The 64,174-nt window shown below is 45.9% G+C and overlaps 1 protein-coding gene and 1 long non-coding RNA gene across 2 annotated transcripts; one reads left to right on the top strand and one right to left on the bottom strand.

The window, feature by feature from the left end:
• Positions 1-16,497: 16,497 nt before the first annotated feature.
• On the bottom strand, positions 16,498-17,076 carry LOC120962083 (uncharacterized). Its single transcript, XR_005752880.2, has 2 exons — positions 16,963-17,076; positions 16,498-16,706 (listed from the first exon to the last, which is right to left on the bottom strand). It is a non-coding gene; the product is annotated as an uncharacterized lncRNA (long non-coding RNA).
• Positions 17,077-39,058: 21,982 nt separating this feature from the next.
• Positions 39,059-62,258, top strand: LOC109763149 (polyubiquitin-like). Its single transcript, XM_020322005.4, has 2 exons — positions 39,059-39,749; positions 61,037-62,258. The coding sequence occupies exons 1-2, from the start codon at positions 39,085-39,087 to the stop codon at positions 61,689-61,691; spliced, it is 1,320 nt and encodes a 439-aa protein (XP_020177594.4). The 5' UTR covers positions 39,059-39,084; the 3' UTR covers positions 61,692-62,258.
• The last annotated feature ends 1,916 nt before the right edge of the window (positions 62,259-64,174 follow it).

Here is a 64,174-nt window from a genome sequence, read left to right as displayed (position 1 = left end):
CGATGAGATCATCGTGGAACATGTGGGAGCCAACATGGGTATCCAGATCCCGCTGTTGGTTATTGACCGGAGAGGCGTCTCGGTCATGTCGGCATGTCTCCCGAACCCGTAGGGTCTACACACTTAAGGTCTGGTGACGCTAGGGTTGTAGAGATATATGTATGCGGAAACCCAAAAGTTGTTCGGAGTCCCGGATGAGATCCCGGACGTCACGAGAGGTTCCGGAATGGTCCGGAGGTGAAGAATTATATATAGGAAGTCCAGTTTCGGCCACCGGGAAAGTTTCGGGGGTTACCGGTATTGTACCGGGACCACCGGAAGGGTCCCGGGGGTCCACCGGGTGGGGCCACCTATCCCGGAGGGCCCCGTGGGCTGAAAGTGGAAGGGAACCAGCCCCTAGTGGGCTGGGGCGCCCCCCTTGGGCCTCCCCCCATGCGCCTAGGGTTGGGAACCCTAGGGGGGAGTTCCCCCTTGCCTTGGGGGGCAAGGCACCCCTTCCCCCCCTTTGGCCGCCGCCCCCCCCCCCCCCTTGAGATCCCATCTCTTGGGGCTAGCGCCTCCCCCCCAGGGGGCCTATATAAAGGGGGGGGAGGGAGGGCAGCAACCTACAGCCTTGGGCGCCTCCCTCCTCCCCTGCAACACCTCTCTCTCTCTCTCTCTCGCAGAAGCTCGGCGAAGCCCTGCCGGAGACCCGCTACATCCACCACCACGCCGTCGTGCTGCTGGATCTCCATCAACCTCTCCTTCCCCCTTGCTGGATCAAGAAGGAGGAGACGTCGCTGCACCGTACGTGTGTTGAACGCGGAGGTGCCGTCCGTTCGGCACTCGGTCATCGGTGATTTGAATCACGGCGAGTACGACTCCGTCATCCACGTTCATTGGAACGCTTCCGCTCGCGATCTACAAGGGTATGTAGATGCACTCCCTTCCCCTCGTTGCTAGTAGACTCCATAGATGCATCTTGGTGAGCGTAGGAAAATTTTAAATTATGCTACGATTCCCAACAGTGGCATCATGAGCCAAGCCTATGCGTAGTTACTATGCACGAGTTGAACACAAAGAAGTTGTGGGCGTTGATGTTGCCAATTCTTCTTGCCGCTACTAGTCGTTTCTTGTTTCGGCGGCATTGTAGGATGAAGCGGCCCGGACCGACCTTACACGTACGCTTACGTGAGACAGGTTCCACCGATTGACATGCACTAGTTGCATAAGGTGGCTAGCGGGTGTCTGTCTCTCCTACTTTAGTCGGAACGGATTCGATGAAAAGGGTCCTTATGAAGGGTAAATAGAAATTGGCAAATCACGTTGTGGTCATACGTAGGTAAGAAAACGTTCTTGCTAGAAACCTACAAACCACGTAAAAACCTGCAACAACATTTAGAGGACGTCTAACTTGTTTTTGCAGCAAGTGATATATGTGATATGATATGGCCAGAAGATGTGATGAATGATATATGTGATGTATGAGATTGATCATATTCTTGTAATAGGAATCACGACTTGCATGCCGATGAGTATGACAACCGGCAGGAGCCATAGGAGTTGTCTTTATTATTTTGCATGACCTGCGTGTCATTGAATAACGCCATGTAATTTACTTTACTTTGTTGCTAAACGCGTTAGCCATACAAGTAGAAGTAATCGTTGGCGTGACGACTTCATGAAGACACAATGATGGAGATCATGATGATGGAGATCATGGTGTCATGCCGGTGACGAAGATGATCATGGTGCCCCGAAGATGGAGATCAAAGGAGCAGGATGATATTGGCCATATCATGTCACTATATGATTGCATGTGATGTTTATCATGTTTTTGCATCTTATTTGCTTAGAACGACGGTAGTAAGTAAGATGATTCCTTATAATAATTTCAAGAAAGTGTTCACCCTAACTGTGCACCGTTGCGAAGGTTCGTTGTTTCGAAGCACCACGTGATGATCGGGTGTGATAGATCCTAACGTTCGAATACAACGGGTGTTGACGAGCCTAGCATGTACAGACATGGCCTCGGAACACACGCAATACACTTAGGTTGACTTGACGAGCCTAGCATGTACAGACATGGCCTCGGAACACGGAGGACCGAAAGGTCGAGCATGAGTCGTATAGAAGATACGATCAACATGGAGATGTTCACCGATCTTGACTAGTCCATCTCACGTGATGATCGGACACGGCCTAGTTGAATTCGGATCATGTTTCACTTAGATGACTCGAGGGATGTCTATCTGAGTGGGAGTTCATTAAATAATTTGATTATATGAACTTAATTATCATGAACTTAGTCTAAAATCTTTACACTATGTATTGTAGATCAAATGGCCCACGTTGTCCTCAATTTCAACGCGTTCCTAGAGAAAACCAAGCTGAAAGATGATGGCAGCAACTATACGGACTGGGTCCGGAACCTGAGGATCATCCTCATAGCAGCCAAGAAAGATTATGTCTTAGAAGCACCGCTAGGTGAAGCACCAATCCCTGAGAACCAAGACGTTATGAACGCTTGGCAGCAGCGTGCTGATGATAACTCCCTCGTTCAGTGCGGCATGCTTTACAGCTTAGAACCGGGTCTCCAAAAGCGTTTTGAGAAACATGGAGCATATGAGATGTTCGAGGAGCTGAAACTGGTTTTTCAAGCTCATGCCCGGGTCGAGAGATATGATGTCTCCGACAAGTTCTTCAGATGTAAAATGGAGGAGAACAGTTCTGTTAGTGAGCACATACTCAGAATGTCTGGGTTGCACAACCGCTTGTCTCAGCTGGGAGTTAATCTCCCGGATGACGCGGTCATTGACAGAATCCTCCAGTCGCTTCCACCAAGCTACAAGAGCTTTGTGATGAACTACAATATGCAGGGGATGGAAAAGAACATTCCCGAGGTATATTCAATGCTGAAATCAGCTGAGGTAGAGATCAGAAAAGAACATCAAGTGTTGATGGTGAATAAAACCACTAAGTTCAAGAAGGGCAAGGGTAAGAAGAACTTCAAGAAGGACGGCAAGGGAGTTGCCGCGCCCGGTAAGCCAGTTACCGGGAAGAAGTCAAAGAATGGACCCAAGCCCGAGACTGAGTGCTTTTATTGCAAGGGAAGTGGTCACTGGAAGCGGAACTGCCCCAAATATTTAGCGGACAAGAAGAAGGCCGGCAACACCCAAGGTATATGTGATATACAAGTAATTGATGTGTACCTTACCAGTACTCGTAGTAGCTCCTGGGTATTTGATACCGGTGCGGTTGCTCATATTTGTAACTCAAAACAGGAACTACGGAATAAACGGAGACTGGCAAAGGACGAGGTGACGATGCGCGTCGGGAATGGTTCCAAGGTCAATGTGATCGCCGTCGGCACGCTACCTCTGCATCTACCCACGGGATTAGTTTTAAACCTCAATAATTGTTATTTAGTGCCAGCTTTGAGCATGAACATTGTATCTGGATCTCGTTTAATTCGAGATGGCTACTCATTTAAATCTGAGAATAATGGTTGTTCTATTTATTTGAGAGATATGTTTTATGGTCATGCCCCGCTGGTCAATGGTTTATTTTTGATGAATCTCGAACGTGATGTTACACATGTTCATAGTGTGAATACCAAAAGATGTAAAGTTGATAACGATAGTCCCACATACTTGTGGCACTGCCGCCTTGGTCACATTGGTGTCAAGCGCATGAAGAAGCTCCATACAGATGGACTTTTGGAGTCTCTTGATTACGAATCATTTGACACGTGCGAACCATGCCTCATGGGTAAGATGACCAAGACTCCGTTCTCCGGAACAATGGAGCGAGCAACCAACTTGTTGGAAATCATACATACCGATGTGTGTGGTCCAATGAGTGTTGAGGCTCGCGGAGGATATCGTTATGTTCTCACTCTCACTGATGACTTAAGTAGATATGGGTATGTCTACCTAATGAAACACAAGTCTGAAACCTTTGAAAAGTTCAAGGAATTTCAGAGTGAAGTCGAGAATCAACGTGACAGGAAAATAAAATTCTTACGATCAGATCGTGGTGGAGGATATTTAAGTCACGAATTTGGTACACACTTAAGGAAATGTGGAATAGTTTCACAACTCACGCCGCCTGGAACACCTCAGAGAAATGGTGTGTCCGAACGTCGTAATCGCACTCTATTGGATATGGTGCGATCTATGATGTCTCTTACCGATTTACCGCTCTCATTTTGGGGTTATGCTTTAGAGACTGCCGCATTCACTTTAAATAGGGCACCGTCTAAATCCGTTGAGACGACACCGTATGAATTATGGTTTGGGAAGAAACCTAATCTGTCGTTTCTAAAAGTTTGGGGATGCGATGCTTATGTCAAGAAACTTCAACCTGAAAAGCTCGAACCCAAATCGGAAAAATGCGTCTTCATAGGATACCCTAAGGAAACTATTGGGTATACCTTCTACCTTAGATCCGAAGGCAAGATCTTCGTTGCCAAGAACGGGTCCTTTCTAGAGAAGGAGTTTCTCTCGAAAGAATTGAGTGGGAGGAAAGTGGAACTTGATGAGGTGATAGTCACCCCTTCCGAACCGGAAAGTAGCGCAGCGCGGGAAAATGTTCCTGTGGTGCCTACACCGACTGGGGAGGAAGTTAATGATGATGATCATGAAACTTCAGATCAAGTTACTAAACTTTGTAGGTCCACAAGGACACGTTCCGCACCAGAGTGGTACGGCAACTCTGTCCTGGAAATCATGTTGTTAGACAACGGTGAACCTTCGAACTATGAAGAAGCGATGGCGGGCCCGGATTCCGACAAATGGCTAGAAGCCATGAAATCCGAGATAGAATCCATGTATGAAAACAAAGTATGGACTTTGACTGACTTGCCCGATGAGCGGCGAGCCATAGAAAACAAATGGATCTTTAAGAAGAAGACGGACGCAGATGGTAATGTGACCATCTACAAAGCTTGACTTGTCGCTAAGGGTTATCGACAAGTTCAAGGGGTTGACTACGATGAGACTTTCTCACCCGTAGCGAAGCTGAAGTCCGTTCGAATCATGTTAGCAATTGCCGCATACTATGATTATGAGATATGGCAGATGGACGTCAAAACGGCATTCCTTAACGGCTTCCTTAAGGAAGAGTTGTATATGATGCAGCCGGAAGGTTTTGTCGATCCTAAGAATGCTAACAAAGTATGCAAGCTCCAACGCTCAATCTATGGGCTGGTGCAAGCATCTCGGAGTTGGAACATTCGCTTTGATGAGATGATCAAAGCGTTTGGGTTTACACAGACTTATGGAGAAGCCTGTGTTTACAAGAAAGTGAGTGGGAGCTCTGTAGCATTTCTCATATTATATGTGGATGACATACTATTGATGGGAAATGATATAGAATTCTTGGAAAGTATAAAGGCCTATTTGAATAAGTGTTTTTCAATGAAGGACCTTGGAGAAGCTGCTTATATATTAGGCATCAAGATCTATAGAGATAGATCAAGACGCCTCATTGGTCTTTCACAAAGTACATACCTTGACAAGATATTGAAGAAGTTCAGTATGGATCAATCCAAGAAGGGGTTCTTGCCTGTATTGCAAGGTGTGCAATTGAGCACGGCTCAATGCCCGACCACGGCAGAAGATATAGAAGAGATGAGTGTCATCCCCTATGCCTCGGCCATAGGGTCTATTATGTATGTCATGCTGTGTACCTGACCTGATGTAAACCTTGCCGTAAGTTTGGTAGGAAGGTACCAAAGTAATCCCGACAAGGAACACTGGACAGCGGTCAAGAATATCCTGAAGTACCTGAAGAGGACTAAGGATATGTTTCTCGTTTATGGAGGTGACGAAGAGCTCGTCGTAAAGGGTTACGTCGACGCTAGCTTCGACACCGATCTGGATGACTCGAAGTCACAGACCGGATACGTGTATATTTTGAATGGAGGAGCAGTAAGCTGGTGCAGTTGCAAGCAAAGCGTCATGGCGGGATCTACATGTGAAGCGGAGTACATGGCAGCCTCGGAGGCAGCACAGGAAGCAGTCTGGATGAAGGAGTTCATTACCAACCTAGGGGTGATTCCCAATGCGTCGGGCCCAATGACACTCTTCTGTGACAACACTGGAGCTATTGCCCTTGCGAACGAGCCCAGGTTTCACAGGAAGACCAGGCATATCAAGCGTCGCTTCAACTCCATTCGTGAAAGTGTTCAAAATGGAGACATAGATATTTGTAAAGTACACACGGACCTGAATGTAGCAGATCCGTTGACTAAACCTCTCCCTAGGGCAAAAAATGATCAACACCAGGACGCAATGGGTGTTCGATTCATCACAATGTAACTAGATTATTGACTCTAGTGCAAGTGGGAGACTGTTGGAAATATGCCCTAGAGGCAATAATAAATGGTTATTATTATATTTCTTTGTTCATGATAATTGTCTATTATTCATGCTATAATTTATTGTCCGGAAATCGTAATACATGTGTGAATACATAGACCACAAAGTGTCCCTAGTAAGCCTCTAGTTGACTAGCTCGTTGATCAACAGATAGTCATGGTTTCCTGACTATGGACATTGGATGTCATTGATAACGGGATCACATCATTAGGAGAATGATGTGATGGACAAGACCCAATCCTAAGCATAGCATAAAAGATCATGTAGTTTCGTTTGCTAGAGCTTTTCCAATGTCAAGTATCTTTTCCTTAGACCATGAGATCGTGCAACTCCCGGATACCGTAGGAGTGCTTTGGGTGTGCCAAACGTCACAACCTAACTGGGTGACTATAAAGGTGCACTACGGGTATCTCCGAAAGTGTCTGTTGGGTTGGCACGGATCGAGACTGGGATTTGTCACTCCGTGTGACGGAGAGGTATCTCTGGGCCCACTCGGTAATGCATCATCATAATGAGCTCAATGTGACTAAGGCGTTAGTCACGGGATCATGCATTGCGGTACGAGTAAAGAGACTTGCCGGCAACGAGATTGAACAAGGTATTGGGATACCGACGATCGAATCTCGGGCAAGTAACATACCGTTTGACAAAGGGAATTGCATACGGATTAATTGAATCCTCGACACCGTGGTTCATCCGATGAGATCATCGTGGAACATGTGGGAGCCAACATGGGTATCCAGATCCCGCTGTTGGTTATTGACCGGAGAGGCGTCTCGGTCATGTCGGCATGTCTCCCGAACCCGTAGGATCTACACACTTAAGGTCCGGTGACGCTAGGGTTGTAGAGATATATGTATGCGGAAACCCAAAAGTTGTTCGGAGTCCCGGATGAGATCCCGGACGTCACGAGAGGTTCCGGAATGGTCCGGAGGTGAAGATTATATATAGGAAGTCCAGTTTCGGCCACCGGGAAAGTTTCGGGGGTTACCGGTATTGTACCGGGACCACCGGAAGGGTCCCGGGGGTCCACCGGGTGGGGCCACCTATCCCGGAGGGCCCCGTGGGCTGAAAGTGGAAGGGAACCAGCCCCTAGTGGGCTGGGGCGCCCCCCTTGGGCCTCCCCCCATGCGCCTAGGGTTGGGAACACTAGGGGGGGGGGGAGTTCCCCCTTGCCTTGGGGGGCAAGGCACCCCTTCCCCCCCTTTGGCCGCCGCCCCCCCCTTGAGATCCCATCTCTTGGGGCTGGCGCCCCCCCAGGGGGCCTATATAAAGGGGGGGAGGGAGGGCAGCAACCTACAGCCTTGGGCGCCTCCCTCCTCCCCTGCAACACCTCTCTCTCTCTCTCGCAGAAGCTCGGCGAAGCCCTGCCGGAGACCCGCTACATCCACCACCACGCCGTCGTGCTGCTGGATCTCCATCAACCTCTCCTTCCCCCTTGCTGGATCAAGAAGGAGGATACGTCGCTGCACCGTACGTGTGTTGAACGTGGAGGTGCCGTCCGTTCGGCACTCGGTCATCGGTGATTTGGATCACGGCGAGTACGACTCCGTCATCCACGTTCATTGGAACGCTTCCGCTCGCGATCTACAAGGGTATGTAGATGCACTCCTTTCCCCTCGTTGCTAGTAGACTCCATAGATGCATCTTGGTGAGCGTAGGAAAATTTTAAATTATGCTACGATTCCCAACAGCAGTTGCATGTCTAGTGGTGGACATGCAACTGGCTGACAACCCCCTACCGGTCCAGTTGTAGTCATTGTAGGAGAGCCATGAAGTTGCAATTGAGTTGGTTTACAACGGCTGAAGTTGAAATTGAGATTCTGGACATGCAACTACAGATAATCCAACTTGCAATCGTATTCGGCCCATGTAGTTGCGTGAGTTTGCCAAACTTGCAGTTACATGTCTAATAGTGGACATGCTACTGGCCGACAACCTCCTCACTGCCAGTTCTAGCCGCGTTGTGGGATGGATATGGGAGGTCACGGGTAAACACCTATAAAGGGGAATCCTTGGTGAACGCGGTTGTTCTAATCCCGGGCTCATGTGAGCTCAGGTGAAAAGTTAAATTAAAAAAATGAAAAAATATTCAAAAAGTTCTGAATTATTTTTGTGTGAAACATTAACAAAATTTTTGTTGGCTTGCAAAATTTTATCGCCATATGAAATTTGTGGAAATCGTGGCAAAAAAATAGATACTCCAAAATATATTTTCAAAAGCATTTTGGAGCATCAATTATGTTCTTTTATCACATTTTCCATGAATGCCATTTCATGATGAAACTTTGCAAGCACTAGTAGAAAAAAGGGCATACGTCCGGGCCAGGTAAGCCCATTAGTACCGGTTCGGTCACGAACCGGTACCCATGGGCCCATTGGTCCCGGTTCGTGAGGCCAGGGGCCTGCTAGGCCTCGTGGGGCCAATGGTCCCAGTTCGTCTGGCCCCTTTGGTCCCGGTTGGCGGCATGAACCGGGACCAATGGGCCTCGCTCCTGGCCCACCGCCATTGGTCCCGGTTGGTGTCCTGAACCGGTACGAAAGGGTGTACTTTAGGACCGGGTCGATCCACAAACCGGGACCAATGAACGAGCCAGGGGAGAGGGCTTTTGTGTGTAAAACATTAAAAGCAAAAAGAATTTTCATAAAATAAATAAAAAAGCAAATAAAGAAAAGAAAATAAATAAGTAGAAACAAAATAAAATAAATAAGTAGAAACAGAAAAAACTTTAATAAATAAGTAACAAAATAAACTTTAATAATGTAGAATAAATAAACTATAATAAAATAAATAAAAATAGCAAAAGTAAGTAGAAACAAAATAAAATAAATAAATCAAAAAAGAAAGAATTTTCATAAAATAAATAAAAGAAGCAAAAAAGAAAAGAAAATAATATAAGTAAGTAGAAACAAAATAAACTTTAATAAATAAGTAAAAACAAAATAAACTTTTATAAAACCTGTAGTATTATTGAAACTAAAATTATATAAAATTTATGCAACTAAAATTATCAAAGTATTTTCTGTTCAAAACAGTAAAAGAAAAAAGAATTTTCATAAAGAAATTTTTTGGTAGAAACTTTAATAGCACTAACAAAAACTAGTGATTCACACAAATTTCAAAAACTCGTGATTCACACAAATTTCAAAAAATTCAAATTTAAACTATTCAAATTAGAAAAAAATGGCACTAGCAAAAAGTTTATAATTTTTATTACCTAAAATCAAAAGAAACTAAAAAATAAAGCAAAAACGAAAGAAAATAAATAATGCAAAAAAATAAAAAAAACTGGGAAAAATAAAAAAATGCCACCTACTGGACCACTACGGCCTGAATACGACTAGAAACCCTACCATGGGCCAGGATTCAGGCCCGCAGAAGGCTCAGTAGGCCCAACAGGCATAGCAGTGACAATTAGGCCCGTAAGCCTGCAATCGAGAGGAGCTCGAGAGGGGTGCGGCAGTGCGGCTTATAAACCACTGCGCGCCCCTCTCAACTAGCGAGGTGGGACTAAAGTTTTGGCCACGGACAGCACGAGCTTTGGTCCCGGTTGGTGGCAGCAACCGGGACTAAAGGGGTGAATTGGTCTCGGTTGGTGCTACGCACCGGTACCAATGCACCCCTTTGGTCCCGGTTGTTGCCACCAACCGGGACCAAAGGCCTCTGCTTTCCGCCCTTTGGGCTGCTGAAAAGAGACCATTGGTCCCGGTTGGTAACGCCAACCGGGACTAAAGGGGGGCATTTGTCCCGGTTCTAGCTACCAACCGGGACCAATGCTTCGTCTATATAAACAGCGCTTGCAAAATTTTTGTTTCAGTTCCTCATTCTCCTGCTGCGCCCGTCGCCGTCGTCCTCTGCCCCGTCGCCCGCGCCCGTGGCCGTCGTCGCCCCTGCCTCCGACGCCGTCTCGCGCCACCCCGACCACGTCGCCCGTCGCCGACGCTGCCCTCTGCCCCGACCTCGCCGTCGCCGCCTTCTGCCCCGACCTCGCCGTCGCCGCCCTCTGCCGTGCCTCGTCGTCGCCGCCCAGTGAGCCCTCCCTTCCCCCGCGCCGCCGCCCCTGCCTACTTTGCTTGCTGCCCTCTGCCGCGCGCCGCCGCCGCCCCGGTCGGCCTACTCTCTGTGGTGCATTGATGTATGATTTTTTGTTCATTGATGTATGTATATATGGATGTTGTATGTATATGTATATATATGCAGATGTATGTATGATCCATGGATATGTATGCATTGATGTATGATTTTTTTTGTTCATAGATTTTTTTTGTCAATTTATGTGCATATTTAGAAAAAAAATTGTGTTGCAAAAGTTACATTTAAGGTTAGTTGGTTTAGTGCATTTTAGGTTATTAGTAAGTGATTAGTAGTTGAACTAGTTGATATAATAAAACTACTTTATTTTATTATAAAGTTTATTTTTAGTAAGTACTATTTTATTTTATTTATAGTAAGTGCTTAGTAGTTGAACTAGTTGATTTAATAAAACTACTTTATTTTATTATGGAAGTAGTTTATTCTTAGTAAGTACTACTTTATTTTATTTATAGTAATTGCTTAGTAGTTGAACTAGTTGATTTAATAAAACTACTTTATTTTACTATAGAAGTAGTTTATTCTTAGCAAGAAAACTAATGGAACTAGTTTTTGTTTTTGCAGAAATCTAGGAGCCCCCTCCATCATCCCCGTCGTCGTCCCCATCACCGACCCCGTCCCCCTCCGACCTCGAGGTGAGACTAGCCAACTCTCCATGTCAATATGAGTCCTATAAGATATTTTGAAATGTTTTTGCTCATATTTTCAACAATTGAAATGGCCATCAAGTTTGAATGCTCATATGAAGTAGATAAAAACATGTATATTTCCTTGCCGGCAAATTTCAGGCGCTCGATATGTCCTTTTTTAGAAAGATAATTAAACGATATTTCGGGTTGACTTTAAGTCTGTAGAGTCTTCACCATATATGAGAGGACGAACAATCCCGACTGTTGTCGTGGGGGTAGCTTCTCCTTCGTTCCCGTGTGCTAGAAAATTTGGTGTAATGCACTCGGGAACGAAAGGAGGAGCTACCATCACCGACGGTCGCAAATGTTAGAGAGGAATCAGTGAGGGAGAGTCTCCACCATATATATATGAGAGGACGAAGAATCCCGACTGTTGTCGTGGGGGTAGCTTCTCCTTCATTCCCGTGTGCTAGACAATTTGGTGTAATGCACTCGGGAATGAAAGGAGGAGCTACCATCACCGACGGTCGAATATGTACACCACGTGAGCTGAGAGTTTTCAAGAAAAGGCTCGACAGACCGATAGTCAAGCCGTGATGAATAATGATGATCTAATTTAGGTTTTTTTAGTACATATTTATTTAATTGTACAAGTTTAATATTTGAATTATGAACATAGGAAATGTCGTACTAGGACGACAAAAACCGCCCGGGGGAGTGCGACTGGTGCCACGGCGACCGAGGTATGTGCGACAGGTTCCTTCAGCTAGACGAAGATCGGCGCTTCAGCATTAAGCTCGAGGAGACCTTCGATGTTGAAACGGTACGCAACGACGACAAGTGTTTTTTTCATAATTAAGCACGACTTCAACTATTTTAACGTGTACTTTTCATCTTTTCCAATTCGACTAGCTTATCCCATGCTATGCAAGACGCTATGTCTTGGAGAGGATGGGTTTTGAAGACCATGAAAGTATGGAAACAAAGAAAATTCGCCTAAGGACCCATCATGGTGTGGATTTTGAAGTAAAGCTGTACAATTCTGAGAGTGTAACCCATTTTGGTTGCAAAAAATGGGAAGCACTTTGCAAGATACCATGGATCTTGGTGATCCTAAAATCGAGCAAGACAATATGGACATTTGGGTCCTTGTTGATACGCCTCCAATCCTACCGCTATGTGAGTTTCTCAAACATAGTTATTAGCTAATTTATATTGTTTAATTCAAAATAGTTGACAACTTATTTCCATTGACAGCTTATTTTCATTTTTCAAAAAATGTGCGGAAGGTGGTAGACAGAACCTACTGCACCGAAGGCTCCAAATTAACTTATCAGGAGAAAAATCATCTGATCGCATTTTGTACTGATCTTGAGAATTACAATATCTACAATCAAACTCCTCAACATTATGGTCAATACGTACCACTAGTGCACGTGTTGAACTAAGGTAACTACCATGGAGATACCCTGGTAAGATTTTTTACTATTACGACATCCGTACATCTTTTGCATACTTCTAAAACTAGTACATCATTGCTAACTACGAAGTTATTACTATGTTTTTCAACAGATAATCCCGAATGATTGTGTGCCTCATCTGATGTATCAGCATGGTCGCCTTGATGTTTTGAACATACAACCAGGTCATCCTATGAATCTCAACTGTCCATACCGGATTTCTAAAAGAAGTGGAGACATGACAATCAAAGAATGGAAAAAATGTATGGATAGTCGTAAGGAGGTTCTTGGAAGCAAAAGGAAGCGAAGCGCAAGAATTGGAGACAGGATGATCTCCATTCTCCATAATGGAGAATCAGGGTCTATATTGTTTTATGCTATTTTACCTTAAAGAGGGTATTTAGGTCCTACCTAATACTGATGATCATGTGCTAAGAACAATTAAGTAGGGTTGGTTCGATGACTATGAGGATGATGATCGTATGACTTGTTATTAATAACGAGTAGAAGTTGTATGATGATGATTAGTAGAACTTGTTATTATGATGATGCATGATGTGAGCATGAAGAGTTATTATATATCAGTGGGCGAAATGAACATGGATTGGATTGAAGTGAAGGCAACATGCATGTGGAGCATGTCGAAAGTAGTACAATCCAAACTTGATCAAGTTAGGATTAATATTACTTTCGGCATGCACCACATGTTGCCTTCACTTCAATCTAAGCCATGTTTAGGTATAGCAGTAGCGTTGGTAAACCAAGCACGAACATAAGAGAGAACATTTATCTCTATTAGCTAGCTAATTAACAACCTAAATTAACCCCCAAAACCCTTAAACCATCCCCTTTCAAAAAAAAACCTTAACTCCTGCTAGCTGCTGACGCGTGGATGCCTTTTGGTCCCGGTTGGTGCCACCAACCGGGACCAAAGGCCCTCCTGCCTGGGCTCGCCGCAGCGGACACGTGGAGGCCCATCTGTCCCGGTTCATGTAAGAACCGGGACTAAAGGCATAGGGCTTTAGTGACGACCCTTTAGTCCCGGATCCACAACCGGGACAGATGGGCCTTACGAACCGGGACAAATGGCCCTTTTTCTACTAGTGAAGCTATGAAAACATTTTTTTTTTTATTTTTTCGCCATGAATGCCATTTTTATTCTGTTTTCAATCTTTTTTTACTGTTCACATGAGCTCAGGCTTAGGACAACACTTTCGAATCTAGTTCCTCACCCGGGCACACCGCGTTTGCAAAAGGATAAAAGAAAAATGAATATAGCAGCCCTACAAACAAACACGAGAAAGCAACATACATGGCCCAAACAAGCACAAACGATTGCATGGACAAAACAGAGAAACAACAATGCAGCGTGCGCCGAGATAAAAGTTTGCATGAATCTAACAGGGGTTAATCGTGCGGTGCAGAACCTAGACGTGCAATACTTAATTCTCATCTTGACATGCATTAGAAAATTTGTTATTGATTATGTGGCCGAAATCAGTTAAGGTAGATATGTATGCATGTACCCGAAAAAAGATAAATAAAGATGTGTTACTACCTTATTTAATCTATTGTATGAGCCAACTGGACGGAGACCCTATAAAAACAAGGGTCGCCATCTGCTCTTTCCGAAACCCTATATCTTATACTATGTAGTACTCGCTCTGTATCTAAACACTTTTATAATTCTTTACACTGGGAGTACTTACAATCGACCTCCCATCAGTGGCCAAAGCTACGTGTGGAACTATTTGCTTATCTATATACAGCAGTATTAGCCTTATTTATATTCCTGGTATGGTGTGATGTCCGTGTCGATTTATTCACTAGAACGCACTGTCGTTATTGCCAGACGAAATTTGTTGCTCACCTCGGTTAGATCTTAGGACAATTTTACAAATTGTTCATCTATTTCTGGCGGAAGAAACTATTGCTAACGTTGAGTACCAAGAGAACAAAGGGTTTGAGAGTCCCTGTCTGTGTTGAGAAACACAGTCCGCATCAATAAACTCATTTCTTTGCTTTCCACATACTGTTGTAGTTAATTTTTGAGTTTATCCATGTGTTTCCTATGTGTCATCACAATCAAAGCCTAACACCCTGACGTAAATGCATGTTCTCAGATAGAAGTTTATTATTACATCTTGTGAACCACACAAAGTTGATGCGGACACCCTGGAATTGGGATAGGAAATCATACATAGTTGTGATAAAGTCTTCTCGGTATCTCTTGTAATGGCCAATCGAGTATTTTTTCCACTCCGATGAGTGACCAGGGGTAAACCCTAGCCGACAGAAACCACGCCCCTTTACCCCTCCCCCCCCCCCCCCTCCTCCTCTATCGTTGCCGGCAGGCGCCAACGGTCGAAGCCCAGTCGGTGTTGGTGGCGGCAGGGCCTCTTCTCCCCTTTCCTCGCTCGACGAGAGCTGGCACGGGATGACCTGACCAAGCGGAGGCGCTATACTCGCGTGGGGCTTGGCGCTGCAATACGTTCACGCATGGTGGCGGCACGGCGGTGCTCGCATGACGTGCCTCTCGTGGCGTGGGGGTGGGGGCGACTGGCTATCTTGGTTGCTACATCGGGTGTGGGACACTGTCGCATCCACTCATAGTGGTGTGGTGGTTCCACGGTGGTTAGGCGGGTCAATGGTTTGGCGATGGCTCGAGGCAGTTCTAGCACCGACTCGTTAGCGGGTGGCTCGGGTGAACGGTCTCGAAGGCCATCTTCGGTGGTAGGATGCAGTTGGTCTGATTGGCCTCATCGCTAGACAGATGGCTATGTCTTGCCATACACACGGATAGGCGGTGAGCCGGTGGTGGGGCGTCACAACGGGTGACATGTGGGGTGGGGGAGTGATGGGTGACTCCTGAAACACCCATCTAGGGGCGCCAGTCGTGGACATGGTTCGCGCCTGTCTAGCTTGGGCAACACTGACAACGGTTGCGGCCATGGGTGTGATTCCCCCTTTAAGGCTTCTCCACGGTTGCTCTATGTCCTTCGCGTTGCTCTAGGTCAAAATCTTGATCCTTTGGATCAATCGGTGATGGCTAGGCACTGCCTTGGAGCTCATGTTATGTCAGTGTTCAACTTTGTCTCTTGGCAGTGATTGTTGACCATTGAGGGATCCATCGACTCCATAGTGATTCTTATTTTCTACATGTTGTTTTGTTTGGAGTTGTATGGGGTGGTGTTTTTGTTCTTCAAAACCTATATATCTTGCCACGTGTGTCTGTGTGTGTGCGCACGCGCGCGTGCGTGGTGGAGTGTTGTATGCTTCGGTTGTTTGCTCGTCATTGCTCTATAAATAAAGCAAGGCGAAGATATTTTTGATAATACCTCTCGTAACAATTTTCCATTATGAAGACTCATCGGTGGGCCGGGAGCTCCCTTGACTGCATTAAGAAGAATAGAGTTGATCCGAATCCAAAATCCATACTAGAACACGTCATTAACTTTCTTTGGAAGAAACTATATCTTTATATGTACTGCTCAACCTTGTGACTAGATTTCTCCGGTTGCTTAACTACGTACCTGCTGGAAGTGTTGACGTTTTTGTGCATTGCTCTATAGCCTAACTATATAAGTGTCTAACAACTGCCGGTGTTCAGTTTTTGCTCATCCAGAACAATGAACATATTTGTAAAGAACCCCACCGGAACAACGATCCGGGTCTGGGTTCACCCATCAGACACCGGAGCAACGATCCGGGTCCAAGTCTCCTCTTCCCAAACGAGGGTGAAATTTTTGATTTTTTTTTCAATACAGAAGTCTGCTTGCTAAATAAAACTAATGTACTATATCAGTTTCGTTCGCTATATCTGTTCATAACTGTATGATATTCGTCTTTTAAGAAGTTTTTCCATGACACAATATAGATTAATATTCTCCATCCCATGGTGCTCTCCCAAGAATAGAATCCCATGCATAAATGGGTGATTCAAGGACACAAAGTTATGAATTCAATAATGATAACATTAATTGTGCTTAGCGTATCAATTAAGTTTATTCATCCCAACAAATCTTGCAGTTGCAGGTGCCACGGAGCATCCGATTGCACCAGAATCCTCGAACCTTCTTGCCCTGGCCCCAAAACTCACATTCATGCTTGCATGCTAGATTGTTGCAGATCACGAGCGAAAATTGAACCACGGCACATTTCTCTGCATACCGCAAACATAATAAAATTTATACATAAAGGTGAGACGTTGATTGTAATGACATGATTCTTACAACGCTGCATAAAAGTAGTTAGATCTACCCAAATCGTAAAGGACATACGCAAAATGTGCATCAACGTACTATTTGAGAAAACTTTGGTAATACAATCTTGAAATCTTATTTATATTTTTCAACGTTCTTGCTTGGAATAACATATGCACTAGGAACTCTACATAAACAACAACACGGAGAACATACCTCCAGATGTAGTGCTTCCGAACAACACAAGCATCACCAGTAAACAAGCAGTGGCAGACCTTCCGTCCATTCTTGCAGGATACATTCCAACCAAAGCAAAGGGACAATATATAATATCATAAGGACAATAAAAAGTGCATCTTTTAGGAAAGAATTATTGTTGATTATTGATTGATATGGACATATTTTTTATCAAGAAAGAATTATTGCAGATTATTGCTTGTTTCTTATGGATGAACCATTTATTAGGAAAGAGTTAGTGTGGATTATTGGTTGATATGGACACTTAATGCTCACTAAATCAAATCAAACCCGGTATACTGAATGAACACCTCTGAATAAGTGAATGCATTGTATTGCTACTTATTAAATCATCATGTTGCACTAAAAAACACATGGATTTTACATATTTCAACAACAAAATAAAACACTCAATATGAAAAAATATATTAATAATATCATGAGATTGAGTAGTCACAAAGTTTACAATGATTGACAAAAAACCTATTATTTTCTGGTATATTAATTTTTTTAAATATAAACTAGAAAAATTGCCCGTGCGTTGCAACGGGAGAAAAAAATAACTCGTACACTCTCATTTTTGTACAGTATAAGATGTGTGATTAATTAGACCAATCGTAATCCCCGGACAAATGGCTTACATATTCTGACTAATGTCTGTGTGGTTTCTTGAGCTTTGATCTTTTTTATCACGCCTCGGGGAGATATCACATATGCCCTGCGTTGCAATGAGATTTTTTTTGTCATATATTAAAATTTAATGAGAATTATATGTGCAAAATACATTAGCAGTTCATGGAAAATTTAATATATCAGTGATATCTTATAGAGTATATACACTTCAGTGTCTATCCTCCCGCAAAATCAATTCTAAAATTCTACTGCTTGTGGATTTTCAAGCTTATAGTTGTACTTTTTGTTCTTGGCGATTTGATAAAGGTCTTTAATACTAAAATCCGCATTTATTTGCATGCGTTAAAAAAATCTACATGTTGAAATCCTATCCTACTGCTTCAATTCTGTAAATGATGAAATATAAGTAGACTAATTATTTTTTACGTGATCCCATATTCAAATTTTATTATCTCCATGTGAGTTATTCTTTTCTAAAAAGGAGTCTAGTTTCTTAGATCTTCCTTGGTCATTATACCCGAATATGGCTATGTTTGTAGCAAAAAGGAAAAGACACTCAAATGTGTGGGTCTTTTTCATGTAGAGCATGCAAGTTTGAATGGGACCCCATTCAAATGTATAGTTAATTTTCTCATGATGAGCATGCAGGTTTACATGTTTCCAGCAATTTTGTAAGTGACCTGTACAGCTAGGTAAATCAGCAAGGGAAACGTTTAGAGTCGGTGCGCCGGCCGAAGCGCTCGGCCGGTCGCGGATCCGTCGCATGCCAGCCTGGCGTCGCCCACTCTTGCGCATAGCCCAACCAACCCTTTTCTTACGGGCCCACAACCACTTTATTATCCATCCAGGAACTTTTCTCGTCTCCCCACCACAGCCTTCGTCTTCCTCGCCGCAAGCAGCTCGCGCTCCTCCGCCATGGCCCTCGTCGGCCCTAGCTCCGCTCGCCGCTAGAGGACCCTCCCCCAAACTGCTCCATCCCCAGGCACACGCACTTGCGCATCCATGGTCCATTCATTGACAGTGCAGGGGGAAAACGTCTGTGTGCAAGTGCAACCATGACCGCTACAAACGACGAGCTCGGACCACACTGGTACGCGGCCAGGCGTGAAACTGATTCAACTGAAGGGGGCGTTGCGACCGTTGGTGTGAGGTGCTGGAACCAGGCGATGAAGGAGCTACGACCCATGGCAGAATTTGCTACAACCAAATACGGCGAGGGAATGACCCGCGACGGCGGCGACATAGTATTACTGCAACCGCATAAGTTTTTGCTACTACCGATGTCTGCAATTGCTACCACCGGTGATGGCATTTTGCTACATCCTTCATGATGATGCTGCAACCTCGACGGCGGCGACGATTTTTTTGCTGCAACCGGCTATGGTCGAAGCTACCACCGGCGAGCTTTTTTGCTACAACCATGTACAGATCAATTAGCCGCGACTCGGGTCGGCGGTGATGATATTTTGCTGCAACCGTTGTCGGTTTTTGCTACTACCGGCGTCATTGTTTGCTACATGCTTCACAGCTTAGATGCGACAAGCGACGACGGCGGCGACATTTTTGCTACATCTGTTCATGGATTAGCTACAACCAGACTCTGCAGAACTAAAAAAGTTGCAACCGTTTGACAGAGGAAGCTTGAATCGTATGTGCAAAAAGCTTCAACCGGTACTTGTTTTTGCTTCGACAGGTGGACAATTTTGCTGCTACCGGCGGCAACCCGAGGAGGAGATGCATCTTTTTTTGTGAGCTCGCCGTCGGGGTGCTGTGTCCGGCGAACAGTCGGCACCGGAGCGTGGTCGTCGTGCACTAGGGTTGCGAGCGGTGCCACCGGATTACAAGGATGCAACCATGGGCGCACGTTGCTGCATCCACGGAGATGAGAAACGCACGAAGGCGACATATGTGAGGGCAGCGACCGGAGGCGACGACGGCGAGGCGGCGAGCTGGCAGCAGGGGAGGAGGTGCGGGGGCGCGCTGTTGGGAATCGTAGCGTAATTTAAAATTTTCCTACGCTCACCAAGATGCATCTATGGAGTGTACTAGCAACGAGGGGAAGGGAGTGCATCTACATACCCTTGTAGATCGCGAGCGGAAGCGTTCCAATGAACGTGGATGACGGAGTCGTACTCGCCGTGATCCAAATCACCGATGACCGAGTGCCGAACGGACGGCACCTCCGCGTTCAACACACGTACGGTGCAGCGACGTCTCCTCCTTCTTGATCCAGCAAGGGGGAAGGAGAGGTTGATGGAGATCCAACAGCACGACGGCGTGGTGGTGGGTGTAGCGGGTCTCCGGCAGGGCTTCGCCGAGCTTCTGCGAGAGAGAGAGAGAGAGGTGTTGCAGGGGAGGAGGGAGGCGCCCAAGGCTGTAGGTTGCTGCCCTCCCTCCCCCCCTTTATATAGGCCCCCTTGGGAGGGGGGGGGCCAAAACCCATCTAGGGTTGGGGGGGCGGCGGCCAAGGGGTGGAAAGGGGTGCCCTGCCCCCCAAGGCAAGGGGGAAGCTCCCCCCTAGGGTTCCCAACCCTAGGCACATGGGGGGAGGCCCAAGGGGGGCGCCCCAGCCCACTAAGGGCTGGTTCCCTTCCACTTTCAGCCCACGGGGCCCTCCGGGACAGGTGGCCCCACCCGGTGGACCCCCGGGACCCTTCCGGTGGTCCCGGTACAATACCGGTAACCCCCGAAACTTTCCCGGTGGCCGAAACTGGACTTCCTATATATAATTCTTCACCTCCGGACCATTCCGGAACCTCTCGTGACGTCCAGGATCTCATCCGGGACTCCGAACAACTTTCGGGTTTCCGCATACATATATCTCTACAACTCTAGCGTCGCCGGACCTTAAGTGTGTAGACCCTACGGGTTCGGGAGACATGCAGACATGACCGAGACGCCTCTTCGGTCAATAACCAACAGCGGGATCTGGATACCCATGTTGGCTCCCACATGTTCCACGATGATCTCATCGGATGAACCACGGTGTCGAGGATTCAATCAATCCGTATGCAATTCCCTTTGTCAATCGGTATGTTACTTGCCCGAGATTCGATCGTCGGTATCCCAATACCTTGTTCAATCTCGTTACCGGCAAGTCTCTTTACTCGTACCGCAATGCATGATCCCGTGACTAACGCCTTAGTCACATTGAGCTCATTATGATGATGCATTACCGAGTGGGCCCAGAGATACCTCTCCGTCACACGGAGTGACAAATCCCAGTCTCGATCCGTGCCAACCCAACAGACACTTTCGGAGATACCCGTAATGCACCTTTATAGTCACCTAGTTACGTTGTGACGTTTGGCACACCCAAAGCACTCCTACGGTATCCGGGAGTTGCACGATCTCATGGTCTAAGGAAAAGATACTTGACATTGGAAAAGCTCTAGTAAACGAAACTACACGATCTTTTATGCTATGCTTAAGATTGGGTCTTGTCCATCACATCATTCTCCTAATGATGTGATCCTGTTATCAATGACATCCAATGTCCATAGTCAGGAAACCATGACTATCTGTTGATCAACGAGCTAGTCAACTAGAGGCTTACTAGGGACAGGTTGTGGTCTATGTATTCACACATGTATTATGATTTCCGGACAATACAATTATAGCATGAATAATAGACGATTATCATGAACAAAGAAATATAATAATAACCTTTTATTATTGCCTCTAGGGCATATTTCCAACAGTCTCCCACTTGCACTAGAGTCAATAATCTAGTTACATTGTGATGAATTGAACACCCATTGCGTCCTGGTGTTGATCATGTTTTGCCCTAGGGAGAGGTTTAGTCAACGGATCTGGTACATTCAGGTCCGTGTGTACTTTACAAATATCTATGTCTCCATTTTGAACACTTTCACGAATGGAGTTGAAGCGACGCTTGATATGCCTGGTCTTCCTGTGAAACCTGGGCTCGTTCGCAAGGGCAATAGCTCCAGTGTTGTCACAGAAGAGAGTCATTGGGCCCGACGCATTGGGAATCACCCCTAGGTCGGTAATGAACTCCTTCATCCAGACTGCTTCCTGTGCTGCCTCCGAGGCTGCCATGTACTCCGCTTCACATGTAGATCCCGCCACGACGCTTTGCTTGCAACTGCACCAGCTACGCTCCTCCATTCAAAATATACACGTATCCGGTCTGTGACTTCGAGTCATCCAGATCTGTGTCGAAGCTAGCGTCGACGTAACCCTTTACGACGAGCTCTTCGTCACCTCCATAAACGAGAAACATATCCTTAGTCCTCTTCAGGTACTTTAGGATATTCTTGACAGCTGTCCAGTGTTCCTTGCCGGGATTACTTTGGTACCTTCCTACCAAACTTACGGCAAGGTTTACATCAGGTCTGGTACACAGCATGGCATACATAATAGACCCTATGGCCGAGGCATAGGGGATGACACTCATCTCTTCTATATCTTCTGCCGTGGTCGGGCATTGAGCCGTGCTCAATTGCACACCTTGCAATACAGGCAAGAACCCCTTCTTGGACTGATCCATACTGAACTTCTTCAATATCTTGTCAAGGTATGTACTCTGTGAAAGACCAATGAGGCGTCTTGATCTATCTCTATAGATCTTGATGCCTAATATATAAGCAGCTTCTCCAAGGTCCTTCATTGAAAAACACTTATTCAAATAGGCCTTTATACTTTCCAAGAATTCTATATCATTTCCCATCAATAGTATGTCATCCACATATAATATGAGAAATGCTACAGAGCTCCCACTCACTTTCTTGTAAACACAGGCTTCTCCATAAGTCTGTGTAAACCCAAACGCTTTGATCATCTCATCAAAGCGAATGTTCCAACTCCGAGATGCTTGCACCAGCCCATAGATTGAGCGCTGGAGCTTGCACACTTTGTTAGCATTCTTAGGATCGACAAAACCTTCCGGCTGCATCATATACAACTCTTCCTTAAGGAAGCCATTAAGGAATGCCGTTTTGACGTCCATCTGCCATATCTCATAATCATAGTATGCGGCAATTGCTAACATGATTCGGATGGACTTCAGCTTCGCGACGGGTGAGAAAGTCTCATCGTAGTCAACCCCTTAAACTTGTCGAGAACCCTTAGCGACAAGTCGAGCTTTGTAGATGGTCACATTACCATCCGCGCCCGTCTTCTTCTTAAAGATCCATTTGTTTTCTATGGCTCGCCGCTCATCGGGCAAGTCAGTCAAAGTCCATACTTTGTTTTCGTACATGGATTCTATCTCGGATTTCATGGCTTCTAGCCATTTGTCGGAATCCAGGCCCGCCATCGCTTCTTCATAGATCGAAGGTTTACCGTTGTCTAACAACATGATTTCCAGGACAGGGTTGCCGTACCACTCTGGTGCGGAACGTGTCCTTGTGGACCTACGAAGTTCAGTAACTTGATCCGAAGCTTCATGATCATCATCATTAACTTCCTCCCCAGTCGGTGTAGGCACCACAGGAACATTTTCCCGCGCTGCGCTACTTTCCGGTTCGGAAGGGGTGACTATCACCTCATCAAGTTCCACTTTCCTCCCACTCAATTCTTTCGTGAAAAACTCCTTCTCTAGAAAGGACCCGTTCTTGGCAACGAAGATCTTGCCTTCGGATCTGAGGTAGAAGGTGTACCCAATAGTTTCCTTAGGGTATCCTATGAAGACGCATTTTTCCGATTTGGGTTCGAGCTTTTCAGGTTGAAGTTTCTTGACATAAGCATCGCATCCCCAAACTTTTAGAAACGACAGCTTAGGTTTCTTCCCAAACCATAATTCATACGGTGTCGTCTCAACGGATTTCGACGGAGCCCTATTTAAAGTGAATGCGGCAGTCTCTAAAGCATAACCCCAAAATGAGAGCGGTAAATCGGTAAGAGACATCATAGATCGCACCATATCCAATAGAGTGCGATTACGACGTTCGGACACACCATTTCTCTGAGGTGTTCCAGGCGGCGTGAGTTGTGAAACTATTCCACATTTCCTTAAGTGTGCACCAAACTCGTGACTTAAATATTCTCCACCACGATCTGATCGTAGGAATTTTATTCTCCTGTCACGTTGATTCTCAACCTCACTCTGAAATTCTTTGAACTTTTCAAAGGTTTCAGACTTGTGTTTCATCAGGTAGACATATCCATATCTACTTAAATCATCAGTGAGAGTGAGAACATAACGATATCCTCCGCGAGCCTCAACACTCATTGGACCACACACATCGGTATGTATGATTTCCAATAAGTTGGTTGCTCGCTCCATTGTTCCGGAGAACGGAGTCTTGGTCATCTTACCCATGAGGCATGGTTCGCACGTGTCAAATGATTCGTAATCATGAGACTCCAAAATTCCATCTGCATGGAGCTTCTTCATGCGCTTGACACCAATGTGACCAAGGCGGCAGTGCCACAAGTATGTGGGACTATCGTTATCAACTTTACATCTTTTGGTATTCACACTATGAACATGTGTAACATCACGTTCGAGATTCATCAAAAATAAACCATTGACCAGCGGGGCATGACCATAAAACATGTCTCTCAAATAAATAGAACAACCATTATTCTCGGATTTAAATGAGTAGCCATCTCGAATTAAACGAGATCCAGATACAATGTTCATGCTCAAAGCTGGCACTAAATAACAATTATTGAGGTTTAAAACTAATCCCGTGGGTAGATGCAGAGGTAGCGTGCCGACGGCGATCACATCGACCTTGGAACCATTCCCGACACGCAACGTCACCTCGTCCTTCGCCAGTCTCCGTTTATTCCGTAGTTCCTGCTTTGAGTTACAAATATGAGCAACCGCACCGGTATCAAATACCCAGGAGCTACTACGAGTACTGGTAAGGTACACATCAATTACTTGTATATCACATATACCTTGGGTGTTGCCGGCCTTCTTCTTGTCCGCTAAATATTTGGGGCAGTTCCGCTTCCAGTGACCACTTCCCTTGCAATAAAAGCACTCAGTCCCGGGCTTGGGTCCATTCTTTGACTTCTTCCCAGTAACTGGTTTACCGGGCGCGGCAACTCCCTTGCCGTCCTTCTTGAAGTTCTTCTTACCCTTGCCCTTCTTGAACTTGGTGGTTTTATTCACCATCAACACTTGATGTTCTTTTCTGACCTCCCCTTCCGCTGATTTCAGCATTGAATATACCTCGGGAATGGTCTTTTCCATCCCCTGCATATTGTAGTTCATCACAAAGCTCTTGTAGCTTGGTGGAAGCGACTGGAGGATTCTGTCAATGACCGCGTCATCCGGGAGATTAACTCCCAGCTGAGACAAGCGGTTGTGCAACCCAGACATTCTGAGTATGTGCTCACTAACAGAACTGTTCTCCTCCATTTTACAGCTGAAGAACTTGTCGGAGACATCATATCTCTCGACCCGGGCATGAGCTTGGAAAACTAGTTTCAGCTCCTCGAACATCTCATATGCTCCATGTTTCTCAAAACGCTTTTGGAGACCCGGTTCTAGGCTGTAAAGCATGCCGCACTGAACGAGGGAGTAATCATCAGCACGTGATTGCCAAGCGTTCATAACGTCTTGGTTCTGTGGGATTGGTGCATCACCTAGCGGTGCTTCTAAGACATAATCTTTCTTGGCTACTATGAGGATGAGCCTCAGGTTCCGGACCCAGTCCGTATAATTGCTGCCATCATCTTTCAACTTGGTTTTCTCTAGAAACGCGTTGAAATTGAGGACAACGTTGGCCATTTGATCTACAATACATAGTGTAAAGATTTTAGACTAAGTTCATGATAATTGAGTTCATCTAATCAAATTATTTAATGAACTCCCACTCAGATAGACATCCCTCTAGTCATCTAAGTGAAACATGATCCGATTTAACTAGGCCGTGTCCGATCATCACGTGAGACGGACTAGTAAGGATCGGTGAACATCTTCATGTTGATCGTATCTTCTATACGACTCATGCTCGACCTTTCGGTCCTCCGTGTTCCGAGGCCATGTCTGTACATGCTAGGCTCGTCAAGTCAACCTAAGTGTATTGCGTGTGTTCCGAGGCCATGTCTGTACATGCTAGGCTCGTCAACACCCGTTGTATTCGAACGTTAGAATCTATCACACCCGATCATCACGTGGTGCTTCGAAACGACGAACCTTCGCAACGGTGCACAGTTAGGGTGAACACTTTCTTGAAATTATTATAAGGGATCATCCTACTTGCTACCGTCGTTCTAAGCAAATAAGATGCAAAAGCATGCACATGCAATCAAATAGTGACATGATATGGCCAATATCATCATGCTCCTTTGATCTCCATCTTCGGGGCACCATGATCATCTTCGTCACCGGCATGACACCATGATCTCCATCATCATGATCTCCATCATTGTGTCTTCATGAAGTCGTCACGCCAACGATTACTTCTACTTCTATGGCTAACGCGTTTAGCAACAAAGTAAAGATACATGGCGTTATTCAATGACACGCAGGTCATGCAAAATAATAAAGACAACTCCTATGGCTCCTGCCGGTTGTCATACTCATCGACATGCAAGTCGTGATTCCTATTACAAGAATATGATCAATCTCATACATCACATATATCATTCATCAAATCTTCTGGCCATATCACATCACATAGCACTTGCTGCAAAAACAAGTTAGACGTCCTCTAATTGTTGTTGCAAGTTTTTACGTGGTTTGTAGGTTTCTAGCAAGAACGTTTCTTACCTACGTATGACCACAACGTGATTTGCCAATTTCTATTTACCCTTCATAAGGACCCTTTTCATCGAATCCGTTCCGACTAAAGTAGGAGAGACAGACACCCGCTAGCCACCTTATGCATCTAGTGCATGTCAGTCGGTGGAACCTGTCTCACGTAAGTGTACGTGTAAGGTCGGTCCGGGCCGCTTCATCCTACAATGCCGCCGAAACAAGAAAAGACTAGTAGCGGCAAGAAGAATTGGCAAACTCAACGCCCACAACTTCTTTGTGTTCTACTCGTGCATAGTAACTACGCATAGACCTGGCTCATGATGCCACTGTTGGGAATCGTAGCGTAATTTAAAATTTTCCTACGCTCACCAAGATGCATCTATGGAGTGTACTAGCAACGAGGGGAAGGGAGTGCATCTACATACCCTTGTAGATCGCGAGCAGAAGCGTTCCAATGAACGTGGATGACGGAGTCGTACTCGCCGTGATCCAAATCACCGATGACCGAGTGCCGAACGGACGGCACCTCCGCGTTCAACAAACGTACGGTGCAGCGACGTCTCCTCCTTCTTGATCCAGCAAGGGGGAAGGAGAGGTTGATGGAGATCCAACAGCACGACGGCGTGGTGGTGGATGTAGCGGGTCTCCGGCAGGGCTTCGCCGAGCTTCTGCGAGAGAGAGAGAGAGGTGTTGCAGGGGAGGAGGGAGGCGCCCAAGGCTGTAGGTTGCTGCCCTCCCTCCCCCCCCTTTATATAGGCCTCCTTGGGAGGGGGGGGCGGCCAAAACCCATCTAGGGTTGGGGGGCGGCGGCCAAGGGGTGGAAAGGGGTGCCTTGCCCCCCAAGGCAAGGGGGAAGCTCCCCCCTAGGGTTCCCAACCCTAGGCGCATGGGGGGAGGCCCAAGGGGGGCGCCCCGGCCCACTAAGGGCTGGTTCCCTTCCACTTTCAGCCCACGGGGCCCTCCGGGACAGGTGGCCCCACCCGGTGGACCCCCGGGACCCTTCCGGTGGTCCCGGTACAATACCGGTAACCCCCGAAACTTTCCTGGTGGCCGAAACTGGACTTCCCATATATAATTCTTCACCTCCGGACCATTCCGGAACCTCTCGTGACGTCCAGGATCTCATCCGGGACTTCGAACAACTTTCGGGTTTCCGCATACATATATCTCTACAACCCTAGCGTCACCGGACCTTAAGTGTGTAGACCCTACGGGTTCGGGAGACATGCAGACATGACCGAGACGCCTCTCCGGTCAATAACCAACAGCGGGATCTGGATACCCATGTTGGCTCCCACATGTTCCACGATGATCTCATCGGATGAACCACGGTGTCGAGGATTCAATCAATCCGTATGCAATTCCCTTTGTCAATCGGTATGTTATTTGCCCGAGATTCGATCGTCGGTATCCCAATACCTTGTTCAATCTCGTTACCGGCAAGTCTCTAAACTCGTACCGCAATGCATGATCCCGTGACTAACGCCTTAGTCACATTGAGCTCATTATGATGATGCATTACCGAGTGGGCCCAGAGATACCTCTCCGTCACACGGAGTGAGAAATCCCAGTCTCGATCCATGCCAACCCAACAGACACTTTCAGAGATACCCGTAATGCACCTTTATAGTCACCCAGTTACGTTGTGACGTTTGGCACACCCAAAGCACTCCTACGGTATCCGGGAGTTGCACGATCTCATGGTCTAAGGAAAAGATACTTGACATTGGAAAAGCTCTAGCAAACGAAACTACACGATCTTTTATGCTATGCTTAAGATTGGGTCTTGTCCATCACATCATTCTCCTAATGATGTGATCCCGTTATCAATGACATCCAATGTCCATAGTCAGGAAACCATGACTATCTGTTGATCAACGAGCTAGTCAACTAGAGGCTTACTAGGGACAGGTTGTGGTCTATGTATTCACACATGTATTACGATTTCCGGACAATACAATTATAGCATGAATAATAGACGATTATCATGAACAAAGAAATATAATAATAACCTTTTATTATTGCCTCTAGGGCATATTTCCAACAGTCTCCCACTTGCACTAGAGTCAATAATCTAGTTACATTGTGATGAATCGAACACCCATTGCGTCCTGGTGTTGATCATGTTTTGCCCTAGGGAGAGGTTTAGTCAACGGATCTGGTACATTCAGGTCCGTGTGTACTTTACAAATATCTATGTCTCCATTTTGAACACTTTCACGAATGGAGTTGAAGCGACGCTTGATATGCCTGGTCTTCCTGTGAAACCTGGGCTCGTTCGCAAGGGCAATAGCTCCAGTGTTGTCACAGAAGAGAGTCATTGGGCCCGACGCATTGGGAATCACCCCTAGGTCGGTAATGAACTCCTTCATCCAGACTGCTTCCTGTGCTGCCTCCGAGGCTGCCATGTACTCCGCTTCACATGTAGATCCCGCCACGACGCTTTGCTTGCAACTGCACCAGCTTACTGCTCCTCCATTCAAAATATACACGTATCCGGTCTGTGACTTCGAGTCATCCAGATATGTGTCGAAGCTAGCGTCGATGTAACCCTTTACGACGAGCTCTTCGTCACCTCCATAAACGAGAAACATATCCTTAGTCCTCTTCAGGTACTTCAGGATATTCTTGACCGTTGTCCAGTGTTCCTTGCCGGGATTACTTTGGTACCTTCCTACCAAACTTACGGCAAGGTTTACATCAGGTCTGGTACACAGCATGGCATACATAATAGACCCTATGGCCGAGGCATAGGGGATGACACTCATCTCTTCTATATCTTCTGCTGTGGTCGGGCATTGAGCCGTGCTCAATTGCACACCTTGCAATACAGGCAAGAACCCCTTCTTGGACTGATCCATACTGAACTTCTTCAATATCTTGTCAAGGTATGTACTCTGTGAAAGACCAATGAGGCGTCTTGATCTATCTCTATAGATCTTGATGCCTAATATATAAGCAGCTTCTCCAAGGTCCTTCATTGAAAAACACTTATTCAAATAGGCCTTTATACTTTCCAAGAATTCTATATCATTTCCCATCAATAGTATGTCATCCACATATAATATGAGAAATGCTACAGAGCTCCCACTCACTTTCTTGTAAACACAGGCTTCTCCATAATTCTGTGTAAACCCAAACGCTTTGATCATCTCATCAAAGCGAATGTTCCAACTCCGAGATGCTTGCACCAGCCCATAGATTGAGCGCTGGAGCTTGCACACTTTGTTAGCATTCTTAGGATCGACAAAACCTTCCGGCTGCATCATATACAACTCTTCCTTAAGGAAGCCATTAAGGAATGCCGTTTTGACGTCCATCTGCCATATCTCATAATCATAGTATGCGGCAATTGCTAACATGATTCGGATGGACTTCAGCTTCGCGACGGGTGAGAAAGTCTCATTGTAGTCAACCCCTTAAACTTGTCGATAACCCTTAGCGACAAGTCGAGCTTTGTAGATGGTCACATTACCATCCGCGTCCGTCTTCTTCTCAAAGATCCATTTGTTTTCTATGGCTCGCCGCTCATCGGGCAAGTCAGTCAAAGTCCATACTTTGTTTTCGTACATGGATTCTATCTCGGATTTCATGGCTTCTAGCCATTTGTCGGAATCCGGGCCCGCCATCGCTTCTTCATAGTTCGAAGGTTCACCGTTGTCTAACAACATGATTTCCAGGACAGGGTTGCCGTACCACTCTGGTGCGGAACGTGTCCTTGTGGACCTACGAAGTTCAGTAACTTGATCCGAAGCTTCATGATCATCATCATTAACTTCCTCCCCAGTCGGTGTAGGCACCACTGGAACATTTTGCCGCACTGCGCTACTTTCCGGTTCGGAAGGGGTGACTATCACCTCATCAAGTTCCACTTTCCTCCCACTCAATTCTTTCGTGAGAAACTCCTTCTCTAGAAAGGACCCGTTCTTGGCAACGAAGATCTTGCCTTCGGATCTGAGGTAGAAGGTGTACCCAATAGTTTCCTTAGGGTATCATATGAAGACACATTTTTCCGATTTGGGTTCGAGCTTTTCAGGTTGAAGTTTCTTGACATAAGCATCGCATCCCCAAACTTTTAGAAACGACAGCTTAGGTTTCTTCCCAAACCATAATTCATACGGTGTCGTCTCAACGGATTTCGACGGAGCCCTATTTAAAGTGAATGCGGCAGTCTCTAAAGCATAACCCCAAAATGAGAGCGGTAAATCGGTAAGAGACATCATAGATCGCACCATATCCAATAGAGTGCGATTACGACGTTCGGACACACCATTTCTCTGAGGTGTTCCAGGCGGCGTGAGTTGTGAAACTATTCCACATTTCCTTAAGTGTGCACCAAACTCGTGACTTAAATATTCTCCACCACGATCTGATCGTAGGAATTTTATTCTCCTGTCACGTTGATTCTCAACCTCACTCTGAAATTCTTTGAACTTTTCAAAGGTTTCAGACTTGTGTTTCATCAGGTAGACATATCCATATCTACTTAAATCATCAGTGAGAGTGAGAACATAACGATATCCTCCGCGAGCCTCAACACTCATTGGACCACACACATCGGTATGTATGATTTCCAATAAGTTGGTTGCTCGCTCCATTGTTCCGGAGAACGGAGTCTTGGTCATCTTACCCATGAGGCATGGTTCGCACGTGTCAAATGATTCGTAATCATGAGACTCCAAAATTCCATCTGCATGGAGCTTCTTCATGCGCTTGACACCAATGTGACCAAGGCGGCAGTGCCACAAGTATGTGGGACTATCGTTATCAACTTTACATCTTTTGGTATTCACACTATGAACATGTGTAACATCACGTTCGAGATTCATCAAAAATAAACCATTGACCAGCGGGGCATGACCATAAAACATGTCTCTCAAATAAATAGAACAACCATTATTCTCGGATTTAAATGAGTAGCCATCTCGAATTAAACGAGATCCAGATACAATGTTCATGCTCAAAGCTGGCACTAAATAACAATTATTGAGGTTTAAAACTAATCCCGTGGGTAGATGCAGAGGTAGCGTGCCGACGGCGATCACATCGACCTTGGAACCATTCCCGACACGCAACGTCACCTCGTCCTTCGCCAGTCTCCGTTTATTCCGTAGTTCCTGCTTTGAGTTACAAATATGAGCAACCGCACCGGTATCAAATACCCAGGAGCTACTACGAGTACTGGTAAGGTACACATCAATTACTTGTATATCACATATACCTTGGGTGTTGCCGGCCTTCTTCTTGTCCGCTAAATATTTGGGGCAGTTCCGCTTCCAGTGACCACTTCCCTTGCAATAAAAGCACTCAGTCCCGGGCTTGGGTCCATTCTTTGACTTCTTCCCAGTAACTGGTTTACCGGGCGCGGCAACTCCCTTGCCGTCCTTCTTGAAGTTCTTCTTACCCTTGCCCTTCTTGAACTTGGTGGTTTTATTCACCATCAACACTTGATGTTCTTTTCTGACCTCCCCTTCCGCTGATTTCAGCATTGAATATACCTCGGGAATGGTCTTTTCCATCCCCTGCATATTGTAGTTCATCACAAAGCTCTTGTAGCTTGGTGGAAGCGACTGGAGGATTCTGTCAATGACCGCGTCATCCGGGAGATTAACTCCCAGCTGAGACAAGCGGTTGTGCAACCCAGACATTCTGAGTATGTGCTCACTAACAGAACTGTTCTCCTCCATTTTACAGCTGAAGAACTTGTCGGAGACATCATATCTCTCGACCCGGGCATGAGCTTGGAAAACTAGTTTCAGCTCCTCGAACATCTCATATGCTCCATGTTTCTCAAAACGCTTTTGGAGACCCGGTTCTAGGCTGTAAAGCATGCCGCACTGAACGAGGGAGTAATCATCAGCACGTGATTGCCAAGCGTTCATAACGTCTTGGTTCTGTGGGATTGGTGCATCACCTAGCGGTGCTTCTAAGACATAATCTTTCTTGGCTACTATGAGGATGAGCCTCAGGTTCCGGACCCAGTCCGTATAATTGCTGCCATCATCTTTCAACTTGGTTTTCTCTAGAAACGCGTTGAAATTGAGGACAACGTTGGCCATTTGATCTACAATACATAGTGTAAAGATTTTAGACTAAGTTCATGATAATTGAGTTCATCTAATCAAATTATTTAATGAACTCCCACTCAGATAGACATCCCTCTAGTCATCTAAGTGAAACATGATCCGATTTAACTAGGCCGTGTCCGATCATCACGTGAGACGGACTAGTAAGGATCGGTGAACATCTTCATGTTGATCGTATCTTCTATACGACTCATGCTCGACCTTTCGGTCCTCCGTGTTCCGAGGCCATGTCTGTACATGCTAGGCTCGTCAAGTCAACCTAAGTGTATTGCGTGTGTTCCGAGGCCATGTCTGTACATGCTAGGCTCGTCAACACCCGTTGTATTCGAACGTTAGAATCTATCACACCCGATCATCACGTGGTGCTTCGAAACGACGAACCTTCGCAACGGTGCACAGTTAGGGTGAACACTTTCTTGAAATTATTATAAGGGATCATCCTACTTGCTACCGTCGTTCTAAGCAAATAAGATGCAAAAGCATGCACATGCAATCAAATAGTGACATGATATGGCCAATATCATCATGCTCCTTTGATCTCCATCTTCGGGGCACCATGATCATCTTCGTCACCGGCATGACACCATGATCTCCATCATCATGATCTCCATCATTGTGTCTTCATGAAGTCGTCACGCCAACGATTACTTCTACTTCTATGGCTAACGCGTTTAGCAACAAAGTAAAGATACATGGCGTTATTCAATGACACGCAGGTCATGCAAAATAATAAAGACAACTCCTATGGCTCCTGCCGGTTGTCATACTCATCGACATGCAAGTCGTGATTCCTATTACAAGAATATGATCAATCTCATACATCACATATATCATTCATCAAATCTTCTGGCCATATCACATCACATAGCACTTGCTGCAAAAACAAGTTAGACGTCCTCTAATTGTTGTTGCAAGTTTTTACGTGGTTTGTAGGTTTCTAGCAAGAACGTTTCTTACCTACGTATGACCACAACGTGATTTGCCAATTTCTATTTACCCTTCATAAGGACCCTTTTCATCGAATCCGTTCCGACTAAAGTAGGAGAGACAGACACCCGCTAGCCACCTTATGCATCTAGTGCATGTCAGTCGGTGGAACCTGTCTCACGTAAGTGTACGTGTAAGGTCGGTCCGGGCCGCTTCATCCTACAATGCCGCCGAAACAAGAAAAGACTAGTAGCGGCAAGAAGAATTGGCAAACTCAACGCCCACAACTTCTTTGTGTTCTACTCGTGCATAGTAACTACGCATAGACCTGGCTCATGATGCCACTGTTGGGAATCGTAGCGTAATTTAAAATTTTCCTACGCTCACCAAGATGCATCTATGGAGTGTACTAGCAACGAGGGGAAGGGAGTGCATCTACATACCCTTGTAGATCGCGAGCGGAAGCGTTCCAATGAACGTGGATGACGGAGTCGTACTCGCCGTGATCCAAATCACCGATGACCGAGTGCCGAACGGACGGCACCTCCGCGTTCAACAAACGTACGGTGCAGCGACGTCTCCTCCTTCTTGATCCAGCAAGGGGGAAGGAGAGGTTGATGGAGATCCAACAGCACGACGGCGTGGTGGTGGATGTAGCGGGTCTCCGGCAGGACTTCGCCGAGCTTCTGCGAGAGAGAGAGAGAGGTGTTGCAGGGGAGGAGGGAGGCGCCCAAGGCTGTAGGTTGCTGCCCTCCCTCCCCCCCTTTATATAGGCCTCCTTGGGAGGGGGGGCGGCCAAAACCCATCTAGGGTTGGGGGGCGGCGGCCAAGGGGTGGAAAGGGGTGCCTTGCCCCCCAAGGCAAGGGGGAAGCTCCCCCCTAGGGTTCCCAACCCTAGGCGCATGGGGGGAGGCCCAAGGGGGGCGCCCCAGCCCACTAAGGGCTGGTTCCCTTCCACTTTCAGCCCACGGGGCCCTCCGGGAGAAGTGGCCCCACCCGGTGGACCCCCGGGACCCTTCCGGTGGTCCCGGTACAATACCGGTAACCCCCGAAACTTTCCCGGTGGCCGAAACTGGACTTCCTATATATAATTCTTCACCTCCGGACCATTCCGGAACCTCTCGTGACGTCCAGGATCTCATCCGGGACTCCGAATAACTTTCGGGTTTCCGCATACATATATCTCTACAACCCTAGCGTCACCGGACCTTAAGTGTGTAGACCCTACGGGTTCGGGAGACATGCAGACATGACCGAGACGCCTCTCCGGTCAATAACCAACAGTGGGATCTGGATACCCATGTTGGCTCCCACATGTTCCACGATGATCTCATCGGATGAACCACGGTGTCGAGGATTCAATCAATCCGTATGCAATTCCCTTTGTCAATCGGTATGTTACTTGCCCGAGATTCGATCGTCGGTATCCCAATACCTTGTTCAATCTCGTTACCGGCAAGTCTCTTTACTCGTACCGCACTGCATGATCCCGTGACTAACGCCTTAGTCACATTGAGCTCATTATGATGATGCATTACCGAGTGGGCCCAGAGATACCTCTCCGTCACACGGAGTGACAAATCCCAGTCTCGATCCGTGCCAACCCAACAGACACTTTCAGAGATACCCGTAATGCACCTTTATAGTCACCCAGTTACGTGGTGACGTTTGGCACACCCAAAGCACTCCTACGGTATCCGGGAGTTGCACGATCTCATGGTCTAAGGAAAAGATACTTGACATTGGAAAAGCTCTAGCAAACGAAACTACACGATCTTTTATGCTATGCTTAAGATTGGGTCTTGTCCATCACATCATTCTCCTAATGATGTGATCCCGTTATCAATGACATCCAATGTCCATAGTCAGGAAACCATGACTATCTGTTGATCAACGAGCTAGTCAACTAGAGGCTTACTAGGGACTTCCCATGGTGACACTCATATGCAACAGGATCCGTGTTCTCGCCTCCTTACTCTAAGTGCTGAAATTTGAGATGGGCTCTAGGCCCATGTAGCAATTTCTGAAAAATCTCTAGAAGAGGCCCCTCGCGCACTCCTCCGCCGCCCGCCACGGGTTGCGGGATTGAGCCGAGCCGAGCTTACACCTACGCGCTTATTTTTGCCAGTCACTAACGGAGAGTACTCTGACAGCTGGGCCACGATCTGAGACGTCGAATCGTGGGCTGTCACGGACTCGGACGTGGGTCGAGCCCACGTCTCTCCACGTGATTTACTCGTGGATTAATTTAATTAATTGCCTATTTACTCAACACTAAGGCCATCTTGATTCCTGCTGCATAGAGGCCTCCTTGCTCCCCCATCCGACCTCGTTGCTCCCTTTCCTCGGATTAGATTCGCCAGCTTGTTGATTTTCTGAACCCACGTATATTTAAGAAGATGTGATTTGTTGCCGAAAAGCGATGTGATACTATTTAAGGCGAACCTTATTTTCTATCAGATATGTGATCTAGTTCAGTTGGTGCGAGCCTTAAACTTTGAAGAAGAGGTCCTGATTTCGATCCCACTTCACGCGGCCAACATTTTTTAATGCACTCTGAAGGCCCACGTTAATACTTTTGGCCCAGGTCGTATCTGTACGAAGCCGGCTGGGGCCCAGGCACCCAGCAACGCAAGTAAAATTGAGATCAAGCAGCGATTAGTACCACCTCGTGCGTGACCAAAATAGAACGAACGTACGCCGTACGTGACCAAAACCAAATGGAAAGAAAAATTGATGGCGGGACGAAACCAAAAATATCACCTTGCTTTAATAGTAGGTGTAGATAAATACTTATGGTCTAGCCGGCGCAATTGCGCGGATCACTTTGCTAGTTGAAGAAAGAAAGAAAAAACTCCTCAAACTGGCACCCTGGGTCCCTTCATAAATGGAGACTTCATAAATGGAGACAGGAGAAATCTCAATAATTGGAAGCATGGACACTGCCCTGCACATGCATGTGTACGGCCCCTTGGCCTGAAGGAGCGTCGGATGACGCCAGCGCTTGAGCCGACGCGATTGGCACAAGATATGTAGAAGAAACAGTGGTGACGCATGTACAAAGCCCACATGAGTAGTCTGCATGGGGACAACAGTGGATACAGTTTATGCCCCAGACGTCGTATTACCACCATGAATTCGGACGTTTTTTGATCGCTTACTGGCACCTCTATTTGGCATATCCTCATCCCTGTTAGCACCATCAGCATGCCCATCATCATGGTTTTCCCAAATCTAAGGAATGAAGTCATCATGAGCCATAGAATCATCCTCCTCTAGCACAAACCGAAATGCACCCCCATTAAGCTTGACATAAGCGTCAGAGGAGACTGAGGCTTCATCAGACCCATCATGTTTGACTAAAATATCCATGTTATAAACAGCCACCTGGATCCACACAATATCGTGTCGACGCACGCAAACCAAGTCAACATCCTAAGTGGCACAAATACCTGATATCACCGCCCACGGACCAAGGAAATGGCGTAGAGGTGGTGGAAATCCGGTGACGTGCACCCAAACAAACTGCAAGGGAAATAGCGACGGAACCTCCTCGACATTCCATTCACTAAAAGAAATCTTCACGTCATGTGATTTGACATTATACTCAAACGTTGTCACATGCTGCAAAATCTCCACAGAAACTAAAAAAGCATTGGCTCCATGAGGCACAGCTTCCCACTTACACGAAGTTTGAACCGCGGAGATTTTTGCAACCTCGGCCTCCACCACATAAGGAGACAAGGAACCACCCAAAATCGTAACCAAAGCAGTCTGCAAAGTAGGTGGTGCAAGATTCTCCTTTAAGAGTGAGTCTAGAAGTTGCACAAACATTGTAATAACTAAACCGCATCCACCAAGCGGCGGCTGGCCTTGATTGCTTGAGAATAGGGTAGCGGTGCATATGATGCTTGTAGTTGTTGCAAATGCGACAAAAATGAACCACCGTGCAATCCTTAGATAGACGGTCATATGATCTGCATTTGAAACACCAAAGACAAGTTTTTTTTACTCTTCTCGGATGGCCAGTAGTGTCAAAAGAGGCCGAAGTCGCCACATTACCGTCTAGGGCTGATTGAGTTTGAGCGGTGGGGGCGACCGTCATTGACAACGGCGGGAACGCCGGTGAAGAGCGCACAACGCCGGGGGTGACTAGCAGCTGCAACATCACGACGTCCCCCTTGAGCTAGTTCTTGGGATGACGAGTGGGAAGTGCTTCAGGCGCTTGTTGGTTGTTAGCAGCACCGAAGATGACCAGCGCCGAGGGCCGTTGGACGAACGGTGTAGCGGTGGAGGTCGATGCCGGCAGTGCTCAGAGGCAAAGCGGTCCAGCAGCCATACCAAAGCCGGCAGAGAGTCTAGGCTTTGAAGGGAAAGTTGGAGCTGTTTGTCCTGTCGGCAGGGTCGTCGCATGTGCGAGCTGTGAATGAATTTTTAGGTATTTAATTGGGATAAATGAATCTTAATTTCTAAAAAGGTGTAAATGAATTCTAAAAAAAATATGAAACTTGGCATGATCACATGGCATGCCCACGTGGCGTGTGTGGTTAAAAATGAGAGAGTTGCCAAAAAATTGTGATGCACTTCGCTTAGAAACTGAACAACATCCCGGAAATTATTCTAAAATAAATTAAGACTACTATTTATTAATTTTATGGGAAGTATTCATACCTGTGGCAACTATTTTATTAAAAATAATAACATATCTTTCAAAAATACTGATAATAACATGGCATCACCCACGGTGATGAATAGATGATAGTATTACTCACTGTTGGCCAGGACCAATAGCGCTGCAGCGTTGCTCCTTCGGTCCAAAAGAAAACCGAATTCACCAAAAAAAAAACAGGTTAAAAAGCCAGCAACTCCTCTTACGAAAAAGCACTATTTTATATAATTTTGGATGTTTATGAAATTTCAAAAATCATAATTTAATTTTTTATACAAAATTACAATAAATCATGAGATTTGAAAAAAATGCATAATTCTATAAAATATTTATATTTTTTTAAAATATTCATGTATTTTGTAAAAATGTTTAAAAACTAGGAAAACAAAAGAAACAGAAAGAAAGAAGCAGAAAGGCAAAACCGCCGACGAAAGAAGCAGCATGAATCCAGAAAAAGAAATGCACAAAAAGCAAAGGAAAACCGGGGTCAGGAAACCAATGAAAAAATTCGGCCAAAATGAGTGGGATCCGTGCAAGAAAAAAATGATATTCCAATTTTGTGACAGAAATTAATTAAGGGTGTGTATATGTGCGATGGTATTGTAAAACCTAATTGATTGGACCGGACCCTATAAAAAGAACGCCATCTATATATTCTATCCCCAATCCTAACTCTCGTACTACTCCGGATCTATCTCCCTCCCTGCCTGCTCTCTCTCCGGCGGGAGCAACAAGCATCGACGTATGGTCGATCCACTTCAAGGTACAGAGCTGTTCATTATTGTTTTGGGCGTATCCATTCTATATCCTATATACTACTAGCTAGAGGATCTCATGTCGGTGTTTTCTAGGATTACATTGAATGGTTGCCTGATGGAATTTGTTGTTCATCTGATAATCTCAGATAGAACTTAGAACAATGTTATAAACTGTTAATCATTAACTTTTCTTGGGAAGAAATTATCGTTATATACATATATATGTACTGCTCAACATTGTCCACGTACCTGCTGGAATTGTTGACGTTTTTGTGCATTTCTCTATGGCCTAAATATATAAGTGTCTAACGACTACCGGTGTTCGGTTTTTGCTCATCCAGAACAATGAACATCTTTGTCAATAACCCCACCGGAACAACGTTCCGGGTCTGGGTTCACCCATCAGACACCGTGTGTTCCGTCATGGAGAACATCCACAACCGGTATCGCCTCATCTTCAATGGGGTGCAGCTACAGGATAACTGTAGATTGGCCGATTACAACATCCAGGAGGACTCCACTCTTGACCTTGAAGAGAAGATGCAGATCCACGTGATGGAGACGCTGATCACCATCGACCTTGACTTCAACAGCCTAGACACTATCGACGGCGTGAAGGCCAAGATCTATCGCCTCAAGGGCTTTCCTGTAGATCAGCAGTGCCTCCTCTTCGCCGGCAAGCGTCTAGAGAACGGGAACCGCACCTTGGCAGACCACAACATATGCATGGAGTCCACGATACTCCTTGTCCTCCTCCCATGTATTCCGAGAGGACACATGATGCAGATCTTCGTGAAGGGGCTAACTGGGAAGACCATCACTCTCCAGGTTGGGAGCTCGGACACCGTCGATAGTGTCAAGGTGAAGATCTATGAGAGGAACCACGCCCCTTTCCCGAATGTGCAACGCCTCATCTTTGCTGGCAGGCAGCTGGAGGGAGGGCGCACCTTGGCGGACTCCAAGATTACAAAGCATTGCACCCTTCATTTGAGTCTACACCTTCGTGGTGGTTGAGATGCATGGATGGCCGTCCAACCACTAGTTTTATTTTTGCTGGAGTCTTCCATCCAGCTGACATTAGCGGTGTGTTGTGACTTATGAGTAAAAAACTATAATTCTATTACTATTAGTATATGTTGCTCCAATCTTGTTGTTTTCAAGTACGGATGTGTTATCTGTTACAATAGTGCGGAGACCCTATATTGGTAGTATACAACGTTGAGGATATCACTTATCATTATATCTCAATCGGCTGGGGATTAAATGATTAATCGGAAATCAGACGATTAATCGATTTTATCAGTTGACTATTATTTGGCCTTTTTTTTACAAATCTCAGGTTTTCAACACTAAAATATGCTATTTTCAACAAAAAATAATATTGGACAGAAGTATTACCTTGATTCCTTTCCTTTGAATCCTTGTACAATGACAGAAAAAAGGACAACTGTACATACTGTATTACATAACAAGATCTGCAAACAAAACACACATAGTGTTAGGAATAGACCCGATTTATCAGTATGTTCCCGATAAATCGTTTGGCAGCGGACCTCCTATACGATGCATTTTGCGTCATATAGGAACCCGACGCAGAGGGGGGGGGGGGGGGGGGGGGGGCGCTAACTGGGCCGGCCCACACGGTGTGAGGTGAAAAATGACGAACGTGAAAAACAGGAGTTTGTGCGAGTGCTGCTAGCCAAAGGGCCTTTCGAGATATACTGTCAGAAGTACAACACGATACTCAAGACCTAAAGGCAGCCGCAAAACATAACACTTGAAAACAATCACGAACAGATTTCCAAAAAAATGGAGCAAAAGTTTGTACTTCCGAACAATCCTTGACAAACGCGACCAAATTTTCAAAATTATGAATACATTTTAATTTTGAACAAAAAATTGAAATCACAAACATTTTTTGAATTTAGAGAACAAAATTTTCAAATGAAGAACAAAATTTGAACATGAGTTTATTTTATTAAAATACCGAATATTTTATGAATTTAGAGAACAAAATTTTGATATCAAGAACAAATTTGAATATCGGAACAAAAAAAATAAAAATACGTAACATTTTTAATTTAGATATTATTCCATAAAATCGAGACCAACAATTTAACATGGGAATGAAAAAAAGTTCAAATTCCTCAACATTTTCTGAAATTAGAGAACAAAATTTGAAGTAAAGAACAATTTGAAAGTCCCAAATATTTTTTGGAAATGCGAATTTTTTTAATAAATAAAAATGGAAACATTTTCAAAACTTGAAAATTCTATATGTTTTATTAATTTTCAATTATTTTTTGAAAAGAAGCAAACAAAAAGTCTGAACGTATGAGCATTTTTCATACTACTAACCATTTTTCCAAATTTCTGATTTTTTTTTGAAAAACAGAAATATTTTATGAAATTTCCAATAATATTTGTAACAATGCGAACATTTTGTAATTTTCTAGAAATTTTGTGAAAAAGGTAAAAAAATAAAATGCAAATTGAAAAATAAAGAAATTAAATCAGGAAAGAAAAGAAAATAAACTGTTCATACAAAATCGAAAAAAGGAGAGAAAAGAAAAAGAACAGGAAAACAAAAAGGAAAAAATAGAAGAGAAAAAAATGACAGCTCAGGAACCTACTAGAAGTTTCCCAAAACCGTAGAAAGCTGGCTGAGAACCTCTAGAAGGTTCCCAAAACCGGAAACATTGAGACAGGCCGGCCCAATCCTAACGACCGCTCGATCTCCTATGCGAAACAACGACATTTTGACGCAAAGCGCGTCAAATAGGGATTTCCCGATAAATCGACCCAAGGCACAACGCAATTATTAGGGCCGCGCTCTACCACTAAGCTAATAGCCCGTCGCGCGGCCCTCCCAAAGAAAGGCCTCCTACGCCAAAAGCGAGAAAAAATCCGCCCCTTTTCTTTTGAGTACCTTTCTCTAATCCTTCTCCCTTGCATCTTGTTCTCATATTACGTGATTAGAAAAGACCTATTTCTTGTTTTCTTTGAGGTTAGGACTGGTTAGAACTCCCATTTCCCGATTAGAGGTTTGAACTGCTATGACAAGCTTTTTTCCCAACAGTGGGTATGAGGAACCCACCTTACCAACACGATTGGATGGTGTTACGAAACCGGACCCATTATAATCCCGATTGAAAGGGCACGTCAGTTTGAGGATTTGTGATTGGTTTCCTTACAGGTAAGAGAGATATCAAGCAGACAACTTACCCTACTAACTACTGAATACAGCCAAGGTGACCCACAACAATTATTTCACTTGTTTCTAGTTTAAGAAGGACCTTGTGCGCGGTTCACGGCTCCTGCATATTGTTCAATAGATCTCCGTGTCCTGTCAGTTCACTAAGTAGACTCACTCTAACGAGGGGCAGAAGAAGATCAAGCCGTGGACACGGGCAAAAAAGTGTCCGACGTCCGCTGGGGATGGAACTGGACGCGCACCATGGTCAACAAAGCAAAACCACCACAGAACCACCGACTCGTCCATTGACGAGTAACACAGGCCAAAAATGGGTAGGACAGGGACACGGGCAATAAAGTGTCTGACGCTCGTCGGGGACGGAACTGGACGGGCGCCATGGAAAACAGGGCAAACCCACCGACAAGCCATTGACTCGTCCACGGATGAGTACGCAGGCCAAAAACGGGTAGGACGGGGACACAGGCAAAAAAGTGCCCGACGCCCGTCGGGGACGGAACTTGACGCGCTCCATGGAAAAAAAGGGGAAACCCATGGATGAGCCACCGACTCGTCTACGAACGAGTACACGGGCCAAAAACGGGTAGGACGGGGACATGAGCAAAAAAGTGCCCGATGCCCATCGGGGACGGAACTGGACGCGCGTGTGGCATGGAAAACTGGGCAAAATCACCGACACGGCCATGAATGAGTACATGGGCCAAAAACCTGTAGGACGGGGGCACGGTGATGATATGGCATAATATTATCGGTCACCTACCTACTGAGATAAATCAAATGATAAATCATTGAATCGGCCGATTTTCTGAACAGTAAGTATAACGCCAATGACAAGCCTCACTGCATGGATGGCCAACGCCGCACTGCATGGTTGACAGTGGTGTTGGCCCGGGACGACAATAATGTGTAAGGTACTACCGGTGACTAATCTGATGGACGTTGCTATTAATTATGAAGGGAAACACTTTCTATCAGAAGTCTGATATAAAGCTTTCGTCAGACGCGTCTGGCGTCGTTGATTCTATTCTAATCTCACGCTTCATATTTGTACGCGAATCTCCCATGCCATCAATTACCCCACAATTTTAGCAGCCGGAGTAAATTTCGCCTGATTGTATCGTCCCAACGACCTTGCCATATCAAGGGCGAGTAAATCTCGCCTGCCAAATCCACCCACCCCACCCCATCTCGAATTCCACGGGCGAGCTTATCCCCGAGCTCGCCAAGCTCGCTCATGGCGACGGATGCATCCACCACAACCCTCGTCTGCACCAAAAGCTCGTGATGGCTACAACTACTCCACCTCGCCAGTGCAGCCTCTTATCCCTTCTCCGCTGATCCGTAATCTCAATACATACCGCGTGACCTGCTCGGCAAAGAAGCACCGTGCTGGCCCTGATCTCCCCCGGCTGGCCCTGCCCCTTCACCATCGCTCCTACCTCGTTGGTGCACCACATCGGCTCGGCAAAGAAGCTGCGTGCGAATCCCAGCCCCCTGGTAGGGTTCGATCCATCTCTTCCTTGGTTCGTCACTTGATTTGATTTTGCATAGTCCTCACTGTGCAGATGCTTCTAAACTTTATTTTTTTTTGCTTCCAAATGCTTAAAATGATAATACAGATCAATCTATATGTTGGTGAGTCAAAATATCCCTCCCTTGTTGGCCAAATATTTTTCATTTTGCTTGAGTTCTATGCTTCAATTTGAACTCTGTGTATAACATATCTTGTATGTATCTTGTATATAGCATATTTTCATCCAACCACAGCTGCTACAGAATATGATTGACAAAGCTCTAGGTCTTCCTCCAGGTTATAGGCATGTGATTCTCACAACCAAGAATGAACCACCACCACACCGGGAGTTCTATACGATTGTTCGAAGCATTATAGTTGTGGAGTTCTTCTCCCTCTCTCTTGGATTTGTTCATCGGATTTTGCTAACTCCGACGTATGATCATGTACTTCAATTGCAGGAAGCACATAGGAAGTTAGTAAGAAGAAGCAGCACGTCTCCGGGTAATAGGGTAGTTTGCCAAATCGACCCTGCGAGGGATATTTCCATTGTTTGCAGCACTGTAGTTCTATAGTTCTTCTCCATCTCCCTTGGATCTGTTCATTAGATTTTGCTAACTTCGGTGCATGATAGTGTACTCCAATTGCAGGAAGCACATAAGAAGTTAGCAAGAAGTAGCACGGATGTCCACGTGGCAACGTTGTAAGTGACAGGGTCCTCGCAATTCGTGTCATCGTGATAGATGGGGTGATGCTTCCAACCACGCAGAAGCAAATCCTATATTTAACGGAGACACGTGTTCATCACTGTGGAAACATTCCCCATGTTATTTGAAGTGATATTTTTCCTATTCTTTGTAATGAAACAAAACTATATTTCTATGGAAGCAATTCACTAGTCTATGAAAAGAGTATCATAATGAAACAAAACTATATATCTGGAATAAAGACTTCATTTTTCTTGTACGAAAGAAAATTCTGGTTTATTTGAATTCAGATTACAAATTCGATGGAAGAACATGCTCATTTATCTGGATGCAAATTCCAATTTATATGGGAGAAAATGTTGGTTTTTTTGGATGCAAATTCCAAATTCTTTGGAAGCAAATTACTATTTATTAGGATGCAGATACCAAATTCTTTGGAAGACGACTCCCAGTTTAATTGGTCTAAAAGAGTCCGTAACAATGGTGCAAAGAGGTTTGATGGAAGCATGTAATTGTAAAGTTGGAAAATAAATTGTCCTTAGACAATGCAAATAATTTGTCATGTTGGATGCAAATCACACTAAATTGAAACAATCTCCGATTGTTATGGAAGCAAATGTTCTAGCCGGTAGAAGCAAAATGAATTGGTATGCTTTAAGTGTTAATAGAACATGCATGGTGCTTCCCATCATGGAAACTGACCAATAGATGCACCCGGTTCGCTAGATGCATCGTTTCCCCTAGTACAGATTTGGTAGCAAGGAGGAAGCATTAAGAAGGCAGTTAGTGGTAGGGAGTAATTGACGGAAACAAATTATAATTAGTGCGCCACATGCAAACCACCTAGGCCCACTTCTCTAATCAGACGTTCCAGGAGACTTCAATCCAACGATGCAGCACTAGTCTGATGGGAGGCAGCTATCAGTAGTCTGATTGCTAGCGTTGCCCAATTATGAATGTGCGGCGTCTCTAATTCTGTCAACCCTAGTGCTAATTATTTCTGAATTAGAAAAGTTATATTTCCATTTATTTCATTCATATATAACCAAATACATATGTACAGTATATATTAGACTGTCGAACATGTAGATGGTTGTTGTGTGCTATACTTGTTCCTAGTGGAGAGCACTCGAATTTTTATCCTCTTCACTATAAAGTTTACACTTACACAAATACAACCGAGTAGTTCATCCACTACTAGCACCAATAGTGATTGTATGTTCACACATATGTAGTTGTTCCGTTCAGCTGTTCGCTTCTGCTACACACTTTTTCGCTCATAGTCAGTGACCTTGTTGCCCTCTTGTGCCATTTCACTGAAAGAACTTGAATAATTGTTGTCTCCACTGAAAAAGAAAATAGTGATGGTTTAGATTTAAATCATGTCATTAGAAGTTAGACCATCTCATTTGTGTAAAGTGACACTCTTAAATGTAACTCTCTGGAACTAGTTTGCACAAAACTTCATTTCAATCACCGAATTGAAGCCACTCGATTCAAACACATTTTGAAACAAAAGTAATACATAATGCACTGCATAACATAAGTTTGAACTACTTGATTCAAGATACTCGATTCGAAGAACATATAACTACTTCTAACATACTAAACTTAACTAACTAATCTTCTTCGGCCTCGAGCACGTCCCAATCCACACCGTCATCGCTGGATCTTTCCTCGTCAGATCCGTCTTCCCTGGAGCAGCGGTTGGTAGAAGGGCCAGCCCCATCGGCACGTTTTATATCGACAATCATATGGCCACCAGCCACTTTTTCTTTACCCAGGATGGCCGCCAAATCATGGACCATAAAATTTCTGATCCAACATCAGAGCCGACTCATTTTTAGACAGCAATGCGGATACCTCACTAGAAAGCTTCCATGGAACAAGAATTTTTTGTGGTGCAGAAAAATGAGAGTTGAGCACTTGTTCCTCCTATCTCAGGAGTCAATGTGATTAACTCTAAATACGTCTTTAAAGTCAAGAAACATGCTGATAGATTTGTTGAGCACTATAATGCTCATATGGTTTCCAAAGGTTTTAAGCAACGCTATGGTCTTGATTGCGAAGACACTTTCAGTCTAGCTATCAAGCCTACCACCATTTGTCTTCTTCTTATGTTGGCAGTTACTCTTGGTTGGTGTGTTCACCAGTTGGATGTTCGGAATGCATTTCTTCATGGTGTCTTAGAGGAAGAGGTTTACATGCGGCAACCTCCTTGTTTTATTGATCCTGATCGGCTCATCATCTTTGTCGGCTGATCAAGGCAATTTATGGTCTCTAACAGGCTTCCCGTTCCTGGCAGGCTCGTCTTGGTTCAGCTCTTCGGTCACATGGTTTTTTCCATCTACCACAAACACGTATTTGTTTCTTCTCCAGTGCCATGAGGTCAGTATGTATCTATTGGTTTATGCCGACAATTTATTCTCATCCGTTTTTCACTTCCTAGGGCCGACCAATAGCTAGTAAATCTTCCACATGGCTTTGTTGTGAAGGATCTTGATCCGCTTCACTATTTTTTGTGTCTAGAGGTTACACATACAGTTGATGGTCAATCTATCACTCAAAAAATATTCTCTAGATCTCCTTCGACGTGCTGGGATGCTGAACTGTAAGCCTGTCTCTACACCCAGGTATGTGACTGAGAAGCTAACAATTGATGCTGATGTGCTTCTTGCTGCTGCTGATGCTACTGAGTATCGCAGTATTGTTCGTGGACTGCAATACCTCACCACCACTTGACCAGATATTTCATTTGCAGTTAACCATGCCTACCAGTATCTTCATGCACCTCGTGATACCCACTGGTCTGCAATTAAACACATGCGTTATCTTTGTCTCACAGTCTCGTTTGTCAACATCTTCGGCCTGCATCTTCTATATTATTGACTGCTTTCTCTGATGCAGACTGGGCGGGGAGACCTAATGGTAGGCGATCCACGAGGGATATGTTGTGTTTTTTGGTTCGAATTTGACCGCCTAGAATTCTCAGAAGCAACCCACTGTCTCTTGGAGTAATAAAGAAGTTGAGTACAAGGCTGACACTAATGCCACTGCCGATCTCGTTTGGGTACAGTTCCAGCTGCGAGAGTTGGGTGTTCCTCAAAACATGCCTCTGGTTCTCTCGTGTGACAATATTGGAGCCACTTATCTCTCATTTAATCATGTCTTCCATGCACGGATGAAGCATATTGAAGTTGATTTCCATTTTGTGAGGGAACGTGTTGCACAAAAGCTACTACAGATTGAGTTCATCTCGTCTAAAGATCAACATCCTGACATCTTACTAAGCCGCTGCCACTTTCCTTGTTTGAAGTCTGTAGACGCTATCTCAACCTTCTTTACACCGGTTCGGATTGAGGAAGGGTGTTAGAATTCATGTTGTATACGTTTAGGATTTTAACATACTTTAAATGCCCTATACTTTTATTAAACTTTGGTGATATATAAAGAGGTGCCCCGAACCCCTTGAGGACGTGCGATTCCACAAACCCTTCTATTTTTATTTTTTACAACTTTTATTTTTGAAAAGGTGTAAATGGATTCTAGAAAAGATGAAACTTGCCACGATCACATGGCATGCCCATAGGGTGTGTGGTAAAAAATGAGAGAGTTATAGAAAAATTGTGATGCCCTTCGCTTAGAAACTGAAGAGGTTTGGGGAAAGTATTCTAAAAAGTTAAGACTATCATTTATTAATTTTCCGTGGAAGTAACCATATCCGTGGCAACCATTTCCTAAATAATAATAATAATAATAATAATAATGATGTTGATAACATGGCATCACCCACGGTGATGCATAGATGATATATCTCACGGTGGGTGATACGTCTCACTACTAGAAAAAGGCCTGTTAGTGGCGCATCTATTTTTACCATAAGTGGCGCACTATAAGTGCACCACTATTACCACGCCACTAGTAACAAATACTAATGGCGCACCCCTATTGCGCCATTAGTATACCAGATAATAGTGGCGCAGATGGTAGTGCGCCATTACTATGTCCAACAGTGCGCCATTACTATGCCTCCCGGGGGGCCATATTTACCTTGTGCTCTGGGTTACTAATGGCACACTTTTAGATAATGCGCCACTGGTGTGTTTATTTCTGTGCGCCACTAAAGTGCAATATGGTGCGCCACTACTATGAATATTAGGAAATTTTTTTTGCTTTTCTGATATTTGCACAGGTTATAAAATACATTACAGCACATAATATAAACAACAGATTTATCGAATACAATAGAAGATTAGTCTCTGAATACAATTCATCATATTAGTCTCCGAATTCAAAATACCGAACAAAGTTAGAACATTACAAGTCTCGAGACCGCGAATAGCGAGTTTGTCTTCACATTACAAGTCGATATCGATCATCTAAACTACCATCACATAGAAGAGAGCTGCGGTCACGGTGAGAATCATCGCGATGAAACTGGTCTTCATCCGGTTCCTCCTCCACTCCCTCCTCTCTCCGGCTAGATAGCGCGTGTATCTAGCTTCCGCCTCAGCCCTAGGGGTGTACCCTTTGTAGCTGTTACCGCTGAAACGGTGAACCTGTCTCCGACACTCCTCCCAGTTGTCGTAGACTCCGGGAACCTTACCCTTGTACACGACATACAATGGCATCTCTATGCACTAGAGAAACAAAACGTTAGTAGCAATTCACAGACAATACATAAACAATATATAAGTATTCAACAAAAGGATCGGAAGAGAAAAGCAATAAATTAATAGCACGATTCATGGTCCTACTAATAAATAGCATCGATTACATATAAGTTGAACGACTGTCCAAACTAAAGAGACATACAAGTTCATTAAAGTTTAATTACAACATGAGCTAATCGATATTTCAGAACTACATAGCATCATTACTTTCGACTCGACTCAGGGACCGGAGCGTGGATGAAGCCGCCGTCTTTCGTGATGGTCATGAAATCATGATCGTTGTCAGCCTGCATTTGTAGCGTTGTTTCTATTTCACTGTTGGACGGTTGATATCTGAGGTAGAACTGCCCCGAGGTACGAAGGACATCTTGATGGATGATTTCCGCAAACTCCGACTGGATGCGAAAGAATTTTTGTCTGATGTCCGCGTCCTGGATTGCCGACAAGCGTGCGGCCCAATCTTTGAGATTAGTTGGTAGCAGAAGGTGATTATGGTCCCGTACGATCGCCCGCATGTGATGGAGGGCGTAGTAGGCATCCTTCTGACCGCCAGGCGGCTGCTTGACGCAGGGGAACGTCGTTACGTGGGTGAACACGTGCTTGCCGTACCTACAAATTGGCCTCCTGAAGGTGCCTCCAGATTTGGCGTAGCCGGGGAGAGCATCATCAAGAACTTTCTTGATATTTGTGTAGTCTTTCTTCGACTGACGGTCCGAGTCGAAATACGTGGCCATGGAATATTTCGGGCTTAAGAGGATGAGTGTGCAATGTGTGTCACTGCACAAAACACATAATGTTAAAAAAAAGATCGAAATCTAAGAAATCATATGTTACGGGGCGATGAGGGGATGACTTACTTGGGAAAGTAAGGCACGGGGAAGTTATCCTTATCTGGGTTTGCCAGAATGACGCCTTCGAGGTATGAACTCGCGACTTGCCGGTCCCCAGCGCTGCCCAAGATCTTGGCAGGCATGTAGAAGGGGTCGACTATCACGATGTCCGGGGTCTTGTCTCTAATGACCCGCATCTCCATACTGAGCGAAAATAGCCGAGTGATGGTGTAGTGCAGCGGATGAAGGTTAAACATAGCGAAGATGTCATCAAACCGCAGGACGATCATACCCCCGATGGTGCTATCGACAAAGCCCTTGCCCTCTGGCACCTTGGCCACAAAAACCGGGTATGCCACATCATTCTCAGAGAGACGCCGCTTCTCCAAATAAAGAACACTGTCATGCAGACTCCGCATAGCACCGGTTGCAGCATTGGGCAGATTAGTCGGTAGCATCGGCCTACCCGCCACATGCACCCTCCTCGAGATATCCTTAGGTGAAGGTGGCCGGTCCTGAGCACGGATCGTACTCGGTGCCGGCTGGCTCGCACCCTTGTTTTTTTTTTCTTTTCCGTCCCTTCTGCTTCTTCTGCTGTAATGGGATCGAGTTCTGTTCAGAGACCACCTTCTTGAGTGTGTTGGGGCTGATAATATTTCGCACCTCGGCTATCTGAGGCTCGGTGAAGGCGGCAGCTGGAGGTGTCTCTTGAGAACTGAACGCCAGACGACGCCTGTTGCAATTGGGTTTCTCCGAGGTACCAGCTAGATCGCGATCGTCTTTTGCAGGGTTGGGTTCTTGAGAAGGAGGCCCCAAGAATTCGTCACCGTACCCATGTTTGTTGAAGTACTTATCGATGTTGGTAAATGTACCGTCGTCGTCATCCGGATCCTGTGCCATATGCATGCCGGATCAGCTGACGGCGGTAGCGTTGCGGCGGTCTGGCCATGGCTTGGCGCCGGCACGACTGGCGGTGTTGTCTGTGGGGTGGTGTCCCCCACCCCCAAACGAATCTGTCTCTTCGGCCAAAGCAGGGGCCAGCTTAAGCAGGCCCTGAGGGTCATCACATCATCTTCGTCGGCCCCATGGGGTCAAAACGGAGGTAACAAGTCGTCGCAGCCCCGCAGCACCCGAACCAGTTGAACCCTATACACGGTGGGTGGCATCGGATTACCGTGGAACACGCGGTTGCCCGGTTGACCGATTCTGGCCTTGGCGACATCGATCAACTCGCCGCCCACGAAGTGCAGGAGAGTGCATGGAACGTCGGCGGCGCCCTGCGAAAACATGTAGGGCGTCAGGGATGCCCAGTCAAAGGCAAGGAGATGAAGTCATCGGCCGAGAGGCTTAGTTACCGTGATGGCATCGAGCTCGGGTAATGTCGAGGCACCGCCAACGGCGGGCGTGCAAGTGACGGAGGGGCCGCTTGCTGCCGAGGTGCCGGCCGGCGTATTCTTCCCACACCCGGGTGCATTAAGCTCCAATGTCGGCGCCGACGCCGGAGACACCAATGCCGTCTCCGCCGGAGACACCAATGCCGCCGCCGGCGCGTTGTGCGAGTTGCTGCCCGTGAAGCTGGGAATCGGGGGCGGCCCCTGTTGGCCGCCCGCAATCCACGCCTGCAGCCCCTCAATCAAGGTAGGCACAATGGCGGTGATCGTCGCTCCCAGTTGGTCTTGCACTTGCTCTTGGACTATCTCCGGAATCCGCGCCACTTTTGCCTTGAGTTCTTGAACCTCACGCTCCTGGCTTTTCGAGCTGGTCTTTCTCTCCTTTTGCCTAGCGGTATAGTATTCCGACCATTTCGTGGACAAGCCTTTGCCGGCCACACGACCAGCTGACGACGGCTTACGGAACTTATCCTTGTGTTTCATTACGTTCAACGCCCTATTTAAAGTGGTGTCCCAAGGGGAGCTCTGAGACGACCCCGTGCTACTGCTTTCAGTGTCCTGCGGAAGGAACGTGAACCATTTTGAAATTTGGCTTCATTAATTAGAATGCAACCATATTGAGCTAATTCCGCGGGGGTGTATTCCTTACCAGAACAAGCTCAAGCGCCTTGGTCTTCGGATCCGTGGTAAGCTCCTTTGTTACCGGGTCCACCTTGTACCGGGCCCTGACATAGTTCCTGGTCTGCTTGTCACGGTATTTATCCCAAGAGGGGCGGTAGGCCTTGCTCGGCATGCTCTGCGTCCTCCTTGTCCCATATAGGTTCCGCCACTCTATAACCGCCGGGACCGAGTTTGTGGACCCCTAAGTTCAAGTCCCGCATATCTTTCCCCCACTGACTTGATTCCGCGGACCCCGGGGACTCGCACTTGATCTTGAACTCCAGGTAGTCAGCTTCGCTGATCGAAGGATTTGTCTCCTTGATCTTCTCATAACTATCACCTCTTAGAATCCTTCTCTTCACCGCGGCTCTCCAAGTAGCCAGGGCCGTGCTCATCTTCGTGAGCGCGGCACTGTTCACTTTATTCCCTGAGAGGCGTGTGTTTGCGAAGTCACCGGGGAACTTGTATCGTTCGTGCAGCTTCGTGAAGAGGAGGTTGCGCAAATTCCCTCGGTCACGATGCCTTAGGTTCTTGGTGTTGATCGAGACAGTGCTCCGGAGAATGCACCTGAGTTGTCCCGAGTACCCACTGACTAATTCTTTGGGCGCCGTTGGATGCCCACTTGAGGACACTTTAGTAAATTCCTCCTTGACGGTGCTGAGCACGTTCAGGCGCCGGTCCTTCCGTTGCCTCTTCGGTTGGCTGCCATCTGTGCGTGCGCTGCCATCATCAGTGGTGGCATCCTCGGCGGCACCATCAGTGGTGTCATCCCCGACGCCACTAGGGGTTGTGTAGTCGGGATCGGTGTCTTCCGCGGCGTCCTCATAGCGGTGAGGTTCTTCCTCCATCTCCTGGGACAGCTCCCAGAATTGCTTGCCCGAACCGCAGGCCTCATCGTTGTCGGCCATGTTCGCTCTAAATAGGAAAAAAGGCTACTAGAGTTATTTCTTAAATGCAGTCTAGGAAAAAATAAATCCACAAGTCAATATATCAGGACCCATCACATCTTCATAGACTCGATGGGGCCTCAAATGCCCTTCCTCATCTACAACAAGTTGTCCGCCTCAATCGATGGATTTTCTCCGGTGGAAGTTCCAGTCTACTAGTAGAGGGGAAAACATGAGGAGCAGCTTGTAGGTTTGCTTGCTCCGGTGGGACGGGATGGAGGATATAGCGGTAGCAACTCAAAGCAGTAGCAGTAGCACCCCTATATCATACATACATTTATTTTTTGCCCTGCTGCTCTTACTAGTTTTAGCTTATCAAAATGGATGTATGTATCACATGTTTCTGACACTAGATTTGTATTGCTGGTAGGTTATTTTGTGTATGTGATCTAAAATAAATACAAAAATATCGGCTGATTCTACTGTAATGCATTATTAGTCTCAAAACTTTCAGTTATGTTTGCAATATTAACAGGAGTACACTACTAGAGTTAACAAATTGGGCATCTTCTAGGTCAAACTATAAATGTTGATTAATTTTTGTTTCGGTTGAGAATCGGGCACCTTCTAGGTCAAAAAAATTGGGCATGACCTTTGCTAATTTTCTTGACCTAGGAGTGCCCCATTCTCAACCGAAACGGAAATTAATCAACATTTCAGGAGAAAGGGGTAACGAAGTGATGGGGCAAATGTGCCAGGCACCACAATGTGATCACAGAAACAAAGCAGCACCAAATCAGTTATCCTAGCATAGTATGAATATGGAGAACAGAAGCAACAGTTTCTGTTCCTGCATACGGCACTTCCAAATTATGCTAGCTATCCATGTTTCAATTTTCTTTCAGTACTCCATACAGCAGGCAGCATTCTAACAAAAAGAAACTCTAGGCCACAGTTAGACCAAATAGCTGAATTTTCATGTAAGTAAGCAACATGATCCTCAGACTGAAGTTGAATTAGTGAAACTGTCGCATATTTCTTCACAGTGAAGCAGCAGGTGAACAAGTGCAGGATTCGTAGACTTGAGTGACTTGGTATTTGGGTACTAAAAGCAGATGGAAAATCTGAGTGAACTAAAAGCATTCTAACAAAAAATCTGAGTGAAATAAAAGCAAGGTGACACAGGGCACGGATGCAAAAGATGGAAAATCTACAGCTAACCCAATTGAACCTACATTGATATCATTCCAGCCTTTCAAGTGGAAGATGACCCAGCTAACCCAATTGTTTCAAGGCCGGATTTTCGAAGAACTAAAAAATCCAGTATCACTAATTAGATGCACCAGGCCTCTGTTTCTTCTCAGTTCTCAGCTTGAATTAATAAATATACCTTTTTATGCAAAGGTTAGAACTTGTAAGCAGTTGTTGATCAAGTTTCTACTTGTTTGAGATTAAAAAGACTGCCAAGTCTAGTGTATAAGCTACACGGCAGGGTTTCAAACCCAACTTTCGCTCTTCTGAACATATGCAACGCTCCTGCATATAAGCTTGTATATGCTGCATATCAGTTTTGTAATGTTGTGATGATATACCATATAGTACAAGATTAGGCATGCTCAAATCTCTGAAGATTTGTAGTACCATGTGCAAATCTGCAGATTCAGGTGTAGTAATTCAAACCATACGCGATTGCACATTTGTGTGCACAAATCTGAATATATCTAACTGACAGCAAACGCAGAGTGCATTCAGGATCCACTTCCCAGCATCTAAATTCACCCAACAAGTCCTAAAATTTGCACAACTGGAAAGTACAGAGCTAAGAACAGCATGAAAACAGCAAGGATTTTAATTGCCTATACCAGCGGGGCGTTTGCAGGCTTCGTTTGCTGCAGGATGGCGGCGAATTTCCTGTTGTGGAGCGCGTGGAAGACGAGGTGGGGCGGCGGGTAGGCGGGCACCTTGGCGTGCAGGCGCTCCTGGGCGACGAAGCGGCAGAGGTCGAGCGCGTAGTGCTTGAGCAGCTCCCCGGAGAGCGCCTCCAGCCACGTCTCCTCCACGAGCAGCTCCGGACTCGGCGAGGCGGAGGTTGCGGCGCGCGCGGGCGAGGGCAAGGTTGGTGTCGGCCCTGCGGCGCTGCTCCGGCGAGAGCGGGGTGGGTTCGGAGGGGGAGGAAGGGGAGGATGAGGATAGGGAGGCGGCTGGGCGCGGATTGGGAGCCGACGCGTCCCACGGGCGAGGGCGGCGGCGCACGTAGGTGCGGCGGCGCAGTGGGTCGGGGCTGAGAGAGATGTGAGATTGGGGATCGGGGATTGGGGATTTTAGTGGGGGAGGGTTAGCAATGGCGCACCTTCTAGGGGTGCGCCATAAACACTGCGATAGCAATGGCGCACCTTCTCCTGGTGCGCCATTACTATTTTTTTGGATTTTTAGTTGCATGGAATAATTTTTTAGAAAATGACCATAAATTTGAAAATGTTACGATATAAGTAGTTATTACTAATTTTCAAATACTTGCGTTGCAAAACATTTATGAATATGAAAAAATATCATCAAATTTGAAAAAAATCATGAATTCAAAAAATGTCCATGAAATTTAAAAATATTCATGAGTTCAAAAAATATTAACAAATTCAATACTTTTTGTGAGTTAGAAATTCAATACCAGAATAAACCTAAATAAAAATGCGCCATAAGTACCTTGATAGCAATGGCGCACCTTCTCCTGGTGCGCCATTAGTAACTTTTTTTTTGGATTTTTAGTTGCATTCATTTGTGAATTGGTAAAACATTTATAAATATGAAAAAATATCATCAAATTTGAAAAAATATTCATGAATTCAAAAAGTGCTCATGAAATTTAAAAATATTAATGAGTTCAAAAAATATTAATAAATTCAATACTTTCTGTGAGTTAGAAATTCAATACCAGAATAAACATAAATAAAAATTGGTATACCAGAATAAACATAAATAAATATTCATGAGGACTAGAACAGAAGAAATGTCATTTCCATATGTCGAAATACAATCAAGAAATGAAGACTACAATTTAAATACAATCGATCTTAGCTAGCTATGTTTTCACAATCTTCTTGCCCTTCTTTTTCGCAAATGGAGTTCTTCTCTTGAACGGACGTCCTTTAGGTAGGGTGGTCCTGCTTCTTCTTGTGGTGTATGGTACTTCATCGTCGTCGTCATGTTCCATCTTCGGGTCGCCGTACTTGTCGAAGTCTTGCTCATTGGCGACTCCATCCATTCCGATGATCTTCCTTTTGCCTCTCCTCACGACAACACGACTGGGCTTTGACGGGTCGGTAATGAAGAAGCATTGGTCCACTTGGGAAGCCAGTACCCATGGCTCATTTTTCGCGGTGACGTTTGCGCCCGCGGTCTTGGATTTGGCTTCGGGTATAACCATGGTGGTGAAATACCGGTGTTCTTTTAGGACGCTCTTGGCCCATCTGACACGGAATATCGGGACCTTCTCTCCAGCGTAGCTCAGCTCCCAGACCTCCTCGATCCTTCCGTAGTATCTGTCCTTGTCGTTACCGGTGTAGGATTCCATTGTTACCCCGGAGTTCTGATAATCATCGCTCTTCATGTCCTTTTCCTCGGTGTAGAATGTGTAGCCGTTGATATTGTACGCCTCATAGGTCATCAGGTTGTGCTCGGCACCCTGTGACAAGGCGAATATGAGTTTTTCTTCTGCGGAAGAATCCTCATGTAAAGGGTACGACAGAAGCTTCTCCTTGAACCAACGCGTGAAACATGAGTTGTGATCTTTGATTATATCTCCGTCCGTCCTCTGTTGGCCTCTTTCATTGTACGTCTTCTCAATAAAGGTTTGTGCTCTACCACCAAAGGATCGACCACGTCTATGTGTTGTAGTGCGACTAGGTTTGCTCTTTCAAAGTCGGCGAGTCGACCCTTGAAGTCGACATGCATTTTGCGGCGACCCTCGCGGTGACCCCATCCAGCGAGCCTGCCGAGGTGCCTGTTGACGGGCAGACCAGTGGGGTTCTCGATGCCTAGATAATTCGTGTAGTAGGAGATGCACTCTTCGGTCAGAAAGCCCTTGACCATGCTTCCCTCTGGACGTGACATGTTGCGAACGTATCCTTTGATGACACCATTCATCCTTTCGAACGGCATCATGCTGTGCAGGTACGTCGGCCCGAGTTGGATGATATCCTCCACGATATGGACCAGCAGATGCACCATAACGTCGAAGAATGCGGGTGGGAAGTACATCTCAAGCTCGCATAGTATCACCAAGATCTCTTCCTGTAGCCTTCTGAGTTGCCTCACGCCAACCGACTTCCGAGAGATGACGTCGAAAAAGTTGTATAGGCCAAATAGCGTTTCACGGACGTGCGCATCCATGATCCCACGGATTGCAACTGGGAGTATCTGCGTCATCAGCACGTGACAGTCGTGAGACTTCATCCCGCTGAACTTCTGCTTCGCTGAGTCTAGGTATTTGCTTATCTTCCCCGCGTAACCGTAAGGAAGTTTTACTCCTACGAGGCAGGGGAAAAACTGCTCGATCTCCTCCTGACTTAGAGTGAAGCACGTGGGAGGGCAGTCATTTCCGGTCTTCTTGGCCTTTTTGCCTCTGCGACGACTTTCCGTGTCCTTCGCCTCATCATCATTAGCGTGAAGCTCCTCCCTGATGCCCATTGATTTCAAGTCTGCCCTTACTTTTGGCCCATCTTTGGTCCTCTCTGGCATGTTGAGCAGGGTACCAAGCAGACTCTCGCACACGTTCTTCGTGATATGCATGACATCAAGGCTGTGAGGCACACGGAGGATCTTCCAGTACGACAAGTCCCAGAAAATAGACCTCGTTTTCCATACCTTCAGCAGCGGCTCTGGCGCCTTTCGCTTCTTTCCCGGCGGTGGGCACTCTTTCCAATTTTTCAACAGCTCGTCTATTTCCTCGCCGCTCCTCGTACGCGGGCGTCTTCGGGGTTCGGTTTCACCATCGAACAGATCCTTGCGTTTTCTCCATGAGTCATCGTCGCGAAGCCACCTTCGATGTCCCATGAACACGGTTTTAGAAGACCCGGGATCTCTATCTAGCTGGCGATACGTTGTGTCATCCATGCACCTGACGCATCAAGAAAATCCGTGGACCAGCTGCCCCGCGACATATCCGTAACCGAGATAGTCGTGCACCGTCGTGAGCAGTGCGGCTCTCATAGGGAAATATTCTTTCTCTGTGGCGTCCCACGTATTGGCTGACGTTTTCCACAACGTGTCTAGCTCCTCTTTCAGCAGCCCCAGATATAGATTGATGTCATTCCCTGGTTGTTTCGGCCCTTCAATTAGCATACTCATGTAAATGTACTTCCTCTTCATGCACAACCAGGGGGGAAGGTTGTACATCCACACAAACACAGGCCAGGTTCTATGTGTGCTTCTCTGGCTGCCAAACGGATTGACTCCATCAGTGCTCGCGCCCAGCACGATGTTCCTTGGATCGTCCCAAATTCTGGGTGTTCGAAGTTCAACGTTTGCCACTGGCTCGCATCCTTAGGGTGACTCGGCATCTTGTCTTTTTTATTTGTCTCCGGATCATTTCCGTCATCTTCTCGCTTCTTCTCCTCCCTATCCGCTTGCCAACGCAGGAGCTTTGCTACCTTAGGGTCCACGAAATACCGCTGCAGGCGAGGAGTGATCAGAAAGTACCACACAACTTTTCGAGGAGCTTTCTTCCTCTTCTTGTATCGAGTGACGCCGCACACCGGACATATGGTAGACTCCGCGTGCTCGTCCCGATAAATGATGCAATTGTTCACGCACACATGGTATTTCACGTGCCGTAAATCCAGAGGACACATGATTTTCTTCGCCTCCTCAAAACTGGTCGGGCACTTGTTCCCCTTGGGAAGACGTTCGTGCCAGAATGACATGTTCTCGTCGAAGCATGCGTCTGTCATTTTGTGTTTTACCTTCATCTCCAGAGCAATGAGCGTTACTTTCAGGCGGGTATCCTCGGGCCTGCATCCTTCATACAATAGAGTAACCGCGTCTATCTCCAGTTGATCCAGCTTGGCTTTCTCTCGGGCGGCAGCTCTTGCGTTATCCGTCTGCTTGAGAAGCAGCTCTTGAATATGAGGGTCCTGCACCCAGCCCATCGATGGTCCATCGTCGTCTGCTCCGCCATCTTCATCTTCATGATCATGCCCTTCGTCTTGATCTTCCTCATCATCATGTCCGGCATCTTCTACATGATGACTGTGTACTGCATCTACTTCGTGATCATGTCCTGGAGAGTCTTTGTCTTCTCGCCCGCCCTCGCCGTGGTTGTCTTGCTGCCCTTCCTTATTTCTTGCCTGGCCCCCATGGACGACTTCATAATCATCTTCATCACCTTGCCACCGATAGCCATCCATGAAACCACGCACGAGCAGGTGGTCCCGCACCTGTCTGGAATCCGGGTCCATAAGGCTCCTCAGCTTGCATCTTCGACACGGACATCTTATCTCCGTCTCGTTCTTTTGAAGCATCTCGGCCTTCACGGAGCTCAAAAACCTATTCACGATGCCTTCGGTCATCGTGCGGACCATGGTCGCCTGCGGGGTAGAGCAAAACGATATTTTAGAACCAAAAAAAAACTTGGCATGACTTTGCCTAAAAATAGGACCAAAAAGAATGCATAGTGCCAAATTCTCGCCAAAACGGAAATGAATCAACATTCCGGCAAAATATTGGCAACTATCGCATTTCAAATACCGGTACCCGCAAACACAAACATATGCAACACCACAAACATACGTAGATATAGGCCATAAAAAGTGTGCACGTTGTTGGAGGGAGAAAAAAGTAGATCTAGAACATAAAGAAAGTTTTCCCCTTACTTACCTATCAAAAAAAAAGGAATTTAACCACTTAATTTGGGTGAATCTATGGTGCAAATGAGGTGAGGAGGAGGAGGCAGCCGAGACCAAGCTTGGAGGAGGAGGTGGAGAGAATGAAGTGGGGAAAGTGAGTGTGGTAGATGGTTGTCCAAAATATCTAGAGGAGACCTGGTTACTAATGGCGCACCACCTAAGAGTGCGCCATTAGTAACCCTGGTTACTAATGGCGCACCTGGTGTGTGGTGCGCCATTACTAGTTTTGGAAAAAAATAAAAAAATAATTGTTAGTAGTGGCGCACCGTTGTTCTGGTGCGCCATTACTAGTTTTGAAAAAAAAGTAAAAAAAATTTGTTAGTAGTGGCGCACAGAGGGTGTGGTGCGCCATTACTACCCTGGTGCGCCATTACTAGTTTTGGAAAAAAAATAAAAAAAATGTTAGTAGTGGCGCACCGTGTGTGTGGTGCGCCATTAGTGATATGGACACTAATGGCGTACCTATATATGGTGCGCCACTGCTATATAACAGTGGCGCACCACATACTTGGTGCGCCATTAATGTCCATATTAGCTATAGCCTTTTTCCTAGTAGTGTCTCTACCGTATCTATAATTTATGAAATATTAATGCCATGTTTACAATAATTTTATATGGTTTTAATACCCTTTCATATGATTTTTATGGACTAACTTATTGATCCAGTGCCCAGCGTCAGTTCTGTTTTTGCATGTTTTTTGTTTTGAGGAAAATCGATACCAAACGAAGTCCAAATGGCGATAAAATTTTACGAATATGTTTTGGGAATATATGTGATTTTTTGGAACAAGAATCAACGCAAAATGGTGCCTGAGGGCTCCACAAGGAAACAGGGCGCGGCCTGCCCCCTGGCCGCACCCCTTTGCCTTGTTGAGCATCTCGTAGGTCGGTTGGAGCCTTCTTTTGCTACAAGAAATATATTTTCTGCATGAAAATCCCCTAAAAATTTCAGCCCAATCGGAGTTACGGATCTCCGGGAATATAAGAAATGGTGAAGGGGTCCGAAAATAGTCGCGAGAAACAGAAGACAACATATGGATCCAATCTAGGGGGGAGCCTCCTCTCTCCCCGAAGGGCCAAGGAAGAAGAAGGAGGGGGCCCTTCCCCCTCTCATCCGGTGGCGACGGGACGTCTCCGAGGACATCTCCTCCATCACCATCACCACCAACTTCTCCACCGTTCTCATGATGATGTGTGAGTAGTTAATCCTCGAAGCTGAGGGTATTTACTAGTAGCTATGTGTTCGGTCTCTCTCTCTCTCGTGTTCTTGATTTGTCACGATCTTGATGTATCATGAGCTTTGTCAGTATAGTTTGCATATGGTGTTTTTTCCTTTCTATCTTTGTTGTGATGAATTGAGTCTTGCCTTTTAAGGTTTCGTTATGTTGGATTGAATATTGGATTTGAGATCACTTGATGTATGTCTTGCATGCGGATACCCTGGTGACAATGGGGTATTTTATTGAGTCTAAATATATAAGTGTCTAACGACTGCCGGTTTTTGGTTTTAGCTCATCTAGAACAATGAACATCTTTGTCAAGAACCCCACCGGAAGAACGATCCGGATTTGGGTTCACCCATCAGATACCTTCCGTTCTGTCAAGGAGCAGATCCAGAAGCGGTATCACCTCATCTTCAGTGGGGTGCAGCTAGAGGATGACAGTACATTTTCTGATTACAACATCCAGCAGGACTCCACTCTTGACCTTGAAGAGAAGACACAGATCTACGTGATGGAGACACTGATGGGTAGGATCATCAACAACCTTGATGTTGACATCCTAGACACTATTGACGGCGTGAAGGCCAAGATCTATTGCCTCGAGGGCTTCCCCGTAGATCAGCAGTGCCTCATCTACGATGGCAAGCGTCTAGAGAACGTGAGCCGCACCTTGGCAGACCACAACATCTGCAAGGAGTCCACAATACTCCTTGTCCTCCACCCGTGTATTCCGAGAGGAGACATGATCCAGATCTTCGTGAAGGTGCTGACTGGGAAGACCATCACTCTCGAGGTGGAGAGCTTGGACACCATCTATGAGTTGAACTACGCCCCTTTCCCAAAGAAGCAACACCTCATCTTTGCTGGCAGGCAGCTCGGGAGCGGCACCTTGGCGGACTACAAGGTTACGAAGGAGTGCACCCTTCATTTGTGTCTACGTCTTCGTGGTGGTTGAGATGAATGGATGGCCGTGAAACCAGTAGTTTTATTTTGCTGGAGTCTTCCTTCCGGCTTATATTTGTGGTGTATTGTGACTTACGAGTAAAAACTATCATTCTACTGTGTTAGTATATCTTGCTCCAGCCTTGTCCCTTTCAAGTAGGGATGTGTTACCAGTTAGTACGACGTATCATTTATTAGTACGGGTTAATGTTTTTCTTTGCAATGGCAGGATTTTTGCATTCATCATTAATAAGAAAAGAGTTGCTTGGTTAATTAGAGAGAATCGAGCGAAGACCAGATTGCCCGGTTATTAGTGAAAACCGAGCGAAACAGATACCACATGCACACCCCTCCAAAGAGGGCCTCACCAAGACAGCATGCAGGCGTGTCATCACTCCACCCCTAGAGGCATCATCGCCATTCAAAATCTTGAGCAAATGACTCAGACTTCGCCGTAGGCGATTGTCCACTCAATGCACATGCCCAAAAAATCCAATTTCAGCCAAATTTCGGCCATCTCTGCTTGGGGCGAAAAAGTACATTTCACCCTAGCCAGAAATTTGGTCAAATTTCAATTGTGGCCAAATTTTGATCAAATTTCCTTCAAAGTCTAAATCTTGATTTTGCGATTTCGTTTGAGATTTTGTTGAATGTTTTTTAAGTGATTGAAATTCAGCAATCTTGGCCTGGGCCAAAAAAAACAGAAACCGAAAACCAAGACTCTGACGCACAGTGTAGAGGCTAAGTGGAGTTTTATGAAGATCCGTGTCAAAACTCAGCCATCTATGACCAGACAGCGTGAGTCATGCGGCCCATTAGCCTGATTCATGTTTTAGCTAAGATCTACGCCAAGGCGCTTGCGTTGCAGGTGACTTCTATGTTGAATATGCTCATTATGGTGAATCGAAGCGCATTCATCCGTGGGCAATCAATCCAGATAATTTCCTACTGATCGATCAATAGTTGAAAACCTTTCATTGTCGCAAGGTCCCTCCCATATTCCTTAAATTGGATATCGTGCGAGATTTTTGTTCCATCTTGTAGCCTCTATTGATGTAAGTCTTAAAGAAAAGGTGTTTTGGGCCAAGATGGTGTTCTTGGGTTTCTCTGCTTCTTACCACGGCAAGTTCGGAGATGTTGATGAATGGTAAACCGGGGCATCGTATCTGGTACGCGCACAGGTTGAGGTAGGGAGATCCCCTCTTGCCCTCTTGTTCATTCGGATCATGGATGTTCTTACGATGGTGGACAAGGCAGAGGCTGCTGGTGTGTTTGAACCGCTGGATAGATGGGGTGTGCGTCATCGCATGCCGCTATAAGTAGATGATGCAGTGCCTTTCCTCAAACCAAAAGAGAGCGAATTGCTGTCTACGAAAGAGCTTCTGGCGCTGTTTTGGTGATGCTACTGGACTAATGGCGAACTTGTAGAAATGTGCAATCTCGGCAATTCGCTATTTGGGGAGGGGGGGGGGGGGGGGGGGTGGTGTTGCATGTTCTGTCGGCTTCTCTTACCGAAGCCGTCCAAGGCCGCAGGAGTGCTACACCGGGACGCACCAGACTATATTTCAGTAATTCTCATGAGTCATAGGAATATTTTTTGTTAAATAAAATGTGCTTTTTTCTATATTCGTAGGACCTTACAAGGGTGCATTAGTTTATCTTGAAGAGATATGGCAATGATTAATGATGCAAACACGTCTAGACCGTATGGCTCAGAAACTCTGCAACGTTATACATTTTCCATAGAAACATGTGGTACTGTACATCTATAAGAATAATACTCCCTCTACCCCACAATATAAGAGCATTTTTTACACTAGTGTAGTGTCAAAAACGCTCTTACATTATGGGAAGGAGGGAGTAGTATTTATTAATTTTGTGACTGAAAATTAATTATGGCATATATGTAGTGATGTAGGCAAATAAAAATGAATTCTACCTGATTTAATCGGCTGTATTGTACCGCGCTTCTGCTCCGGTGCTCCTCCTTGGGCTGAACGCGAGGGGGAGAAACACAAGGACGGCCAGGATTAACCAAAAATGGTTCGAAACGAGGGGCACGGTCGTCTTTTTTGCCCGTGTGTATAGCCGTCGAGGAGCCCTGCGGGGCCCGTACGGCCCGATTAGTTCGTCTGCTATTCGTATAGTCGTATTCGTATATGGCCGGGCGATTCATTTTCGCGTGCAACCGCCTGCGCATGGGGCACCACATGTCATGGGAAGTTGCCAAAACTGTGCCATCTTATAAATGAGGAGGGGAACCACCTCCGGCCGCATCGCCCACCATTTCCCCCCGCCGCATCGTCTCCCTCTCCTCTCCCACCTCGTCGTCTCCCTCTCCCCAACCGCATCCTCTCCATCACCTCCATCGGCATGGAGGACGCAGGAAGCGAGCACCCCGATTGGGGTGCAGATCTGGTGGCGCAGGCGCAGCAGGTCACGGCGGGCACATGGGTGAGGGGAGGTGCCGGCGTCTAGGGCGGTGCAACAGATGCT

The sequence above is a fragment of the Aegilops tauschii genome, chromosome 3 (genome assembly GCF_002575655.3).
Source record: "Aegilops tauschii subsp. strangulata cultivar AL8/78 chromosome 3, Aet v6.0, whole genome shotgun sequence".
NCBI classification, from domain to species: domain Eukaryota; kingdom Viridiplantae; phylum Streptophyta; class Magnoliopsida; order Poales; family Poaceae; genus Aegilops; species Aegilops tauschii.
The sequence above is the reverse complement of the archived record's forward strand: the minus strand, read 5'-3'. Positions and strand labels throughout refer to the sequence as shown.

Coding starts and splice junctions, on each gene's coding strand:
- LOC109763149 (XM_020322005.4), top strand. CDS start 39,085: ATGAACATCTTTGTCAATAACCCCACCGGAACAACGTTCCGGGTCTGG. Junction 39,750..61,036: donor AGTCTACACCTTCGTGGTGG/TTGAGATGCATG, acceptor CTCATCTAGAAC/AATGAACATCTTTGTCAAGA.